This window comes from Oncorhynchus mykiss, chromosome 1, assembly GCF_013265735.2.
Source record: "Oncorhynchus mykiss isolate Arlee chromosome 1, USDA_OmykA_1.1, whole genome shotgun sequence".
NCBI lineage: Eukaryota > Metazoa > Chordata > Actinopteri > Salmoniformes > Salmonidae > Oncorhynchus > Oncorhynchus mykiss.
This window is the reverse complement of record NC_048565.1, coordinates 37,481,250-37,553,338: the sequence shown is the minus strand read 5'-3', so window position 1 is coordinate 37,553,338 and position 72,089 is coordinate 37,481,250.

Genomic DNA, 72,089 nt, shown 5'->3' with positions numbered 1-72,089 from the left:
CATTGTAATATTTCCCAGCTTGCTCTGTTGCAGGCTGATTTTTAGAATTGTTTCTTTCAATATCTATGTTTTTGCATGTACATTGATTAATTAATTAATCATATGAAACTAAAATACAAATAATACATTTGTCTAAACTACTCCAATCTGTTACTTTGACTTATTGCATCTTTTACTGAAATGGAACAGTAGTTTAGATTTTTAAGTTAGTCTCATACTGTATCATATTCTCCCCAATCCTGGCAGTCATTCTGAATGCAGGTTGCGGTTGAATAAAAATATTCCAATAGGAATTAATCATAACTTTGCAAGCCAGCATAATGTTATTTGCAGGCCTGCAGACCTGTAAACTATACATTTTTGGCCGCTGCATTAGGGTGAAACTAGGCTCTTTTAAAGGTCTTATGAAAAATGTTTTGGGGTGGCAAGTAGCCAAGTGGTTAGAGTGTTGGGCCAGTAACCGAAAGGTTGCTGAATTGAATCCCTGAGCTGACAAGGTAAAAATACATAGTTCTGCCCCTGAACAAGCCAATTAACACACTATTCCCCAGTAGAATGTAATTGTAAATAAAAATGTGTTCTTAACTGACTTGCCTAGTTAAATAAAAAAATAAAAAATGTATTACATTTAAATGACAACATATTCACTTAAGATCTTTAGCAAACACAGTCATGGGTGGTACTGGTAACTCTAAAATTCAATTGAAAGGCACGATGGGAAATATGCAGATAAGGCTTGAAACCCTACAGCAGAGCCATTCCGGTCCTGGAGGGCCGAAACATTTCTGGTTTTGGATTTTATGTGGTTTTTCAAAGAACCATCCCATATATGGTTCTTCAGAGACCCTAAAATGGTTCACCTGTGGCATCACTCTCAAGACCATTATTTGGTTCCAGCAGGCACCTTTATTTTTAAGAGTGTAAGATCTGCAATCGTAGTGAGAGACATGAGCAAGTTTGTCAGTGGAAACCTTCCATAGACACAACCAAAAATTGTTAATAGATACACCTCCACACACACACACACACACACACACACACACACACACACACACACACACACACACACACACACACACACACACACACTCACTAGACACAACTTTTGCAAGAAAACAGATTGATGAGTCTAAAAGGATCTATATTATCCTGGTACCAAAACATAGTTTGATGGACTAAACACTCTTATTTGTAACCTTTTAACAATGCCCCTAATGTCTGCCTTGGACGATAACCATTTTGATCCAATGAAGAAAGGGCTGGGGAAGCACAGTAATTCGTTTTCCCCTCATGAGTGATCTGCAATGTTCCTCTAAATGGGAAAGGTCTCTGGGATCAAGGCAGTATGGGGTATAAACACATGACTGGAGAGAAAAAACATGCTCTCAGTAGCGTTGAATGGAAAACTGTACAAGCTATCCATTCTGGCTGCTCTGCTGCAAGCTATCACAGGTGCAAGTGAACTATTGTTCTTCATGAGATCTGGCTTGTTTGCCAAAATGGGCCTGCAGTTGCTCAGTGTGCTAAAACAGAGAAAACAGAGAGATGCTAATCCATCCATACCCAGTGTGTTAGCATCAATAGCACTTGATGAATTTACACATTTATTTCCCCCCTTCAATCCCTCACCTCCCGTTTTCTGTTTCTCCGTCTTCCTCTGGATGTGGTTGTATTTATCTAGGCGGAGCGGCAGTGGCAGAGTGATTGAAAGGCTGTCCTGTAGATCAGGGTGGTTTGTGGGGCCTGTCCGTGCTTTAATCCATCTTCACGACACAAACAGAATATCAAACAGGCCACCAAAAAAGCAGAGAGAGAGAGAAAGAAAGAGACAGAGAGACAGAGATATACACACACATTGCGGGAGAGAGATACAGTGCGGGAGAGAGAGAAATACACACACAGTGCGAGAGAGAGAGGGAGATAAACACACAGACAGTGCGGATGAGAGAGAGATAAACACACACAGTGTGGGAGAGAGAGAGACACACACAAACACAGTGCGGGTGAATGAGAGAAGTTCAACGAGGGTCTGGCCAATGCAGCAATGGGTGCAAAAAAAGAGGCAATTCCTGCAGTCTCACTCCACTACTTTTCTTCATTTGACTCTGATTAGCTCTGATAATGTATCTCTGCCATTATGTGACTAATAAAAAGAGGCAGGTGGTAGATAGGGCACAGGGATAATGGCGTCTAGCTCCTCTGTCTAAATAAACTCTGCGGTGACAAGCTCTCAAGGGGTCATGAAGAGTGACGTGCCCTCACCGTCATGGAGGTACTGTAAACAACAACAATAGTCAAGAGGTCAGGACACAATACACCTGGGCCTCTACTGACGGAATTGAAATGTTTGAGATTTTTTCCAAAAGGCAATATTTCAGGGGACAAAGGAAGTGGACCTAGTTTTGGCCCCTGGGGAGGTTGAGTCATGGATGCCATGTCACTGAATTTACTGTTGGATCATCCTCATTTGTTTCTCTTCCTAAGGCTTCAGCCTTCACTACTCCTGTGGGTTCAGATGAAGCATGAGCCTGTTGTGGCGCTGTATGCTTTGAGATAGTGCCTATACTTTCCACAGTCATCCAGAAACCAAGGAATAGATGGATTCTGACCAACCTAGGTCCTACTTTTTTTTTCTTTTTTTTTACCTTTATTTTTAACTAGGCAAGTCAATTAAGAACAAATTCTTATTTTCAATGACGGCCTAGGAACAGTGGGTTAACTGCTACCCTGCCGCCCCTACTTGTGGGTTTACACATCTAGAAACACTATAGCACCCCAATACTGCAGAACTGACACACCCGGGTCACTTCAAATCGCCAGCTCCATCACACATCAGTGAAGTTGTTCTCTGCTCCGCTATACACTCCCCTGTCCAGCAGCAGCAACTTTATAAAGACAACAATGGATGGAGGATGCGTCATTTCCGGGTTCATGCTTTTAACAGAAAGGGCTGATGTATTCCATTTCTCCTCTGTTTTGTCTGCTCTCTCGCTCTATCTCTCTCTGGTAATCCAGTATCTACAGTACTGTACCGCACACAAATAACAACAACAAATAAAGGTCAGGGTGGGTTTGGCTGGAATGCTGACAGGTTTATAAATGTCTTTCTTTTTTGATGTATGTTCACTGATCTCGAGGGCAGCTTTGTTTTGAGCATTGTTCTTTTCTAAGTGAATTTGTTGGGACTTAGAGTTGTTGTTTTCATAGCTTTCACCCTTGCATAATCTTGTTTGAAAAAGGCCTACCGATGACCCATCTCACGGCACTTCAAGCGTGACAATGTAGCAGATTTAAATTAAACCCAATCAATTGTAAAGTTAGTTGTTGCAATAAATGTAATTTTAGGATGATGTGGCTGCATTGCGTGTCACCATTCAAGCCCAGTGATTGTGATGGGGAATGGATAGGACTTGGAATGTCACCACACTCTAAAAAGAAAGAACATTCATTCAAAAACAAAACAAAAACAGATCAGGGACCATATCCACAAAGTGTCTCAGGGTATACTGAAACATTTTACTCTTACACTTTTGGGGAAAAAATAAATATGCATGGACCCTTATTTAGTCATAAGAGTCCCACCTAGTCAATAAATATGAGCTGTCCTAATCAGTTAAGAGTTACCAAAAGCTGTCTTGATAAAAGAAAAGGGCAGCGAGTCCTACCTCGAGGGGGCACACAACCCCTGACCTCCAGGCCAGTGCCCTGCCCTAATACACTTGAGTGTATTAATGATATGGGACTTTTTGTAAAAGGGCTTTATAAATTAAAACATAGCAATGTATCAACCTATGTGACATCAAAGAGGGCCAACCAACTTGCTGGTAGAGAACGCAGTGATTAGTACTAAAATTGTCACCCGTAATAAAGTGCAGTGCATTATGATAAACTGCATCTAATGGCTTTAAAGAAGTGGCAGCTGTGTCCATATAGATGATGTCGCCATAGTGTAGGACCGATGGGAACATCGACTGAGTAATCTGCTTTATACTATTTAGCTTTTGGCAAGACCTATTTCTATAGAAGAAGCCCATTTTTGTTCTCAGCTTCTTAATTAACTCATCAGTCTGATGAGACAGCTTTTCGTCTATTCAGATGCCCAGAAATTTGTAAGCAGGGACACATCTGCTTAAATAGTCAGAGTTATTTGAACAACATATACTTAGTTTTACATGCATTCAATACTAAATTCAGGTCAATAAAGTGTTAATGTTAAATAATGAAGGGAGACAGTAGTTCAGATAAGCCTGGTGGGGGCAATAGAATACACAACAGTATCATCGGCATACAAGTGCAGGTAAAACTTTTAAGTTGATATTATTAATGTAACACTAAAACGTACAGGACCAAGAATTGACCCCTGCAGGACACCTTTCATAATATATCTATATCCATCAGTATATAGACATTTAGTTCTATCTGTCAAGTGATATTTATACCAGTAACATGCAGCCTGGTCTACGCCAATTGAGAAAAGCCTCTGAGTTAGCAGTGAGTGATTGACTAGGGATGCAGCAAAGTTAGTGCTATGACCTGGTCTAAAACCTGACTGATGTACATTTAGAAGACATTTCAAAGATAAAAAATAGCTTAGATGAGAATGAATCAGGAATTAGGATATTTTAGCTTGGAAAGAAAGTAAAAAAATAGGGCGATAATTATTTAGGTTACAAAGGTCACCACCTTTGTGAAGGGGGAGTATATGGGCCACCTTCCAAACCTATTCAGGATTCAGACCCCTTGATTTTTTGCAATTTTTTTAAAAGTTACAGCCTTATTCTAAAATGTATTAAATTGTATTTTCCTCATCAATCTACACACAATACCCCATAATAACAAAGCAAAAATAGGTTTTTAGAAATGTTTGCTAATTTATTAAAAATAAAAAAGCATAAAAATAAAAATAACATTTACTTACTCATTACTTTGTTGAAGCACCTTTGGCAGCGATTACAGCCTCGAGTCTTCATGGGTATGACGCTACAAGCTTAGCACACCTATATCTGGGGAGTTTCTCCCATTCTTCTCTGCAGATCACCTCAAACTCAGTTGGATGGGGAGCGTTACTGCACAGCTATTTTCAGATCTCTCCAGAGATGTTCAATCGGGTTCAAGTCAGGTCTCATTTTCTTGGCTGTGTGCTTAGGGTCATTGTCCTGTTGGAATGTGAACCTTCGCCCCTGTCTGAGGTCCTGAGCACTCTGGAGCAGGTTTTCATCAAGGATCTCTCTGTACTTTTCTCTGTTCATCTTTCCCTCGATCCTGACTAGTCTCCCAGTCTATGTCACTGAAAAACATCCCGCAATGCTGCCACCACCATCCTTTCCGTAGGGATGGTGCCAGGTTTCCTCCAGACGTGACCCTTGGCATTCAGGTCAAAGAGTTCAATCTTGGTTTCATCAGCTCAGAGAATCTTGTTTCTCATGGTCTGAGAGTCTTTCGGTGCCGTTTGACAAACTCCAAGAGGGTTGTCATGTGCCTTTTACTGGGGAGTGGCTTCCATCTGGCCAGTCTACCATAAAGGCCTGATTGGTGGAGTGCTGAAGAGATGGTTGTCCTTCTGGAAGGTTCACCCATTTCCACAGAGGAACTCTGGAGCTCTGTCAAAGTGACCATGGGGTTCTTGGTCACCTCCCTGACGAAGGCCTTTCTCCCCTGATTGTTTGGCTGGGCGCCCAGCTCTAGGAAGAGTCTTTGTAGATCCAAACTTCTTCCATTTTAGAATGATGGAGGCCACTGTGTTCTTGGGGACCTCCAATGCTGCAGGAAATTTTCTAGAGCATTGGTTACATCAATCTACAAGGCATTCGTAGTCGATCGCTAAACATTTCTGTAAAAAACCCAACTATAAAGCCTATACCTTTTTTTGTCTAGGGCTGTTGACAGCAGTTGCATCTGATTCAGCTGCCCTAGGCACACTGTTACAATCTTTTACCATTTAGTGTGTCTGAAGGTACAAACTCCTCCTTTCCAGTTAGGCCCAGAGAGAAAATTAAGTTTACAATATGTCTACCGTTTAAAACCATGACTAGAGAGAGACTGTCAACGAATACAGCAAAGAGCTGCTGTTTTTATGAGTGAGTTCATGTTTTTACTAGCACTTTGTTTTCAACATTTTTATAAACCAATGCATGTTCTTCCTATTTCCACTCAGAGCTACAACAGGCACTTCAGCAGTAATGAATGGCTAGGAAAGTGTATCTATAGGCTTGTGTTGTTGTTGTTGTTATTATTAGCGGCTCAGGTCTTTTTTAATATCAAGGAAAATGTATATTTTCTCATTGGAGTAACAACATGAATTTGTGCGTGAGGCACAAATAATGTGGTGCGACTTGAGTTTCGCCATAAGCTGGAAGATGGTGTCCCCTTCTGGTCAGTGTCAGTGGAGGAAAGGAAGAGCGAGAGATGTTGAGAGGCAGACCTCTCCCTCCGCTTAGACTGACCATCAGATGCAGGCAACATCAGCCCAGTAAAATATAAATACAAATCTAATTATGTAAATGTATGCTCACTCAGTCTTGCCTCACAAGTAATAAAACAACAGATCCATTACCAGTGTGACCATGTAGCCTACTTCAAATTTTGAAATAGAATTTAAAAAATGGCACGAAGAACAATGCCTTGCCAGGGCAATTCAAGCAAAGCTAATATCCTACACAAACCTAATTGCTACAGTGCGTTTTTTAAGTCATGTTAAAAAAATCAAATCTGATCGGCAGATCTCGGTTTGCATTTTGACTCAGAAGGTGATCTTGACTCAGATAAGGTTGGTGAACACTGTATAGCTTTCCCTGTTAAAACTATCAATGTTTCCCTTTAGTGTGGCCATTGTGATCCATTCCATGCCATATTAGTCCATTTCAATGCAACATACCGAAAAAAGAAAAAAAAAACTATGCAAGATATTTTATTGTAGGCAGAACACATCTGAGTAGGATTCTATTTCATTGACAGCACTACTCAGCCCGTACTCTACACAGACCTATGCATCATAAACAATCAGAGCTGCAATAGGCCTATATGTCTATTTGCAATAGACCATTGCCATAATGGATCTGTGCCATTTACTTTGAACTGGATTGTGTTCACAGCATGAGCGGTTGTGAGTAGATGTGCTTGTTTTGAGATCAAAGTGAGAGCTACATGTAGCCACGTGTGCACATTTAATTAATATCCTTTGCAAGTCAGTGAATTATTATCCCAGTTATATAGAATTTGTGATCAGGAATAGGGGAGTGATTGCTTCCTACAAGAGCACAAAACGTGTACATTTCAAGACATCTTTGAAAAGCAAGTTAGGTAAAGAGCTTATTTTTTGTCTTTAAACAGAATCAAACCAATTATGCTACCCTCTGCCTATTGGCTACTTAGTCAAGTCTATCTCAAAATACAACACTGCCCCTTAATAATGGTGTGAGAAAAATAATGCATTTTATTTTTGTAAAGTGGTCTCTTGCATCAAAAAACATGAGCATTTTCAGTCACCTCTTTGTCTGAAGGATAAGTGTATAAACAGGTTAATAAATCTTCTTTGGGATCGGTGTCCCTTCCACGGGACGGTAGAGCAAACGTAGGCTAATGCGATTAGCATGAGGTTGTCAGTAACAATACAATTTCCCAGGACATAAACATATTTGATATAGTCAGAAAGCTAAAAATTCTTGTTAATCTAACTGCACTGTCCAATTTACAGTAGCTATTACAGTGAAAGAATACCATGCTACTGTTTGAGGAGAGTGCAGTTTTGAACATGAAAAGTTACTAATAAACAAATTAGGCACATTTGGGCAGTCTTGATACAACATTTTGAATAGATACGCAATGGTTCATTGGATCAGTCTAAAACTGTGCATACACTGCTGCCATCTAGTGGCCGAAATCTAAATTGCAGCTGGGCTGGAATAATTAATTACCGCCTTTCTCTTGCATTTCAAAATGATGGAACAAAAAATTTACAAAATAAGGGTTGTTTTTTTCTTTGTATCATCTTTTAGCAGATCTATTGTGTTACATTCCTTTCACATTTCCATAAACTTTAAAGTGTTTCCTTTCAAATGGTATCAAGAAAATGCATATCCTTGCTTCAGGGCCTGCATTCTTTATTTTGTACCTTTATTTAACTAGGCAAGTCAGTTAAGAACAAATTCTTATTTTCAATGACAGCCTTGGAACAGTGTGGTTAACTGCCATGTTCAGGAGCAGAACAACACATTTTTACCTTGTCAGCTCAGGGATTCAATCTTGCAACCTTTTGTTTACTAGTCCAATGCTCTAACCACTAGGCTACCTGCCACCATAATGGTATGAGAAAAATAACACTTTTTTTGTGTAAAGTGGTCTCTTGCATCAAAAACCACAAGATCATTTTCAGTCACCTCCTTGTCTGAAGGATACGTGTAGAGTTACAGGCAGTTAGATTTGGGTATGTCATTTTAGGATATATATATATATTTTTTAAAGGGGCAGATCCTTATTAATGTCAAGTCCTGCATGTTTTTTTCCCCCAAAAGTCTCATGGAATGTAAGCCTACATTGAACACCACACATTGGCTGCTACTGTAGGTTGAATGAAAGAACAGCTATTTCCCTATTAACATTTTAAAAGTTGCACAGAATTTTCCCAAAGGTCAAGTTTGGGCTCAGCAGACTTGAAATTTGCTCAGTGCCAGAAAAAATAGAAAACGTTGACAGAGCCGTCTTTTCTTTGGGACATCTCAAGCTGACGTGATTACCAGCTGAGAAACTTTTGAGTTGATTTTACTCCTGGCTCAGTTTGTCTGAGACGTGTTTTAACATCATCCTAAAACCTACCCTGAGTTTTTGTTGTTGTTTTAAAACAGGTTTTAGCAGGATTCCTAGGACCTTTTCTGAGATGCTTTGTGAATATGTGCCATGTTTGCCGTGTGACAGGCACACTCACACAAACGCACACAAAGGGAGTCTTTTGAGAGCTCCCTTTCAAAGCCACTATTTCCTGTACTTAATTAAATGCGGCTGAGGCAAGAGCCCTCAACGCCACTCCAACACAAAAAGTGTTTTCCGAACAAAATCAATTCCACCTTCCTGTCATTGTCTGAATGGAGTTTTGATTTGAATGTGAATTCTGTCAACCAACTCAAACACTTCATGGCAACACTGAGAAGAAACAGAAAAATCACACACCAGCCCTTCCCAATGATGCCCACCTCAGTCCCCTCGCTCTGCTCTCATATAGCTGAACAGGCTGTGAACCACCATGAGGGGCATTTTGTGTGGCTGTCATGCGAGAAGTGCATATCACAATGTCGACACTTTCTGTCTTATTCATTTCGTCCCACGTGAAATCCGCTCCAGCAATTGACGTGTTGGTTTTACAAACTCTGACACTCAACGGGCCTCTGACAGTTGCAAGATGTAATATTCACAGCTGAGTGCTTTGAGGTTGTAACTCGGAGCTGTGCCACATCAACAAAGACGGCACTGCAATTGAGGCTCCCTGGATGTGCCTGGGTAACAAATATAGCTGTAGGGGAATTGGATAGATTTCTGTGAAGACGACCAAGTGCTTCTGCTGAAACAGCAGATGATTGAGGATCCCTCCCTCCAAGTTTATAAGCCAAACGGCACCCTGAAAGTCTTGGGTTTAGGTGATCATTTAGAATGCCCATCATGACACGACTGCATTTTAACATAACAAACATTCCCCATTCCTAATCAATATGTTTCTGTGGACTTTCAGTGGTGTATTTGGTCAATATTTCACTGCAAAGTATATATAGGTCACAGGCTGGGACAAGGGGTGAAATCATCAGACACCATATGTCATCTGGAATATCTCGTATTTTGGGGGGTTTGAACAGACACTCTTGCGCTGGTTGTATGGACACATACTGGACTCTACCCACAGACTCACACATAATACAGTGACACTCCAACACACACACACACACACACTAGACACTCTCACACAAACAAGACAAATACATGCACACGCATTTTGACACCACACACACACTCACACACAGCCAAACTTTCACACTCTTCACATTCACTGCTGTTACTCTGTTTATTATCTAACCTGATTGCCTAGTCACTTTTACCCCTATAGTGGCTTGCGAAAGTATTCACCCCCCATTAAAATGGATGTTTTGGGAGTTTGTATCATTTGATTTACACAACATGCCAGTTTAAGCTAAAGAGACAGTGGCTTGCGAAAGTCTTCACACCGCTTGGCAATTTTCATATTTTGTTGCCTTACAACCTGGAATTAGAATAGATTTTTTGGGGGTATCGTATCATTTGATTTACACAATATGTCTACCACTTTGAAGATGCAATATATTTTCTATTGTGAAACTAACAAGAAATAAGACAAAAATACAGCAAACTTGAGCGTGCATAACTATTCACCAACCCAAAGTCAATATATTGTAGAGCCACCTTTTGCAGCAATAACAGCTGCAAGTCTCTTGGGGTATGTCTCTATAATCTTGACACATCTAGTCACTGGGATTTTTGCCCATTCTTCAAGGCAAAACCACTCCAGCTCTTTCAAGTTAGATGGGTTCCGCTGGTGTACAGCAATCTTTAAGTCATAGCACAGATTCTCAATTGGATTGAGGACTGGGCTTTGACTAGGCCATTCCAAGACATGTAAATGTTTCCCCTTAAACCAGTCGAGTGTTGCTATAACAGTATGCTTCGGGTCATTGTCCTGCTGGAAGGTTTCTCAAAAAAAATTCCCTGTATTTAGCACCATCCATCATTCCTTTAATTCTGACCAGTTTCTAAGTCCCTGCCGATGGAAAAAACACCCCCATACCATGATGCTGCCACCACCATGCTTCACTGTGGGGATAATGTTCTCAGGGTGATGAGAGGTGTTGGGTTTGCACCAGACATAGCGTTTTTCTTGATGGCCAAATAAAAATAAATAATTAAAAGTAAAGTGGCATGGAAATCCCAGCAACAGATGCTAGATATTGTTACCTCTCTTCTGAAAATGTCATGAGATACAGCAACTATGGAAATTATACTACATGTCTTACATTTTACACTTTATTTTCAGAATAGTATGCCATGCAGAAAACTTTAAATGTTGTCAATCAGGGCACAGTACATATACCGTTTAAGTCGGAAGTTTACATACACTTAGGTTGGAGCCATTAAAACTCGTTTTTCAACCACTCCACAAATGTCTTGTTATCAAACTATAGTTTTGGCAAGTCGGTTAGGACATCTACTTTATGCATGACACAAGTAATTTTTCCAACAATTGTTTACAGGCAGATTATTTCCCTTATAATTCACTGTACCACAATTTCAGTGGGTCAGAAGTTTACATACACTAAGTTGACTGTGCCTTTAAACAGCTTGGAAAATTCCCGAAAATCATATCATTGCTTTAGAAGCTTCTGATAGATTAATTGACATCATTTGAGTCAATTGGAGGTGTTCCAGTGGATGTATTTCAAGGCATACATTCAAACTCAGTGTCTCTTTGCTTGACATCATGGGAAAATCAAAAGAAACTAACCAAGACCTCAGAAAAAAAATGCAGAACTCCACAAGTCGGGTTCAAACTTGGGAGCAATTTCCAAACGCCTGAAGGTACCATGTTCATCTGTACAAGCAATAGTACGCAAGTATAAACATCGTGGGTCCACACAGCCGTCATACCACTCAGGAAGGAGACGCTTTCTGTCTCCTAGAGATGAACATACTTTGGTGCGAAAAGTGCAAATTAATCCCAGAACAACAGCAAAAGACCTTGTGAAGATGCTGGAGGAAACAGGTACAAAAATATCTATATCCACAGTAAAACAAGTCCTATATCGACGAAACCTGAAAGCCCGGGAAGAAGCCACTGCTCCAAAACCGCCATGAAAAAGCCAGACTATGGTTTGCAACTGCACATGGGAATGAAGATCGTACTTTTTGGAGAAATGTCCTCTGGTCTGAGTAAACAAAAATATAACTGTTTGGCCACAATGACCATTGTTATGGTTGGAGGAAAAGGGGAGGCTTGCAAACGGAAGAACACCATCCCAACAATGAAGCACAGTGATGGCAGCATCATGTTGAGGAGGTGCTTTGCTGCAGGAGGAACTGGTGCACCTCACAAAATAAATGCCATTATGAGGAACGAAAAATGCGTGCATACATTGAAGCAACATCTCAAGACATCATTCAGGAAGTTAAAGCTTTGTCGCAAATGGGTTTTCCAAATGGATAATGACCCCATGCATACTTCCAAAGTTTTGGCAAAATGGCTAAAGGACAACAAAGTCAATGTATTGGAGTGGCCATCACAAAGCACTGACCTCAAAGCTATAGAACATTTGTGGGCAGAACTGAAAAAGCATGTGCGAGCAAGGAGGCCTACAATCCTGACTCAGTTACACAAGCTCTGTCAGGAAGAATGGACCAAAATTCACCCAATTTATTGTGGGAAGCTTGTGGAAGGCTCCCTGAAATGTTTGACCCAAATTAAACAATTTAAAGGCAATGCTACAAAATACTAATTGAGTGTATGTAAACTTCTGACCCTGTCATGCCCTGGCCATAGTTGTCTTTGTTTTCTGTATTATTTTGGTTAGGTCAGGGTGTGACATGGGGGATTTATGTGTTTCCACTGGTCTAGGGGTTTTGTATGTTTATGGGGTGTTTTCTAGTCTAGGTGATTATGTAAGTCTATGGTTGCCTAGATTGGTTCTCAATTAGAGGCAGGTGTTTATCGTTGTCTCTGATTGGGAACCATATTTAGGCAGCCATGTTCTTTGGGTATTTTGGGGGTGGTTGTCTTCTGTCTTTGTGTCTATGCACCAGATAGGACTGTTTCGGTTTTCACATTTGTTATTTTGTAGTGTTCTTGTTTATCGTCTATATTAAACATGTTGAACACTACCCACGCTGCATTTTGGTCCTCCTCTCCTTCAACGGAAGAAAACCGTTACAGACCCACTGGTATTGTGATGAAAGAAATAAAAGTTGAAATAAATCATTCTCTATGCTATTATTCTGACATTTCACATTCTTAAAATAAAGTGGTGATCCTAACTGACCTAAGACAGGGAATTGTTTCTAGGATTAAATGTCAGGAATTGTGAAAAACTGATTTTAAATGTATTTGGCTAAGGTGTATGTAAACTTCCAACTTCAACTGTACATTAATGTTTGATGAATGATTAGATCTTTTGATACCTGACACAAATGGTTTTCACAGCCTTCCCACAGGGCACGTATGTCAATTCAACAGCTATTGCATATTGGTTCAACGTAATTTAACTGATTCATCCAATGTGTTGTTTCATTATCAGACTACCATTATCATATTGAATTCAAGGAAGGATACAGCTAGCAACCACACATGGAATGGAAATCAATGGACGAGCGTTGAAATCAATCTATGAATGCTTTTCATTGTTTCCCACATTGCAGTTTGGCCCATTAGTGTTCCCTGAGAGTGCCCTGGCCTCACATGTTGTGTCCAGTCTACAGTGATGGAAGAGCTCTAGTATGACGTTTTGTTTTCCTATTGACCAAGCAACAACAGGTAATCCTCAGGGATCTCAACATAATGAATCTCATAGATTTGTTCCAGGAGGTTAGCAACAAGGTTTGTGGTGGAAAAACCACTCAGAAGGCAGTGCAATCTCAATATACAAAATCTTTATTTGAACAGAATGCAGTAAAGCTTTATTACAAGCATGCATGATTTTTTTCTCGCAGACATTTATACAAGACCTGGGGAGAGGTGCGGGGGGTGTCACAAGCCACCTGGATGAGTCAGTTACTTCTGCTTATCTCTTGACAGTAGACTCCTAGGCAGTAGACCAACCATAAACCATCTAGGACATGATCCACTCTTCCACAATCCCTCCTTTTATGCTATTTCAGCATAACTAGTCCTGTTACTGGAGCTCTGTTGGTGCCCGGGGTTTCAGACTTTCTTGTCTGGGGGAAAGTTCAGGCATTAGATTGTTCTGTCCCTCCTCTTCTAGAGGGGGAGCGGAGAGGACAGATAGGAAAACAGTATTGCTCACACTGGGGGAGAATCCTTTTAACACAAAGGCACAAACAAGTTACCAACCGAAGAACAGTTACATAACAGAATAACACAAAGGAACACATTTTTGGAGCATTGATAAGCGCACCATTTTCCCAGGAGAAAATGCTATCCCAGAATCATTCAGCCACAATTGCTGATACAACCAATTTTCCTGACTTAGTTTCCTCCACAATCTTAAAAATAATGTGCTTTCTAGAACCTAAGGGTTCTTTAGCTGTCCCCATAGTGGAACTATTTGCATAACTGTTTTTGGTTCCATGTAGAACCCTTTCCACAGAGAGTTCTACATGGAACCCAAAAGATGTCTACCTGGAACCAAAAATGGTTATCCAATAGGGACGGCCAAAGAACCCTATTGGAACCCTTTTTTCTAAAAGTGTACCATCAATTTATCAGCCGCCATCACCCTATCACCCTATACTATGAAACAAAGATAAGTTATATAAAGAATGATAGTAAAAAGCTTTGGAGCACCTTAAATTAAATTGTGGGCAAAAAGAAAAACTCAGCTCCATCATTGAATCAGATGGCTCGTTCCTCACAAAACCCACTGATATTGCGAACTACTTTAATTATTTTTTTAAACAAATGACTCATGATTGGCTGAGAAATTGATTTACAAGATTGTGGAGGCTGTTTTGTTATACTTCAGTGTGGCTTTTGACATTATCGATCATATTCTGCTGCTGGAAAAACGTATATGTTTTGGCTTTACATCCCCTGCTATATTGTGAATAAAGAGATACCTGTCTAACAGAACACAGAGGGTGTTCTTAAATTGAAGCCTCTCCAACATAATCCAGGTAGAATCAGGAATTCCCCAACACTAAAGCTCAAGTAAATCTTGTAATGAATAATGTGGAATATTGAGGTGTCTAAACTTCTTGGAGTAACCCTGGATTGTAAAATGTTATTGTCAAAACATATTAATATAAAAGTAGCTAAGATGGGGAGAAAGCGGTCTATAATAAAGCACTGCTCTGCCTTCTTGAATGCACTATCAACAAGGCAGGTCCTATAGGCCCTAGTTTTGTCGCACCTGGAATACTGTTCAGTCGTGTGGTCAGTTAAGTCCCACAAAGAGGGACTTTGCAATAGGCTCAGAACAGGGCAGCACGGCTGGCCATGGGATGTACACAGAGAGCTACACAGAGAGCATTGGGGTGGCAGGTAGCCTAGAGGTTAGGGCATTGGGCCAGTAACCAAAAGGTTGCTGGAATGAGTTCCCGAACAAGGCAGTTAAACCCACTGTTCGCCAGTAGGCTGTCATTGTAAATGAGAATTTGTTCTTAACTGACTTGCCTAGTTGAATAAAGGTAAAATAAAAAATATATATAACAATATGCATGCCAATCTCACCTGGCTCAAATTGAAGGTGAGATTGACTTCATCACTAATTGTATTTGTGAGAGGTATTGAGATGTTCGGACACCCACAAGACAGCTCGGACAACCACAAGACATGCCACCAAATGTCTCTTCACAGTCCCCAAGTCCAGAACAGACAATGGGAGGGGCATAGTACTACATACAGCCATGACAACATGGAACTCTATTCCTCATCATGTAACTCATCAAGCAGAAAAATGTGATTAAATAATAGATAAAAACAGCAGGACTGTGAAGAGACACAAATACAGGCACAGAGACTGTACATGCATACACACACACGACAACATACGCACTTGTCACGCCCTGACCATAGAGAGCTGTTTATTCTCTGTTGGTTGGGGCGTGATAGTGACTACGGTGGGTCATCTAGGCGATTAATGGTTTATGTTGTGCTGGTATGGTTCCTAATCAGAGACAGCTGTTAATCGTTGTCTCTGAGTGGGAATCATATTTATGTAGCAATTTTCCTCATTGTGCTTTGTGGAATCTTGTCTACAGCCTGTGTGCACACCAGTAGCTTCACGTTTCGCTTGTGCTTGTAGTAGCCTGAGGGCACACACTTAATGTGTTGTGAATGTATTGTAAGGATTTTAAAATTGTATAACCTTTCCAGGGCAGGCGTTCAATTAGCGGAACCCCTCGATTACATTCCGCTGAAAAGGCAGCGCACGAAATTCTAAAATATTTTTTTGAAATATGTAACTTTCACACATTAACAAGTCCAATACAGCAAATGAAAGATAAACTTCTTGTTAATCTACCCATTGTGTCCGATTTCAAAAATGCTTTACAGCAAAAGCACAACATATCAGTCAAAAAAACACCAAACAGCCATTTTTCCAGCCAAATATAGGAGTCACAAAAAGCAGAAATATAGATACATTTAATCACTAACCTTTGATGATCTTCATCAGATGACACTCATAGGACATCATGTCACACAATACATGTATGTTTTGTTCGATAATGTGCATATTTATAACCAAAAATCTCAGTTTACATTGGCGCGTTACGTGCAGTAATGTTTTGATTCCAAAACATCCGGTGATTTTTCAAAAATACTCATAATAAACATTGATAAAAAGATACAACTGTTTTTCACAGAATTAAAGATAGACTTGTCCTTAATGCAACCGCTGTGTCAGATTTAAAAAAAACTTTACAGAAAAAGCATAATCTGAGAACGGTGCTCAGAGCCCAATCCAGCCAGAGAAATATCCACCATTTTGGAGTCAGCAGAAGTTAGAAATAACACAAATATTCACTTACCTTTGATGATCTTCATCAGAAGGCACTCCCAGGAATCCCAGTTCGACAATAAGTGACTGATTTGTTCCATATAGTCCACATAAAGTCCATTGTTTATGTCCAAATAGCCACTTGTTGTTAGCGTTTTCAGCCCAGTAATCCATCTTCATGAGGCGCGAGCACTTCGTCCAGACAAAAACTCAAAGATCTGTTACAGGTCGTAAAAACAAGTCAAACGATGTATTGAATCAATCTTTAGGATGTTTTAAACATAAAACATCAATAATGTTCCAACCGGAGAATTCCTATGTCTGAAGAAAAGCACTGGAATGAGAGCCAACTCTCTCATGACCGCGCGTCATGAGACCAAGGCACTCTGCCAGACCACTGACTCAAACAGGTCTCATGAGCCCCTCCTTTATAGTAGAATCCTCATTCAAGTTTCTAAAGAAAGGTTGACATCTATTGGAAGCCATAGGAATTGCAACTTGACTGTAGAGAAACTGTGTATTCGGTAGGCCAATCTTTGAAAAACTACAAACCTCAGATTTCCCACTTCCTGGTTGAATATATCTCAGGTTTTTGCCTGCCATATGAGTTATGTTATAGTCACAGACATCATTCAAATAGTTTTAGAATCTTCAGAGTGTTTTCTATCCAATACTAATAATAATATGCATATATTAGCATCTGGGACAGAGTAGGAGGCAGTTCACTCTGGGCACGCTATTCATCCAAAAGTGAAAATGCCAAAAAGGATAACTGCCTTAATTTTGCCTGTCACCCATTAACAGGAATGCTCTAGCATCCAAGCAAAAATCAGATGGAACTGGGCAGGAGTGAGTGCCATTTCATAGGATTCCAATTGTCGAGTTTCCACAATAGGATTCATTTCCCATAGAACACAAGGCCGACACTTGAGGCTGCCAAACCCAGGAGGAGGACAAGACAATCGTCTCTAAGGATACTAACTCGCTCTCCCCTAGAGGGCAGTCAGGGAGTAAGAACAGGTGTTATTAATTAAATGAGATCCATTACCAAAATAGATAGAGTTTACCAACTGGACCTGAACAACAGGCATAAACGTCAATGCACTCCATTTACCTATCTGTGAATGAGCTGTTTAGACATTAAGGAAAAAGGGGTGAATGTGGTCGGAGAGTGGCATATGGAGGGACTGTAATAGAGCACCGGCTGTCTGTGTATTGTCTCCATTGTTTCTCTCCTGGCTCTCTCACAACTAAAAGATAGGTCTGCATTCTCCAATGAAAATATTTTCACTGAAATGGTCACATAGAATCTGTCAAGGATGGAAATGGATGGATTTACCCTTTCACTTGCCTCCATTTACTTCACACATTGCTTGAGACTGACTGTGCCAGTGGTTGATTTCCTAAAGGAGAGCAAACAATGTTCAAATGAAATGCAAGATGACATCAAAGACAAAACAAGCCATTCAGAACAATCCCACAATTTGATTTCCAAGTTTGGACCCACACTCAGAATAAAATCACCACCGACTAAAGACCTAGCTAAAGACCTAAGATCTAGTTTCCCAGAAAAGCATTTCAGTAATTTTGCTGTGAGCACATGTTTTTAAACTGAATTAATCCTAAGCCTGGGGGCACTGAAATACTCATTTCTGAAAAAGTGTGAAAAGCAAACAATTCAATTACGCAGCAGTAATAAATACATTCCGTCTAAGTCTAGCCACCTTCCTGTTGTGGCAAACTTGTGTACTTAATTAATTCTTCAATTTCCACACCAGTGTAAAGCAAATTTGGGGTGCCTTTGTTTAATTAGCTAGCCCTCGAGCGCAAGGACACTGTGTTTCAGTTGGACACCTAATGAAATTCAATAATCATAAAACAGAGTTAGCACTGTAGTACAGCTTCTCATCGAAACAAATTACAATTAGAGGATCACGTGAGGAACGGAACCTTTCATCAAAGCTTGTGTTGAGACCAATGAGGAGGTGGAGAGAGAGAAAAGCACCCTTGGGGCATGTTCAGCCCTCTCTCCTTTTTGTGTTGGCAGGGCTACCTCCCCCCACTAGGTGCTTCCGGACAAGAAGTGAGGCCTTGCACTTCACTGGGCTCTCCTGAGAGGAACAATTAAAGGATGATTTGTCTGGCTGTGTGACGCCAATATCAAAATGCATATATTAACTAGGGGACTTATTCAGCTGGAGTAAAGAGATGCTCTATAGGTACTCCTCTACATTGATAGCATGAAGAAAACATATTGTTGTAACCTCTTAGACCCATAAAAGATAATCAAACATAGTTCCATATATTCTATCCATTTCACATCCTCTTAATGGTACAAGGTTAAGCAATAGCATTGATTCAGTTCCGTGAGAGAGAGAGAGAGAGACACTATATTGGGTCTGGGAACCCACAACACAATAAAAACTCATACAAAACCATAGTTACACATCAATTAAAAACACAGCACCAAATCCTCATCCACAGTAACTAAACACAACAGACTCTGAATACCCCATATGCTCAGAAACATATCAATATTGTTAACCAGTTTGTAATAGGCAAACTCAACCCTCAGTCTCGCTGCCAACATTCCCTCCAGCATTCCCACCTCATCCACAGACCCCTGTACCCGAAATCTGACGAGTTTCAGGACTTCCATATTGCTAATTTAGCTGCCCCTAACACAAAATTAGGGAAAATAATCACACACCTTCGATTAAACCTGTACTTTAGCCAAAATATAAACAGTTGGGAAGAGAAAACCTCTCCCAAAGCTGAGAACCAAGAAGTGATCAGGTCAATCATCCCGACCAACCTGAGACACTGTAAAAACAGATGTGCCAGAGTTTCAGACTCAGCACAGAAAGGACACCCCTTCCCAACCTTCGGATCCAGGTGTACCAGATGCATATTGGTGGCTATGGCTCCATGTATTATCCTCTATTGGAGGTCAGCTGTCCTCTTTTCAATAGGCAGTTTGTATAAAGACCGCCAACAGCCTTTTGGGGATACACCTGGACCAAACACACCCGCCCACCTCATCAATTTTACCCCTTCCAGGGAAGAGATATGGGACACTTTTGCACAAATTGTGTACAGGGCCTTCTTTACCACCTCCTTGAACTCCTCCAGCTCCGGGGTATCAAATGAAAGCAACATCCCCACGTCCTCCTCGAATGACCCCGCCGCAGCACTAACAATCAGTGCAAGGAACACATAATCCAAACCCTCCGTCCACTGATCAGATTTGGAAGTGTCAGTCACTTACTGCAGATGAAGTACTGGCGAGGAATCACAGACCTCAGTGACGACCTTCCTCAGTAGGCGAGATGATCGGATCCCCGCACTTTCTCCTAGCTCCTCTAACGATCTGCTCCTGCTCCGCATCAGATGACCCAGCTAACATGAACATAGACTGGCTGAACCCAGAGCACAGGACTGGATGGCAGTGTTGTAAAAAAGAGGCTCTTCAAAAAGCCACATCCCTGGTGGCATGCTGGCCTTACGGGACTTGACAAGAACTCTCCAAGCCTGCATAACAGACTCATAAAATGGAGTCAGGCCAGACAAATTACCCCCTCCAGCTTTAAGAGGAAAATGTGCTTGTCTAAGCCCAAACAGCCCGCTCTCCTCATCAATGTGTAGGCTGTGTCGACCCAGCTAGAACCGTCACTGTACAACAGTCTCTGGGCTGCTTGAAGCCGGAAAGCCATGATCCTGGAAGAAATGTCCACCAGGCCTTGCCCACCCTCGTGCAGTGGCAGGTACAGGGCTGCAGCTTTAATCCAGTGTTGTCCAGACCAAAAGAAATTGACAAGGGTCCTCTGAAGCTCTTGTATCAGACCCCCTGGTGGCTGTAAAATCATTAGTCTGTGCCACAGGGTAAAGGCAGGAAGATTATTAGCTACCAGTACCCTTCCCCTATAAGACAGCTGGGGTAGCACCCATTTCCACCTTGACAGTCTGGCACACACTTTCTCCACTACACCCTCCCAGTTCTTTTTCTGAAATACATCAGAGCCTAGAAAAAAACCAAAGTATTCATCTCATCTCTGCCCCACTGAAGCCCCCCTGGTAACTGTGGCGCAAACCCTGTCTGAAGCTGACCTGCCACCCGCGATTCACTCTTTTCCCAATTGACTCTAGATCTTTAAAGTGTTTGAGAGAACCTTAACATCCTCAGCCCCTGTAATAAAAACTGTCACGTCATCTGCATACACAGACAGTGCTATCATGGGACCCTTCATTACTCCTGGCACAGAGAAACCAGTAAGCCTCGCTCTTTAAAAACAAAGCATTGGTTTAATTGCCAGACAATATAACTGCCCTGATGGGGTGGGGCAACTCAAACCACCCCCCACCTTCTCCATACATGAGGCCCCAGCATACAGTAAACTCATCCAAGACAAAAAAACATCCCCAAACCCAAAGGCGTTCATTGTTTTGAACAAGTACTGGTGGTCCACACGATCAAAGGCCTTCTCCTGATCCAAAGAAAGTAAACACACATTTACATCAGGCAGTTTACAAATATCTAAAATATCTCTTATTAGAAACAAGTTATCAACCATAGAGCAGTCAGGTACACAGTAAGACTGGTCCTTGTGGACCAACAGCCCCAGATACTCTTTCAACATGTTTGAAAGACATTTAGATACAATTTTATATTCTGCGCACAGCAATGCAACAGATTGCCAATTTTTTATGAGAGCCAAATCCCCTTTTTTTGGCAACAATGTAAGCACTGCACATTGACAGGATACAGGAAGAGAACCCTCATGAAAAGATTCACAAACCACTTCATAAAAATCCTCCCCAATAGACCCCCTAAAGTGCTTATAAAACTCAGATGGTAAACCATCGATGCCAGGAGCTCGGCCTGTTGAGAGCTGCATAACTGCAGTGGACAGCTCCTGCAGAGTAATGTCAGAGTCCAAAGCAACTCTCTGCTCAGGGCCCAATTGAGGAAGTCCATGTAACAACTTTTCAGTACACAGAGAATCACAATCCTCCGCCTTAGAGGTCAGAGTAAAAATCCACGGCATGTTGGCGTATTTCACTGTCATCTGTGGTCACCTTCCCATCAGGGAGACGAAGGCAAACCATCTGTTTGCGTTGCAATGTCGACTGTCTTAGGTTTTTTTTTATTTTTTAATCGCTCGGAGCATCCATATCCTCGAGGGTAGCAAAACGAGACCTAATCAAGGCACCCTTCACTCTTTCATGTAAAAACGACCTCAGTTCATGTCTCTTGTCCAGTAAGTTCATAACTAGTCCAGGGTCATTCTGAGTGAACAACTTAAATTCAATAGATGTGATGTCCTGTTCAAGGGCCCTGATAGTCTCTTTAACTTCAATACGAGACAGGTGTCAAGGATAGCTAGGAGTGGTGTGTGTGGAGTCAGGCGCAGAGAGCAATGCTTCAAATGAATACGTTTATTAAGCTGGGTCAAGCCAACAAACAGGCAAAATGACCAATAAACAGGTATGTCCCCAAAACCAGGGAAAAGAACAGACAGCAAAACAATTTCACCACTGACAGTGGGAATAAGCCTGCATAAAAGCAGGCGGGCCCTAGAAGCTTAAATAGGCCATAATTAACAACAAATAAGTAACAGGTGAAAACAATCAAGACAAAACTAACAGAAAAGAAAACGGAATCGGTGGCAGCTAGTAGACCGGTGACGACGACCGCCGAGTGCCGCCCGAACAGGGAGAGGAGCCACCTTCGGTGGAAGTCGTGACAAGAGGGCAGTATACTGTTGACAAAACAATCGTATTTGGGCCTTCCCAACCTCCCACCATTGTCTCAAGGACTCAAAATTCCCTTTTGTAACACTCCATTTTCCCAAAACATCAAAAACCTTTCACAAAACATTTCACAAAACATGTAACAACTTAACATTAAAATACCACCTACGTGGACAGGACAAGTGAATATCAACAGTAAAAATATGGTGATCAGAGAAACGTACAGGAGTAATATCACACCTTCCAAACCTTCTACAGTAGCGCTCAGATACATACAACCTGTCTAACCTTGCTGCACTGATACGACCTTCATTAACTTTTGTGTACTGCCTAACTTTTGCATTCCTTACTCTCCACACATCAGAAAGCTCAAACTCAATTAATAGACCAGACAGGCAAGTGGCTGACCGCAGATGAGGTTCTTCAACAGTGCGGTCAACTGTACAATTCCAGTCCCCTCTAAAAACCATACACCCCTCATGGTCACACTGTCTTAAGGTTTCCTTTATTTTATCAAATACAGCAATACACTCTGTACCCTCATTAGGAGCATAAACATTCAAAAAAACAAATTAAAAACCCATAACATCCACCTTGACCAATAAAACCCGTCGCTTGACAATCTCTGTTGTAGATACCACAGTCACCCCTAAACCTGAGGAAAACAAGATTGCCACCCCATCACTGAAATTAGTACCATGACTGAGTATATGCTGCCCCTTCCCTAACATACCCCAGTCAACCTCATTAGCCCCATCACTATGTGTCTCTTGTAGAAAAACAACATTAAGCCTTTTCTGTTTAATTACTTCTTATACCCAAGCCCTCTTATTCCTGTCCCTTCCCCCATTAATATTGAGATAACCTACCCTTAGTACCTCCATATAGAAAATATAAAGGAAAAGCAGAGGAAATCACAGAGAAACCAAAGAGAAAAAAGACACCATATGAGGCATGGTCATCATCATGGTTTTAATTTTCTCTTAACCTGACCACTTTTCCCACTAACTTTTGCTGCTGTGACAAGCAGTAAAAAAATTTCCTCAAGCGAAAACGCTTCTTCTCACTCAACCCCACCGTCTTCTGTAACATCACAGCTGACCTCACAAATTTATCAACATCAAAATAATCAATTTGACAATTTCCCCAAAATCTGATCCAGGAACCCATTTACCTCCTCTAGATTGCAAATTGAGTCGTCACCAGCTGCTATCTTATCAATAGAGATATCCATATCCTTCTCCTGATCCTCCTCAACTGAGGCCACAGACCCCTGACTCCCTTCTACCACATCCCTCTCAACAATCCCCACTTGCAGCCCATCACTAGTACCAGGCATCTCCTCCACTACCTGGGCGGCAAGCCCCACCTGTTCCTCTCCTGTACCCCATTACTCATAGTGGGCATCTCCTCCACTACCTGGAAGATTAGCTCCACATGAACCCCCTCCTGTACCTCAGCACTCGTACTGGGCACCTCCTCACCAGTCTGAGGAAATGGCTCTTCAGATCCATCCTTACCTTCAACAACAGTATTTTTCTGCTGTATATAATTTCCCTCTGGTACAAGTTGCAACTCCGTGCCCTCAACACGGACAACTTGTTCCTCAGCAACAGGTGCTTGTGGCTGCTTTACCGCTGTCGGCTCACCTCTCCCTACATCAGCGGGCCCAGGCATTACGAGGACCACCTGCGCCCCTCCCTCTGCCTTCTCCCTTTTCGGGCAAGCATGTCGCTTATGGCCAACGTTCCCACACTCAAAACACTGTTGACTACCTGTACCAGCATAAGCCATATACAGTCTGTTGTCATACTTGACTTTAAACCATAACCCCAAAGTCCGCTCCGGTGAGTCCAAAAACATAAACACCTGTCGACGAAACAACAACCTGTTTCAAAGCCGGATGTTTGCAACCCAAAGGGACAATCTTAATTGAACTTGCGACCTTCCCAAACCACAATAACTCGCGCTCCAATAGCTCATTGGGAATAAACGGCGGTACATTCGAAATCGTTACCCTTGTTGACGAAGAAAAAAGCGCCGTAACTTGAATAAACATTCCTTTAAGAAGCACGCCATGCTCAACCATACGATCAACAAAGCGCTCTTCTTTAAGAAAAACCACCACCACTTTATTCATCCGTGACGCATAAGCAACATTCTCATATCCTACCTTCTCTCCTACGGCGACAAGAAACTCCTCCACAGTGACAGTAGCTTCATTAACACACCTAAAGCCGTGCCGAAGTGACAGGGATGGCGTCCCCATGTGGGTCGCCATTCCCGCCAAAACCAGGGTAATTTCGACACGAAAAACAATATACTTAATTCTACCATAACAAATAAATAAAAACAATAACCTTAATCATGCATAGGAAGAAAAAAAAGATAGCACCAAGAAAAGGAAATGTAAAAGAAAAACCAAGATATCTAACTCTACACAACACTTGCACTCACACAATTCCCAACATGCAGAGAGAGAGAGAAAAATCACTCAGTAGGAACAGTGGGCATGAGCAGGGAGATCAGGCTGATGCGGCTCGACTGCAGCCTAAAATTGGCAAGTGACCCTCGAGGCGGGTCAGTCCCAATTCACAGATGGCAAATTGTGCGGAAGGCATTGATTAATGGGGAAGACAAAACTCGTTATAGCCTACGGTGTCATCCCCCTCTTGCCTCCTCCCCTCTCCCATCACCCCCTCACCCTCATCACTGCAATCAGGCCAGCGGCTAAAATAACAATTGAACAATTGATCTCACCCCACAATGAATGGCTCCTCCCCAGTGTAATTTGTGAACAGGCATCAGCTCTAATGTGATAGACGGAGGGAAGATGAGAAAGAGCCTCTCTCTCACAGACAGCACTGAAATGAATTATGATAATATTGTGCAATAATTTGTTATCAAATAGTGTTTAGTTGGCATAGGTGCATTCAGAAACAAATCTATGTTGACAGATGGGCTGTGTGGACTGCGAGGCAAGATACGGAGGTACACAGAAAAACACAACCTTTTGATACAGTCACCAAAGTGACCGCAAGCCTCAAAACCTTCATGCCATTGGCAATTTAGAGGTGTTAATGAGAGAAACAAAAACAGATTACTAATGAGCGAAAGCATTATTCTGGTTGAATATTAGTAAAACCAAATAGCACACTATAATCAAGAATGTAATATAATTTATTTCACACATGGATGAACAGTATATACAGTGGGGAGAACAAGTATGTGATTCACTGCAGATTTTGTAGGTTTTCCTACTTACAAAGCATGTAGAGGTCTGTAATTTTTATCATAGGTACACTTCAACTGTGAGAGACGGAAACAAAAATCCAGAAAATCACATTGTATGATTTTTAAGTAATTAATTTGCATTTTATTGCATGACATAAGTATTTGATACATCAGAAAAGCAGAACTTAATATTTGGTACAGAAACCTTTGTTTGCAATTACAGAGATCATACGTTTCCTGTAGTTCTTGACCAGGTTTGCTTGCACACACTGCAGCAGGGATTTTGGCCCACTCCTCCATACAGACCTTCTCCAGATCCTTCAGGTTTCGGGGCTGTCGCTGGGCAATACGGACTTTCAGTCCCTCCAAAGATTTTCAATTGGGTTCAGGTCTGGAGACTGGCTAGGCCACTCCAGGACCTTGAGATGCTTCTTACGGAGCCACTCCTTAGTTGCCCTGTCTGTGTGTTTTGGGTCGTTGTAATGCTGGAAGACCCAGCCACGACCCATCTTCAATGCTCTTACTGAGGGAAGGAGGTTGTTGGCCAAGATCCTGCGAAACATGGCCCCATCCATCCTCCCATGAATACGGTGCAGTCGTCCTGTCCCCTTTGCAGAAAAGCTTCCCCAAAGAATGAGGTTTCCATCTCCATGCTTCACGGTTGGGATGGTGTTCTTGGGGTTGTACTCATCCTTCTTCTTCCTCCAAACACGGCGAGTGGAGTTTAGACCAAAAAGCTCTATTTTTGTCTCATCAGACCACATGACCTTCTCCCATTCCTCCTCTGGATCATCCAGATGGTCATTGGCAAACCTCAGACGGGCCTGGACAGTGCCTTGCGAAAGTATTCGGCCCCCTTGAACTTTGCGACCTTTTGCCACATTTCAGGCTTCAAACATAAAGATATAAAACTGTATTTTTTTGTGAAGAATCAACAACAAGTGGGACACAATCATGAAGTGGAACGACATTTATTGGATATTTCAAACTTTTTTAACAAATCAAAAACTGAATAATTGGGCGTGCAAAATTATTCAGCCCCCTTAAGTTAATACTTTGAGGCGCCACCTTTTGCTGTGATTACAGCTGTAAGTTGCTTGGGGTATGTCTCTATCAGTTTTGCACATCGAGAGACTACATTTTTTCCCCATTCCTCCTTGCAAAACAGCTCGAGCTCAGTGAGGTTGGATGGAGAGCATTTGTGAACAGCAGTTTTCAGTTCTTTCCACAGATTCTCGATTGGATTTAGGTCTGGACTTTACTTGGCCATTCTAACACCTGGATATGTTTATTTTTGAACCATTCCATTGTAGATTTTGCTTTATGTTTTGGATCATTGTCTTGTTGGAAGACAAATCTCTGTCCCAGTCTCAGGTCTTTTGCAGACTCCATCAGGTTATCTTCCAGAATGGTCCTGTATTTGGCTCCATCCATCTTCCCATCAATTTTAACCATCTTCCCTGTCCCTGCTGAAGAAAAGCAGGCCCAAACCATGATGCTGCCACCACCATGTTTGACAGTGGGGATGGTGTATTCAGCTGTGTTGCTTTTACGCCAAACATAACGTTTTGCATTGTTGCCAAAAAGTTCAATTTTGGTTTCATCTGACCAGAGCACCTTCTTCCACATGTTTGGTGTGTCTCCCAGGTGACTTTAAACAACACTTTTTATGGATATCTTTAAGAAATGGCTTTCTTCTTGCCACTCTTCCATAAAGGCCAGATTTGTGCAATATACGACTGATTGTTGTCCTATGGACAGAGTCTCCCACCTCAGCTGTAGATCTCTGCAGTTCATCCAGAGTGATCATGGGCCTCTTGGCTGCATCTCTGATCAGTCTTCTCCTTGTATGAGCTGAAAGTTTAGAGGGACGGCCAGGTCTTGGTAGATTTGCAGTGGTCTGATACTCCTTCCATTTCAATATTATCGCTTGCACAGTGCTCCTTGGGATGTTTAAAGCTTGGGAAATCTTTTTGTATCCAAATCCGGCTTTAAACTTCTTCACAACAGTATCTCGGACCTGCCTGGTGTGTTCCTTGTTCTTCATGATGCTCTCTGCGCTTTTAACGGACCTCTGAGAGTATCACAGTGCAGGTGCATTCATACGGAGACTTGATTACACACAGGTGGATTGTATTTATCATCATTAGTCATTTAGGTCAACATTGGATCATTCAGAGATCCTCACTGAACTTCTGGAGAGTTTTCTGCACTGAAAGTAAAGGGGCTGAATAATTTTGCACGCCCAATTTTTCAGTTTTTGAATTGTTAAAAAAGTTTGAAATATCCAATAAATGTCGTTCCACTTCATGATTGTGTCCCACTTGTTGTTGATTCTTCACAAAAAAATACAGTTTTATATCTTTATGTTTGAAGCCTGAAATGTGGCAAAAGGTCGCAAAGTTCAAGGGGGCCGAATACTTTTGCAAGGCACTGTATATACAAATGAGGTGAGAAGGGAGGTAAAGGCAAAAAAAAGGCCATGGTGGCAAGGTAAATACAATATAGCAAGTAAAACACTGGAATGGTAGTTTTGCAATGGAAGAATGTGCAAAGTAGAAATAAAAATAATGGGGTGCAAAGGAGCAAAATAAATAAATACATTAAATACAGTTGGGAAAGAGGTAGTTGTTTGGGCTAAATTATAGGTGGGCTATGTACAGGTGCAGTAATCTGTGAGCTGCTCTGACAGTTGGTGCTTAAAGCTAGTGAGGGAGATAAGTGTTTCCAGTTTCAGAGATTTTTGTAGTTCGTTCCAGTCATTGGCAGCAGAGAACTGGAAAGAGAGGCGGCCAAAGAAATAATTGGTTTTGGGGGTGACTAGAGAGATATACCTGCTGGAGCGTGTGCTACAGGTGGGAGATGCTATGGTGACCAGCGAGCTGAGATAAGGGGGGACTTTACCTAGCAGGGTCTTGTAGATGACATGGAGCCAGTGGGTTTGGCGACGAGTATGAAGCGAGGGCCAGCCAACGAGAGCGTACAGGTCGCAATGGTGGGTAGTATATGGGGCTTTGGTGACAAAACGGATTGCACTGTCATAGACTGCATCCAATTTGTTGAGTAGGGTATTGGAGGCTATTTTGTAAATGACATCGCCAAAGTCGAGGATTGGTAGGATGGTCAGTTTTACAAGGGTATGTTTGGCAGCATGAGTGAAAGATGCTTTGTTGCGAAATAGGAAGCCAATTCTAGATTTAACTTTGGATTGGAGATGTTTGATATGGGTCTGGAAGGAGAGTTTACAGTCTAACCAGACACCTAAGTATTTGTAGTTGTCCACGTATTCTAAGTCAGAGCCGTCCCGAGTAGTGATGTTGGACAGGCGGGTAGGTGCAGGTAGCGATCGGTTGAAGAGCATGCATTTAGTTTTACTTGTATTTAAGAGCAATTGGAGGCCACGGAAGGAGAGTTGTATGGCATTGAAGCTTGCCTGGAGGGTTGTTAACACAGTGTCCAAAGAAGGGCCGGAAGTATACAGAATGGTGTCGTCTGCGTAGAGGTGGATCAGAGACTCACCAGCAGCAAGAGCGACCTCATTGATGTATACAGAGAAGAGAGTCGGTCCAAGAATTGAACCCTGTGGCACCCCCATAGAGACTGCCAGAGGTCCGTACAACAGACCCTCCGATTTGACACACTGAACTCTATCAGAGAAGTAGTTGGTGAACCAGGCGAGGCAATCATTTGAGAAACCAAGGCTGTTGAGTCTGCCGATGAGGATGAGGTGATTGACAGAGTCGAAAGCCTTAGCCAGATCAATGAATACGGCTGCACAGTAATGTTTCTTATCGATGGCGGTTAAGATATCGTTTAGGACCTTGAGCGTGGCTGAGGTGCACCCATGACCAGCTCTGAAACCAGATTGCATAGCAGAGAAGGTATGGTGAGATTCGAAATGGTCGGTAATCTGTTTGTTGACTTGGCTTTCGAAGACCTTAGAAAGGCATGGTAGGATAGATATAGGTCTGTAGCAGTTTGGGTCAAGAGTGTCCCCCCCCCCTTTGAAGAGGGGGATGACCGCAGCTGCTTTCCAATCTTTGGGAATTTCAGACGACACGAAAGAGAGGTTGAACAGGCTAGTAATAGGGGTGGCAACAATTTCGGTAGATAATTTTAGAAAGAAAGGGTCCAGATTGTCTAGCCCGGCTGATTTGTAGGGGTCCAGATTTTGCAGCTCTTTCAGAACATCAGCTGAATGGATTTGGGAGAAGGAGAAATGGGGAAGGCTTGGGCGAGTTGCTGTTGGGGGTGCAGTGCTGTTGACAGGGGTAGGAGTAGCCAGGTGGAAAGCATGGCCAGCAGTAGAAAAATGCTTATTGAAATTTTCAGTTATGGTGGATTTATCAGTGGTGACAGTGTTTCCTATCTTCAGTGCAGTGGGCAGCTGGGAGGAGGTGTTCTTATTCTCCATGGACTTTACAGTGTCCCAGAACTTTTTTGAGTTAGTGTTGCAAGAAGCAAATTTCTGCTTGAAAAAGCTAGCCTTGGCTTTTCTAACTGCCTGTGTATAATGGTTTCTAGCTTCCCTGAACAGCTGCATATCACGGGGGCTGTTCGATGCTAATGCAGAACGCCATAGGATGTTTTTGTGTTGGTTAAGGGCAGTCAGGTCTGGGGAGAACCAAGGGCTATATCTGTTCCTGGTTCTAAATTTCTTGAATGGGGCATGTTTATTTAAGATGGTTAGGAAGGCATTTAAAAAAAATATCCAGGCATCCTCTACTGACGGGATGAGGTCAATATCCTTCCAGGATACCCGGCCAGGTCGATTAGAAAGGCCTGCTCGCCTTTCAGAGAGAGAAAAAGGGAGAGAGAGAGGCAGGCAGGCACTGAGGTGTCGCAGAGGAGAAAGCTTCCTCCATTATCAGTGAGGTTCGACAGTCAGATTGTGGGTTTAATCTGGGTGGAGCAGTGGACATGTTTTACAGAGATGGTTAAATCTCAACCGAAGATTGTGATGAAGGGAAAGGGTGAGAAATAAGTAAGCCATGCACTGGGATAGATTCCATTCAATATTAATCTAACCTCAATTTCCAATAACTCCTGCCTCATCTGTCCATCATCTACCGCCTGACAGTTGCTCAGGCTGGAAAAATCGTTTTCAGGAGAATGAGCAACGCTCCCTACATCAAAGTGTGGCGATATCAAATTACCTCGAATGACTTGTGAAGGAATTGTAGTGGAGACAATATTGGCTAAATTTCCATTTCTGTCCAGCGCTCCCACACTTCCAGGCAACAGATGACATATGGCATAGCACCTGTCACTAGCCTTCCATGTTAGTGTGGAGGGACAGGGACAGAAGAGGACGCTTTCAAAGGGGAAAATGACAGAGGGTGACGGAGAACATGGCTATCCATCATTGGTCTCGAAAACCAGACCCAAGGCAACAGTGACTAGGGTCTGGTTTCAATTATGGATTTTTTTGGCAACTTGGCAAAAAAATGGTTCCGTGTGGGTCCTCTTCAGCCGAAACACTGCCAAAACATCACAAGTGTGGGCTTAAATGCAGGGCTGAAAATGCAGGCGGGAACTGGGCTCATAAACAAAATCATCCCCTCGGAAACCACCTCCTTCATCTCCACTACTTAATGTGTTTTATATTGAGCTGCATATCCACTACCCCACCATCCATAATTCAAATTTCTCACTACTTCCTTATCGTCCTCCTCCTCAATCCCTGCACTATCGTCCTCGTCTCTCCCCAACATGCAACATTTTATAATGCTAATGTTTACCAATTTAAATGTGCTGCAACACCATGGTTTCAGTGCTTTCTCTGTTATTTTGAGATGAGCTAAAGCTGCAGCAAGATGGGATAAATGGTCTACAATGCTGATGTTTCTGGAGTGATATTTGGCTGTGTGCAGGCTAGCATAAGGGACGATAAGTGGCTAGCCACTATGAGGTTTGTTTTGAGAAACAGCATATTGTTGACCTAAAAGATTACAGTAGCTGTGTTAGCCCAGTCTCCAGGTTATCCAGAGTCAGTGATACATAGTCCACAAATACTGCCAAGAGTGTGTAAAGTTGCCATCGAGGCAAACGGTGGCTACTTTGAAGAATCTCAAATATAAAATATATATTTATTTGTTTGACACATTTTTGTGTTATTTCAAAGTTTTGATGTCTTCACTATTAGTCTACAATGTAGAAAATAGTTTAAAAAATATATATATTAAAAACAAACCTTGAATGAGTACTGTAGGTGTGTATAAACTTTTGACTGGTACTGTATTTACACTACCATTCAAAAGTTTGGGGTCATTTGAAAACCCTTTTGCAATTATGTTAGCACAGCTGAAAACTGTTGTCCTGATTAAAGAAGCAATTAAACTGACCTTCTTTAGACTAGTTGAGTATCTGGAGCATCAGTATTTGTGGGTTCAATTAGTCTCAAAATGACCAAAAACAAAGCACTTTCTTCTGAAACTCCTCAGTCTATTCTTGTTCTGAGAAATGAAGGCTGTTCCATGCGAGAAATTGCCAAGAACTCTAACCAGAAAAGAAAGAGGAGTGGGAGGCCCAGGTGCACAACTGAGCAAGAGGACAAGTACATTAGAGTTAGTTAGAGAAACAGACGCCTCACAAGTCCTCACCTGGTAGCTTCATTAAATAGTACCCGCAAAACACCAGTCTCAGTGAAGAGAAACGTCAACAGTAACGAGGCGACTCCGGGATACTGGCCTTCTAGGCAGAGTTGCAAAGGAAAAAACATATCTCAGACTGGCCAATAAAAATAAAAGATTAAGGTGGGCAAAATAACACAGACACTGGACAGAGGAACTCTGCCTATAAGGCTAGCATCCCGGAGTCGCCTCTTCATTGTTGACGTTGAGACGGGTGTTTTGTGGGTACTAAATCTGTCAGTTAAAGCTAGAGATATCTGTTGGCCCCTCTATGGAAAGATGAGACCCTGCTCTATGATCCACACAAGAGTCTAGGAATTATTCTGAAGTCGATACAGCCTTTTCTGACAACAGTCTGTAGCGTCCAAACAATATGACCCATCTGTGTAAAGGTGAGACTCTCACGAACACGTACATGAAGGTCCCCTGGCACCAGTCGGAAACATTTATGTGACCCACCATGTGGGTGTGTAGCAAAATTTTAAATTGTGTTTTGGACATCGGATAAAAGTAGATGGTTTATCATACACTGCAGTTGAAGAACATTGGGAAAGTAATTCTGCTTTGAATGTTGATAAACTAATAACACCACTTTTGAAAAATGGCCAGTGAATGTTTTGGTACACCTACTGGATAGCTATTCAGCATTGTTCACATCCTCTTAAGCCTTAGCCCTACCCATTTCTATTGATTTAAAAAAAAAAATTTAACCTATATTTAACTAGACAAGTCAGTTAACAAATTCTTATTTTCAATGATGGCCTAGGAACAGTGGGTTAACTGCCTGTTCAGGGGCAGAATGACAGATTTGTACCTTGTCAGCTCAGGGATTTGAACTTCTAACGCTTCTAACGCTCTAACCACTAGGCTACCCTGCCGCCCCGATTCACAGTGTAGAAAAAAGTAGTAGTAAAAATACACTTTATTTATTTTGTCCTTGGCCTATATTCTAATCTGACTTTGGTGCAGGGCATATTGTTCTTTACCATCTCTGGTAAACACACACTATATCAAATGCAATCTATGTTTATTTTTCAGATGCACAGGATACAGAAGGTGTAAACGATAAAGTGAAATGCATACTTGCAAGTGGAGTCTGTTTACCATAATCCCAACTCTAATGCCACGTTCAAAACAACTGGGAACTAGGAAAAATAATGAACTCCGACTGACAAAATAGATTTGAACGGTCATCCAACTCGGAATTCCAACTCTCTGTCATGGATGCCATTGTTACACTTAGTTTGAAGATGCAATCCGGAGATAGGTGTTTTATACAATTTCTTTCTTTCTGTGTTCTCTTTTTGTACTGTCTCCGCATTTGGCAATCATCTCTCTGCTTCCACCGGGCATTACACTGATTTCAAAACTCTGTCAACTTCTTCCGTGACAACGACACCATTTCTTCCCCACCATTGTCATCAGAAGACTACAATGTCTTGTTCAATGAAAACGTTTTTACCTAAATCAGGGATTTCCTCATTTGATTAATTTTCAGAGTCAGAGAGGGTCAGCATGAAAGTAGTCCATAGCAACGTTTTTGCACTGAGCTTTGTCGATAGCATTTATTTACTTCAGGGCAGCAATGTTGAGAGCAGTAGTAAAACCTTTTTAGTTCTTCATGATATCTTTCAAAAAAGCCACGGTAGAAAGGATTATCCACACATACTGATAAACTCATGTTACAGACAGAAGCACGCTACATAGAAAACCAATCTGAACTCATCTCTCAGCAAGTCCAGCCCATCCATTATCTCAGCCAATCATGGCTAGTGAGAAGGTTCCTGTATTTCTCCGTTGCTAACCCAACTACGCTCATAATTTAACAAGTGTGTTCGTATTTACAGATGGCATACAAGTTTTTTATTAAGGTCGATGAAAGTTCAAGAATACATTTCTGCCAGAAAAACTAAGATTCAAATGCCTGTCCTGTAAAGTAGTGATGTGGATATATGTCTAGTTTCTTGAAATGGGTCAAATATGGAAACTCTTTAGGGACAAAAATAAGAGATTAAATACAGTGCATGTAAAAAAAATGACAAATGTTTCCTGATCGTTCTTATATCTCTCTGATAAAGGTTAGACACTTACTATAAGATCAAACTTCTTTCAGATTTTTGGGGGGGGACTATCTGATGTTCAATGTAGTGAATATGTTATTCATTGAGTTTGTATGGGCTAATACAAGTAAGGCTTAATAACATTTTTCATCAAATAATTATTTTAATACTTCTTTTGGAGAGATTGGAAACCCAAATTGGTCTACACGGACAAGTTCTGGCCTGGTTTAGATCTTATCTGTCGGAAAGATATCAGTTTTGTCTCTGTGAATTGGTTGTCCTCTGACAGATCAACTGTAAATTTCGGTGTTCCTCAAGGTTCCGTTTTAGGACCACTATTGTAATTCACTATATATTTTACCTCTTGGGGATGTCATTCGAAAACATAATGTTAACTTTCACTGCTATGCGGATGACACACAGCTGTACATTTCAATGAAACATGGTGAAGCCCTAAAATTGCCCTCGCTAGAACCCTGTGTACTTTTAAACTCGGACAAAACAGAGATACTCGTTCTAGGTCCCAAGGAACAAAGAGATCTTCTGTTGAATCTGACAATTAATCTTAACGGTTGTACAGTCATCTCAAATAAAACTGTGTAGGACCTCAGTGTTACTCTGGACCCTGATCTCTCTTTTGACGAACATATCAAGACTGTTTCAAGGACAGCTTTTTTCCATCTACGTAACATTGCAAAAATCAGAAACTTTCTGTCCAAAAATGATGCAGAAAAATGGATCCATGCTTTTGTTACTTCTAGGTTAGACTACTGCAATGCTCTACTTTCCGGCTACCCGGATAAAGCACTAAATAAACTTCAGTTAGTGCTAAATACGGCTGCTAGAATCCTGACTAGAACCCAAAAAATGTATCATATTACTCCAGTGCTAGCCTCCCTACCCTGGCTTCCTGTCAAGGCAAGGGCTGATTTCAAGGTTTTACTGCTAACCTATAAAGCATTACATGGGCTTGCTCTTACCTATCTCTCTGATTTGGTCCTGCCGTACATACCTACACGTACGCTACGGTCACAAGACGCAGGCCTCCTAATTGTCCCTAGAATTTCTAAGCAAACAGCTGGAAGCAGGGCTTTCTCTATAGAGCTCCATTTTTATGGAATGGTCTGCCTACCCATGTGAGAGACGCAAACTCGGTCTCAGCCTTTAAGTCTTTACTGAAGACTCATCTCTTCAGTGGGTCATATGATTGAGTTTAGTCTGGCCCAGGAGTGTGAAGGTGAACGGAAAGGCTCTGGAGCAACGAACCGCCCTTGCTGTCTCTGCCTGGCCAGTTCCCCTCTTTCCACTGGGATTCTCTGCCTCTAACCCTATTACAGGGGCTGAGTCACTGGCTTACTGGTGCTCTTTCATGCCGTCCCTAGGAGGGGTGCGTCACTTGAGTGGGTTGAGTCACTGATGTGATCTTCCTGTCTGGGCTGGGGCTCCCCCTTTGGGTTGTGCCGTGGTGGAGATCTTTGTGGGCTATACTCGGCCTTGTCTCAGGATGATAAGTTGGTGGTTGAAGATATCCATCTAGTGGTGTGGGGGCTGTGCTTTGGCAAAGTGGTTGGGGTTATATCCTTCCTGTTTGGCCCTGTCCGGGTGATCATCGGATGGGGCCACAGTGTCTCCTGACTCCTCCTGTCTCAGCCTCCAGTATTTATGCTGCAGTAGTTTATGTGTTGGGGGGCTAGGGTCAGTTTGTTACATCTGGAGTACTTCTCCTGTCCTTTCCGGTGTCCTGTGTAAATTTAGGTATGCTCTCTCTAATTCTCTCTTTCTCTCTCTCGGAGGACCTGAGCCCTAGGACCATGCCTCAGGACTACCTGGCATGATGACTCCTTGCTCTTCCCAGTCCACCTGGCCATGCTGCTGCTCCAGTTTCAACTGTTCTGCCTGTGATTATTATTATTTGACCATGCTGGTCATTTATGAACATTTGAACATCTTGGCCATGTTCTGTTATAATCTCCACCCGGCACAGCCAGAAGAGGACTGGCCACCCCACATAGCCTGGTTCCTCTCTAGGTTTCTTCCTAGGTTTTGGCCTTTCTAGGGAGTTTTTCCTAGCCACCGTGCTTCTACACCTGCATTGCTTGCTGTTTGGGGTTTTAGGCTGGGTTTCTGTACAGCACTTTGAGATATCAGCGTATATACGAAGGGCTATATAAATACATTTGATTTGATTTGAATACTTCAAAATTATCCTTGGTATGACCTTCTTAAAACATTTCCATATATTTTACTTGTACCTCCAGCCCCGGCATAGCCAGGGCTTATACCCTTATGGGTTTAGACAATTTGCAATGATGGATTGTGACTTTCTAACAAAGCATTCAAAATTATATGAATTAAACCTCTTGCCAGCGATACCCTCATCCCCATAGCCTCTATCAATCTAGACAAAAGGAGATGTGATGGAGGAGGCCCATTTCTCTGCTGAAAACACAACCTAGAGTACAAAAAAAAGTATTTGGTCCAAGTAGAACAAAATGGTAGTTTGAGACAGAGCCAAGCATTAAACTACATTGGATGAACACATTCTGCATCTGGAATTGTAGATTCTTGTGTATTGTTGATGGTGTATTGTTAGATATTACGGCACTGTTGGAGCTAGGAACACAAGCATTTCGCTACACCTACAACAACATCTGCTGAACATGTGTATGCAACCAATAACATTTGATTTGATTTTAATGATTGAGAAATGTGTTAATTCAACGCCTCTTGACTTTGACAAAACTCATGCAACCCATACAACCGAGAACAACCCATAGGTTTAGGTTTTTTAAATTGGGTGCCTGTTCCACCGACTTCACTGCCCCTCAGTGTATTCCTATTGATGTTGTGTTGTCTATCTATTCTCATTGATTTGGCTCAGTATTACCTCTGTACACACAGTTATAGGCCGCTGCTGTACTCTAAAACACCCCCTAATATTGGGCATGCCTGCCAGCCTGTAATGTCATGCATGGTTGCCATTGTAACGCCTATGTGGCCTCCTGTCCAGGCTGGCACCTCTGCACTGTAGAGGAATCTCGTTCAGCCTCTATTATTTACTGGTTTATTTTATCGCTCTTCTCACCAGCTGTGGCAGGTTTGGCTGTGAATGAGTTTGTCTTGTTTTCTCCGCATCCTCTGCAAACTTTGACGCCTGATTTAATTGACAGAGATGGGATTTGAAAGGCGGGGGACACGAGTCACCAAACCCTCTTCTCCACTGAAGCTAATTTTTAAAGTACCTGAGCTGGCTGCTACACCAAGGGAAAAGGTTAGGCTAGTGGAGACTGCACTATACCACACACACACACACACACACACACACACACACACACACATACACACACACACACGTACATACCCACATATACACACAAACTGCCCTGGATTTTGTTTTTAAATTTCAGACTTCAATATTTACATTCAACTTGAATATTCTTAACCTCTTATAAGAGTTTCTTTCAACTGATGAAATAAAGGAAACAACAAACTGTCTGAATAGGGCGTTGAGCAGCCAGAGCCGGCAAAACAATTTCAATGCGTCTTGGCATAGATTCTACAAGTGCCTGGAACTCTATTGGAGGGATACAACACGATTCTTCCACAAGAAATTCCATTATCTGGTGTTTTGTTGATGCGGTGGAAAACGCTGTCTCAAGCGCGGCTCCAGAATCTCCCATAAGTGTTCAATTGTGCTGAAATCTAGTGAGTTAGACACACACACACACTTAAAAGTCCCTATGTTCCTTTCAGACTCCTCTTTCAAAGTCACTGATATCTCTTCTTCTAGCCATGGTAGCCAAAATAATGGGCAACTGATCATCAACATACCTGACAATAACTGACAACTGACAACTGGGGTGGCAGGGTAGCCTAGTGGTTAGAGAGTTGGAAGTTCAAATCCCCGAGCTGACAATGTACAAATCTGTCGTTCTGCCCCTGAGCAGGCAGTTAACCCACTGTTCCTAGGCCGTCATTGAAAATAATAATTTGTTCTTAACTGACTTGCCTAGTTAAATAAAGGTAAGAAGGTCCCAGAGAGGTTGAAAAATCATCTCGTTTTCATCTGATACAGCATGTCCGATTTCAAATGTTTAGGTGTAGCCTAGGATGCTGCAAACTTTTTGTCATGAGTTTTTGCTTGTGTCGGTCCGGAGTGATTATGTGTTATCATCCTTGCTAAATAAATACCGGAGGAAAGTGGAAAGCTTACCTGAGAGCACTCGAAAAATTGTGCTGTGTTAACCTCTCTCTTTAATATAACTTTTGATGGATGATGCGATGGAAACTATCAAATCATTTGGAATTGTTTTCAACATCCTAGAAAAGACAGTCGAAAATTCCATACAGTATGTAAAGCATCACAACCTGCAATTACCTCTGCAAGATCCTTGTAGTTGCCCTTGTTAACAGAACTTTCCCTCTAGTTGAGTCCCCCTAAAAGCAAATTATTGCATGCCTTGCTTTTGTTTTTTCATTTAGCTGATGGATCGATGTTCTTCAGGTCACTGCACCCACCTTTTGACCAAGGCTCAGACTTTCCAAAAAGCAGGTAAGGCCAGCAATACAGGCGGCCTGATGAAAGGTTCCCTGTTAACCAGCTATCCGTTTGAAGTTAGTATTGAAAGCCCTCACCTTTTCATCTGTCTTCATGAAACTGATCTCAGGCAGATGTCGACCGTCGCTTTTAATCCACACCTTTTACGTGTACCCCAGAGAATAAAAGGGGCTCTTCAACAAAAAGTCCACAACATTTTTGGCAGCGATGGCCATTCTACCATTCTGGCGGAGAAAATTACACACTTGTGTTCGTAGCTAGCTAGCTACTGCAGTTAGCAAAGCAAATGTTTATACATTTCACTAACTGAACATGAAAATAATGTTCTAAAACCAAGAAAACTATTCATAATATATCTTCTCAGTCTCCTATAACTTGAATAATATCCAAAAAATGCTCAACAATCACTCTTCACTCATAAGCTCTAACCAACAATGTCACCAAGCCTCTCAACACATAGAACCCCCATAATGCTCTGTGGCACAATATCAATACAACTCACTAGGTTCGTTCTCTGATCCTAATTCTATGATTGGATGGACAACATGTCAGTTCAAAAGCTTTGATTGGTTGGAGAACGTCCTCCAGAAGTGGTAATAATTACCATGTATGTCTATGGATGGGGGGTGAGGCCTACGAGCCTCCTTGGTTTTGTATTGAAGTCAATGTAGCCAGAAGAGGACGGAAGCAAGCTGTCCTCTGTCTACACCATGGCGCTACTCCAGACAGTGCTGTTGAAGTTACTGTGGACCTTCATTGCAAAACAGTATATTTTAATCAATTATTTAGTATCGATTTATCTAAAAAGCATAACTTTTTTTATGTTTCACTATTTTTATTTTCATTAAATTTCACTGAGGAGGATGATCCTCCCCTTCCTCATCTGAGGAGCCTCCACTGATGTAGTCCTATTGGTATGAAAATAAACAACTGATCGACTTACTAATTAAAGCATTACGCCGAAATACATGTCTTATTTTTGGCTTCAAAGACAATAACAATTGTAAGCTATAACAAATGAGCATTGTCATGCAGTGACAGAATGATAACTTGAGAAAATGCAAATCATTAATTAGTTGGGCTAACGTTTTACTTCTTGCTGTAGGCCTACATCATCATCCTCTGCCTGCATCCCTACCTGTAGCCTACCTGCTTCTGGTATAATGCATTTCCACCTCTCACTTAGTCTTGCTTGTAAATAAAAATGAGATATTCTAACAGATCAATCTTGCTGGTAAAACATCACTAAGTTATTTAGCTATAGTGTGGATGTAGGGCTGTTTTTTTGGCATATAATGAGCACTCAGATGCTGCCTATGAAACACTATAATATCAGCCAGAGCTGGCCCGGTGAAAAATGTTCACAGGCCGCCTCCGCGTTGGCTATTATGTTGCAACATGAATATTCTCAGAGCAGTGTTGTTGATACAAAATGCTTAAATATTCATAGAATGTTTCCCTTCCCTGGCAAATAATGCAGACAGGCAAATACAAAAATGAGCTGGACACACACATTACAGGGAACATCTCTGAATGCAGAGTAACAATTTTGGTGGGAAGCGCATGAGACAATGACACTGTCATAGTGGCTTCATAGAGCCTGTAGCAGGGGGTCTGCAACCTTTTTCATATGAGTGATAATTTACCATTTAGAATTCATCCTGCCATTTCTAAAGATCTGTGTGCCAGTTATGATTTTCATATAAGCATTTTTGGCTGCCCACAAACTAAATAAGCCTAATTCTAGCTGGCTACTAGACAGAGATGCAGTCTATTAAGCCTCACCCCATGGAGCTCCACTATGCCTACCTGTACCAGGCGGTGCTGAATCACGGTGTAGATAATGTGTAGATTTTTCTTCATTCCTTGGTCGAGTTTGTTTGTGTCTATGCGTCCTTGTCGAATATAGGCCTAAGTAATTCCTTTGATGTATGCCTTTTATTTCAATGCATGTGTAGTATTTATTTGGCACAGTTTGAATTTGCAGTCAGCTGTTATGCGCCGGTTGATGTTGATATTTGAAGTCAGCCTTGATAGCGTGTATTATGCATCTATTTCATGTTGCACTATATGCACTGTTCCACAAGTGGCTATGGCAATATCCCTTTCGGTATAGCACAGTGGAAGAAAATATTGACCCACGTTTAACGGTTAGGCTCAAATTTAAATGCTGTTCCATATCCGTTTGAGTTTGATGAGGAGAGAATTACTCATTATAACAAGTTTTCTGTGTGGTAGGCCAATCACTAACAGTTGGCCACCTTGCAGCAGCCATGTGTGAATTTCTATTTTAAATGCCTTTGTTTTGGTGGTTGGGCCAAGGTAATTATCGATGTCTTTTCTCCCTTTAGACTAATAAGGTGGCTGCATTGATGGATGGATTGCTGTGCTCTGCATATACAGGGTTCGAAAACATTGATCTTTGGGGATTAATGTGTTTCCCACAGTGGCTGATGACAGTTAAATGGTGTTTCTATAATTATATTTACAACGGCTAATGTCTCTCAGGACACTGACAGACACAATTTCATGTTGCACGACTTCTCAAATGATGAAACAATTTGGTTTTGCTATACTTCAATATTTTAATGGCATGAGGCTCCCCAACCCCATCACTGCATATAAAAGCATACAACATACCATTTCTCAAGGTCTCAATTTCCTGAAGTTACATTACGATGTCAATGCAGAGCAGTTGCTCATTTTTTATTTCATGCTCACTATTTTCTACAAACAAACGACAATTATGTTGACGGACAGCACCTGATCCCGGCAGCCTTTCTGTCATGTAATATCCAGACAGATGCTCACTGTACTGACATCAACGTAGAAAGTCTGTGTGTGTGTTCTCCTGTGTGGTGTTTTGGGAAACGCATGTTACATCTTAGGCCGTTGAAAGAAAGATGCATTGTTAAAACACTCATAAGCCTAAATTCTATTGCTATCGGGATACCGGCCCTGGTCAGACAGGACATGCGTGGAGAGTCCGAAAAATAAAATACAATATTTTGAGGATAATCTTTTGTATTATGCCTCAGGGAAGGCCTGTGCATGTGTTTTGGGATTGGTATTTCATATGATGTGTCAGTTAAATAATTGATTTTGGTGTTTGCTATTGTTAATTGGCAGAGCTTTCTCTGGAGGTAGGACAGTTGTGCAGCTGCTCAAGATAAGTCCTGATCTGTAATTGCTATTGACATTGCTTTCTGAGTAAGCCAGTCCATGCAGCAAAATGAAATCAAATGTCTTAAACGTCATCTCCTGGTCTCTGTTTTCCACATTCAGAAAAATATAACATCAACATCGACATCTCAGGCCATTCAAAATGTCCAACAAAGATATTGTTATGGCTTGGTCAGGTCATGTTGTTGGTCTATGTGGCAACCGGCGTAGATTTGTCATGTATTGTCATGTTGTGTCTTGTTTCTGTCCTTTCTCTTCACCCTGTCTCCCTCTGCTGGTCGTTTTAGGTTACCTTTTCTCCCCCTCTTTCCCCCAGCTGTTCCTTGTCTCCTCCTAACTACCTCGTCACCCCTTTTCCCACCTGTTCCCTTTTTCCCTCTGATTAGTCCTCTATATCTCTCTCTGTTTTTGTTTCTGTCTTTGTCGGATTCTTGTTTGTGTTTTTCATGCCTGAACCAGACTATCGTCATGTTTGCTGCAACCTTGTCCTGTCCTGTCGGAATCTGCCGGTCCATCTGAGCCTACCTATGTTTTGTTATTAAAGAAGCTCTGTTTACGTTAATTCGCTTTTGGGTCCTCATTCACGCACCGTAACAAGATTCCTTTAGGAGCTGGGAAATGCGTAAGGCGTGGTGACAACAGATTGCCGGGGAATCAAAGAGAGCACATGCAAAATCGCTAAGGAATTTTCTAAAGAGCCGAGTTGATCAATGCGGAAGGCAGGCAGGCGCGAGGAAGAGCGCTAATCAGACTTGTATTCCCAGAGATCTAAATCAAGATGGGTTCAATATTTTTTTGGGGGGGGCTTTCTATCCTCTCATAATTTGATAATTTGTTAGGTGATAAAATGTGTGACCTCTCAGGCATTGTGAAGCCATTGTTTATAAGTTTGTAACGTAATTATACAAATTTGTGGCCAAGCGGCTCGATTCGGTCTTATGTAGCGACATTTGAAATTGGATAAAAGTAAAGACTAGTATATATCATACTAGTATATATCATACCCTACAGTTGAGGAACAATGGGAAACTAATTCTGATTCGAAAGCTGATAAACTTGTAAACTCAGTTTTGAGAAAATGGCCCCATTCAGCATTGTTCACGCTATCTTAAGCTTTAGCCCCACCAATCTCTTTAAGGGTTGATCTGAGAGTTCTGTCCTAACAGATTTCAAGCACCCAAGCTAACTGGCTAACATTGTGTAGCTATCTAGCTACTTCCAGACACAAATGAGAACACCGACCATTTTACTCGCTCTAGCAGAGCTGATTAGGCTGTTTTTACATTATCCAGAGCGTTGGTGACTGCAACTGTGCTGCTGGCAACAATTCACACTTTTTTGCCAATGATTACTGACACTGGCAATATTCAACGGGTATTGAGTGTTCGTAAATGTCAGTTATTCTGCGCTCTGGCACACTCAGACGAAAGTCCTCTGAAATCGGAATAGATAGCAAGAGCAAATTTACCAGCTACGTCTATCAAAAGTTGTCACAGTGACATCATTAGTATTCTATTGAAATGGTTACTTGAATAGTGGAGTCTTTTGCTAAGACATGTAGCTAGCTAGCTAAACAATCAACCAAAATTGCAACTCATGAATCTCCAGGTAGCTAACCAACCAGGTTCAATGTTAGCTAGCTAACATTAGGCTATAACTAGCAAAGTAATTGGCTCTGAGAGACAAATAATATTACTACACATATCATACATCGTAACATTAGCTCGCGAGCCAGACAGTTAATGTTAGATAGCTAGCTAACAGTACACTTTAATTTCAAATGAAATGACTTTCTGACCAACTTAGAAACATTTCATATCTGAAAGTGTAGCTAGCTAGACTCGCTTGCCTGTACACATGGATGGACACTTCTCCCTCTTTGTCACAGATGCCATGGTTGGCCTAAGTTTGAAGATGTAATCAGGAGACAGGTGTTTTCTCCATCTCCTTAGCAATCATACTCTAATTCAACTGATTTAAAGACTTTGTCCTCCAGAAAGTGGAGAGCAACACTTATGCAGTTATACTATTCGATATAAAATAAGCTGTGTTAGACAGGATCACCTACACATACTGGCCAGCTCCCACAACATTCTTATTATCAATTTCTTTCAACCAATTATCAGTCATGTGTGTCAGTGCAGTACATGTTGAGTGTCCATTTCTATTAGCATGCTGAAAGTCTGCTGTTTGGCCAAATACAATGCTACACTATATTTCGTAAACAAATTAACAACAGACTTTCAGCATGCTTATAGAAAAGGGCACTCAACATGTACTGAACTGACACAAATGACTGAGGATTGGTTGAAAGAAATTGATAATAAGAACATTGTGGGATCTGTACTGTTAGATTTCAGTGCAGCCTTTGACATTATTGACCATAACCTGTTGTTGAGAAAACGTATGTGTTATGGATTTTCAAACTCTGCCATACCGCGGATTCAGAGCTATTTATTTAATAGATCTCAAAGGGTTTTCTTTAATGGAAGCTTCTCAAACATGCAAAGTGTGGTGTACCACTAGGCCTTCTACTCTTTTCTATTTTTACCAATGACCTGCCACTGGCATGAAACAAAGCATGTGTTTCCATGTATGCTGGTGATTCAACAGTATGCACATCAGCAACCACAGCTAATGAAATCACTGAAACCATTTCTGTATTGACCTCGCTTTGTGCACAGGGGCATTGTCATGCTGAAACAGGAAATGGTCTTCCCCAAACTTTTGCCACAAAGTTGGAAGCACAGAATCGTCTAGAATGCCATTGAATGCTGTAGCGTTTAGATTTCCCTTCACTGGAACTAAGGAACCTAGCCAGAACCATGAAAAACAGCCCCAGACTATTATTCTTGCTCCACCTAACTTTACAATTGGCGTTATGCATTCGGACAGATAGCGTTCTCTTGTCCATCGGACTGCCAGATATGGAAGCGTGATTCATCACTCCAGAGAACACGTTTCCACTGCTCCAGAGTCCAATGGTGGTGAGCTTTACACCACTCAAGCCGACGCTTGGCATTGTGCATGGAGATATTAGGCTTGTGTGCGGCTGCTCAGCCATGGAAACTAATTTCATGAAGCTCCCAACGAACAGTTCTTGCACTGACATTGCTTCCAGAGGCAGTTTGGAACTCAGTAGTGAGTATTGCAACCGAGGACAGATGATTTTTACAAGTTACGCGCTTCAACACTCTGTGGTCCCATTCTGTGAGCTTGTGTGGCCTAGCACTTTGCCAGCCATTGTTGCTCATAGACATTTCCACTTCACAACAACAGCACTTAAAGTTGACCGGGGCAGCTCTAGCAGGGCGGAAATGTTACACACTGACTTGTTGGAAAGGTGGTATCCTATGAAACTGCCACATTGAAAGTCTTGGACCTCTTCAGTAAGGCCATTCTACTACCAATGTTTGTCTATGGAGATTGCTTGGCTGTGTGCTCTATTTTATACATGTAAGCAAAGGGTGTGGCCAAATCCACTCATTTGAAGGCATGTCCACATACTTTTGTAAATAGAGTGTAGATTCAATGGTTGTAAAGATGGGGAAAGGTCTGTCCGCAATAAAGAGAGGCTCTGCTTTTTTAACACCACACTCCACAAAGCAAGTCCTGCAGGCTCTAGCTGTATCTTATTTTCATTATTGTCAAGTGCTACAAAGAAAGATCTAGGTAAGCTGCAGCTGGCCCAGAACAGAGTTGCACGTCTTGTAATCAGAGGGCTAATATTAAGAGTATGCATGCCAGTCTCTCTTGACTCAGAGTTGAGGAAAGACTGACAGCATCACTTCTTTTCTTTTTCTTGTGTGGAAAATGCCAAAATGTTTGCATAGTCAACACATATCACTGACACACACACTTACCCCACCACACATGTATTTTCACAGTCCCCAGGCCCAGAACAAATTCAAGGAAATGTACAGTATTATACGGAGCCATGAGTGCATGGAAGTCCCTTCCATCTTATATAGAGCAGGTGAACAGCTAACCTGGTTTCAAAAAACAAATAAAGCATAATCTCACGACACAACACCTTTCACCCATATGACCTACTGTACTTGTTGTGTGTATGTACTGACATGTATGTGTAACTGATAGATGCAGATACACACACACTACATGTTAATGTTTGTTAATGTATGTAAATTGTAAAGTATTTTGTTTGTAATATCAAAAGAAATTGTGTCGAACATCAGTAATATTAGCTGTCGCCATCGGCGTCGGCTAAGGGGGATCCTCATATATCAAAAATCAAATCAAAACACTTCTGACTGGCAAAGCATTTCTTCCAAACTTAACTGAAAATATGGCAAATGTTATAGAACAGAACCATTTGTGTAATATTTTATGGTAAATACTTCATATTCTCTTCTTTAAGTGAAAATAATATTGGTTCAATTTTCAAAATGGCCATTCTGTTGTAGCCAACTACACTTTCAACAGTCAATTCCATTCAGCAGATGATGTCCATTTCAATCTGCAGTATGGAGGCGAGTTTGTATACCCTCAGGTGTCAGCTCGGCTGGGCCCAACTGCTGCAAAGGTGTGGCTGGGCCCGGGTGGGTTACACCTCACAGAATGCCTGGAACCTTGGAAATCGAGCGGACGCTTCCTCAGATTATATCCGTCCAATTTGTCTGCCCTGTCAAGCCTTCCTCTGCCACCCTCTCCTTAGTGGTACTGTAGCCTACAGTAGCTAATACCACACAGGCAATTGATTGGGCTTGTATCTGTAGCAGTGAAAAGACAAAGATAAAGGTTTGTCCATGCAAGACTGTCTACCCACCACTATCTTCACTCTGATATTGGGTTGTTCATTTGTTTCTGTTAATATCAAATTGCTAGCCTATTTGTGGCAAGTGTTTATACATTTTGTTCTTTGAGGTTGTACAGAATAGGCAAAAAATAATCACTAACCCTCAAAATGTTTTGCAATATTCGTAATAGTGCTTTGGTAGTGTTTGTCCTTGGAGCAGTGGCATAAGCTCATTGTCCTTGTTATAATGGTGTGATGCCATAGCGGAGTGTGAGAAATATGCTTCCATCAAACTCTCATTAACCTTTTTGTCGGACGATGCCCCTCATGGAAAGATTACTCTGAGATCTCAGTCAATTAAATCAAGTCTGATTTCATTTGTCACATGCTTCGTAAACAACAGGTGGAGATTAACAGTGAAATGCTTACTGGCCATTCCCAACAATGCAGAGAGAAAACCTCTAAAATAATAGAAAAAAAAAAACACAAGGAATAAATATACAATGAGTAACGATAACTTGGCTATATACACAGGGCACCAGTATGGAGTCGATGTGCAGGGTTACGAGGTAACCAAGGCTGATATGTAGATATAGGTAGGGATAAAGTGAATAAGCATCAGGATAGATAATAAACAGTAGCAGAAGTGTATGTGAGTTAAAAGAGTTGGCTCAGAAAAGGGTCAATGCCGATAGTAAGGGTAGCTACTGGTTAACTATTTAACTAACTACTTAGCTGTCTAAAAGCTTGGGGTTAGAAGCTGTTCAGGGTCCTGTTGGTTCCAGACTTGTTGCATCGGTACCACTTGCCGTGTGGTAGCAGAGAGAACATTTATACATTTGACATTTTAGTCATTTAGCAAATGTTCTTATCCAGATCGACTTACAGTTAGTGCATTCATCTTAAGATAGCTAGGTGGTACAACCACATGTCACAAGCATAAAAAGTACAGTTTTCCTCAATAAGCTACTGGTGTTCTTAATGTTTGATGTCAGTGTATATACAGGCAACTACCAAAATAATGGAAAAACAAACTTTACAGTGCCTTGCGAAAGTATTCGGCCCCCTTGAACTTTGCGACCTTTTGCCACATTTCAGGCTTCAAACATAAAGATATAAAACTGTATTTTTTTGTGAAGAATCAACAACAAGTGGGACACAATCATGAAGTGGAACGACATTTATTGGATATTTCAACCTTTTTAACAAATCAAAAACTGAAAAATTGGGCGTGCAAAATTATTCAGCCCCGGTGACTAAGGTGGTATACTCCTCAATGCCATTGGATGAATCCTGGAACATATTTCAGTCTGTGCTAGCAAAACAGTCCTGTAGCGTAGCTTCTTCATCATCTGACCATTTCCATATTGAGCGAGTCACTGGTACTTCCTGCTTTATGATGAAAACTCTCTTGGTAGATAGTGTGGTCTACAGCTGATCATGAGGTATTCTACCTTAGACCAGCAATACCTTGAGACTTTCTTAATATTAGACATCGCGCACCAGCTGTTATTGACAAATAGACACACACCACCACCCCTCATCTTATCTGACGTAGCTGTTCCGTCCTGCCGATGCACGGAAAACCCAGCCAACTGTATATTATTTGTGTCTTCGCTCAGCCACAACTCAGTGAAACATACGATATTACAGTTTTTAATGTCCCATTGGTAGGAATTTACAAAAATTCTGGGGAATAATTTGACTGGACTTAATTTGCGTGTTGCGTCGGGGTAGGAGAGTTGCTGATAAGCTGTCATCGGGCGGCTCTGACTCTCCTGCCAAAGAAAGGGGGCTGCGTGAACTTAAGAACTGGACTATATCCCATCTTGACTATAGTACAGAAGGACCAGACATATTGTGTACCGGGACACTCAATCACGGACAATCTGTTCTTAATCAGGGACATATTGGACTTGTCGAGAGTTTCTAATGTGAACTTTGGACTGGTCTCTATAGATCAAGAGAATGCTTTTGATAGAATGGACCATGAGTATCTGTTTAATGTGATGTCTGTGTTTGGGTTTGGGAAAAGTTTTTTGTACTTGTGAAGATGTTGTATGCTTGGGCGTCATGGATGGTCAAGGAGGGAGGCGGGTTCAGACTAGTCTGAAGGTGTACGAGGGAGCTTTGTCAGTGAAGGTGAATAGGGGCAAGAGTGAAGCTCTATTATGTGGGGTATGGAGGGATAGCCCCCCCCCCTCTGCTTCCAGGGGGTTTGCAGTGGGACTCCGGAGGGCTTACATTTTTAGGTGTGTACCGGGGCTCAGAGAGGTGGGTCAAGAAGGACTATGAGGGGCTGTCACAGGCAGTGGTGTCAAGACTGGCCAGGTTGAGGTGTCTCCTGTCCCAAGTGTCATATAGAGGGAGGGTGCTGATAATCAACAACCTGGTGGAATCCTCTCTGTGGCATAAACTGGCGGTCCTCAACCCCCTCCCCCCCCCGGTCTGCAACGCAAGCTGGTGTATTTTTTTCTGGTCGGATCATCACTGGCTGACTGTCGGAAGTGTTGTATATGTCCGTCCATGAAGGAGGACAGGGCCTGGTGGAACTGGAGAGCAGGGTGGCTGCATTCCGACTAAAGGCGTCACAGAGACTGCTGTACTATTCTGATGTTTGCTGGAGGGAACCAGAATGTGCGCTGCTGAGAAGAGCTGGCAGATTAGGGTTGGACCGGCGGCTGTTCTTCATGTGGCTAGCGAGGCTGAGTACAGCAGGTCTCTCTGATTTTTACTCTGCGGTGCCGAGGGCCTGGTAGCTGCTAAGGCCCACATGAGAAGGGGGTGTGGAGCCTGGGCTGTGGGTGTGGGAGGAAACTATTTTCCACAACCCAGTCATACTTTTGATATCAGTTCAGTAGGCCACCATGCAGAGGTGACTGATGGCAGTGGGTTTACTAAGGCTGGGTGACCTGCGGCTGCTGGGGGAGTTGGAAAACCCCTGATGTCCTGGCACAACAAACATCTCTTAGGCTGCAGTGGAGATTCCTGGGGGAGGTCCAGGAGGCACTATCTGAGCCCGTAAGAGGGGTGTTTGAGCAGCCAAAGGGGGAAGGGACACCAATGATTCTGCCCCTGCAGGTGGGGAAGAGACTGGGAACTGGCAAGGGGGTCTGGAGGACTTGTTAGATTTTAACACTCCGAGCCTGGGGGAGTATGGGGGGGTGGGAGGTAAAGCCCTCTACAACCTCTGCACTAAGGTGAGGAACATTAGGAGCCTAACAGGAGTGAAGGCACATCATCGGCAAGGAGTATGTGGGGCTGAGAGTATGGTGTGTTTTAGATGGAGGGGGCTCTACAAACTCCCAGTACCAAAGAGTTTAGGGAACCTCCAATGGAGGGTTCTACATGGAGCCCTGGCCATTAACAGCTGGTTGGCACGGGTCGACCCGGGAGTCGGACAGGGGCGTCCTTTCTGTGTCATGAGTGAAACTGTGCATCATGTGTTTTCTGAGTGCTCCAGGTTAGGTTCATTAATGTCTCTGTTGGAATGTCTGTGTGAGAGATTGGGGGTGGAGTTTGCTATCGGGATTTTTATAATGAGTTACATGTATTTGAATAAGCAAAAGCCAAATGTGTGTTTTGTTGAATTTTCTGTTCGCTCGGGCAAAGTTTGCTATTTGGCTAACAAGGAGGAACGGGGTCAAAGGCGGAAGGATAACAGATCCTTTACTATTATTTAATGGGATGGTCTCTGCACGCCTTGGGTGGAATTTGAGGGGGGTGGGGGGGCATCTGTACAGCTGGGTAAGATAGGTATACGGTTGTAGAAGTGGGGAGGGTTTGGTTATTGTGATGTGTGGTGTTGTTTTGTAATCTGGGGTAGAGGGCAAGGTGAGAATGCAGCACAGGGGATATTTGTTTTTTAAAGGGGGTTTGGGGGGGTGAGGTTTAAGGTAAATTAAATTAGGATTTATCATTAAAGAAGGAAAAAGTGTCAAAGTATCTCTGTCTCTCACCACAGATTGCAGGAAAGAGATGATGCTGAAATGGGTTTCATATACTGTAAGATGGAGAGCGATCTTTCATACCTGGCTTCTGAGGCAGTTGTTTATCCGTTCTATGAGCCTGTATCAATGTGCTTGTGAATATTGCTGATGTCGCAGCATGTAATATTTGTTTTAATTTAATTGAAGCTCAGAGTCAACACACAGTGATCAATATTAAATGTTTTTGGGGTGAATAGTTATAATTGTACTGTGAGAGAGAAATTGGTCTGCATTATGGCCTAGATTCCACTCCTGGTGTGTGAGTGAAGCAGAGCAAACACCCCTCCCCTTTATTGCAATGAAGAGAAAGCATGAGCGGGGAACGTTTACCCGCGCATGGAGTCGGGCCATTGTATTGAATAAAGCCTGTGCATTACTTTGAAAAGGGCGAGTTGATATTAACCTATGGATGGCAGGGTAGCATAAAGGAAGTCAATGGAGCATAAAGGAAGGCAATGTGTAATGGCAGAGTGAAAAGTGCCATCTGGTGCTTTTAACTTTCGAGCAATTGGGTGCTCTGCTTGATTCTTCCATCACCTCAATGTGATTTTGTTTAGCGTGCCTGTGTGTGTGTGTGTGTGTGTGTGTGTGTGTGTGTGTGTGAGTGTGAGTGTGAGAGAGAGAGAGAGAGAGAGAGAGAGAGAGAGAGAGAGAGAGAGAGAGAGAGAGAGAGAGAGAGAGAGAGAGAGAGAGAGAGAGAGAGAGAGAGCTAATCAGCATTGGTCATTGTTCACATTTCCCTTTCAGTCACCCCCAACTGAGCCTCTGGCAAACCCACTGCTATATACAATACTGTTTAACCCAAGAATAACCTATGTAATATAAATGTACATCATTGTTAACTCCTACATTTTAAATGTAAGAGAGTGAACCATTTAAGGCATTCATCAGTGTAGGCTTTGTTTTGGTTTGGGCGATGAATAAATTGATCCAAATTCTTCTGACAATATATCAGTTGGACACATTCTGACAACCAATTAATTGATGTTGAGGAGAGCTGGAAATGGATTTGAAACAATCTGTCATCTACAAACCTACATGCAAATACATGTCATGTAAAGCATATTTATATCTCCTAAATAATGAAAACATTAAAAGTTGTCCTTTTTAGATTAAACTATAGTATGCTAAATATTCACATCACCAAATACCTGATTAAAACACACTATTTCACACTAACAGTAGTTTAAACAACACACTCTAGGCTAGCACAATGGGACAGCTATTTCCCGTCCTCCTCTGGCTACATCAACCTCAATACAAAATCTAGGAGGCTCATAGGCCTTACCCCTTTCCATAGACCTATATGGTAATTATGACCACTTCTGGAGGATATCCTCCAACCAATTCAAGCTTTTGAAATATGAACTGACATATTGTCCATCGAATCATAGGATTATGATTAGAGAACGACCCTAGCGTGGTGTATTGTTGTTCAGCCAAAACATAACAATATGAGGGTTCTTTGTGTTGAGAAGCTTGGTGAGTTGGTGACATATTGGACAGACAATCAGAGTGAAGAGTGATAGTTGAGCATTTTTAAGATTATTATAAAATTCGAATTAGTTTCTTCAAACTATAGAAGAGGGAGGAGCTGGATTATATATTGTTTTCTTGGTTTTATAAGTTTATTTTTGTGTGGAGTTTCAAACGTTACAGTAGCTAGCTACCAGAGTGCAGTTTTCTCCACCAGAATGGCTAGTTAATCCTAACAACATTTTAGTGGATTTTTTGTTGAAGACCCCCTTTCATGTCCCACATCAGATTCAAGCTTCTTGGAAAAAGCAGCATCAATCATGTAACAGACAAAAGTCTACGTACTCAAAATGCGCAATGAAAAGAAGAAAGAAGAAACAGGGTTACAAGCATCTTAGTTGGCTTTTACTTAGGGGCACGATGAGAGGGAACGTTCAGCTAATAAGGGCAACTACAGCTTGCAGAAGTAATTGCACGTTACGATGCTTTATTTGCTGAGCATATGGACGTTTCTACTGTCTTCTCTGGGATGTCGAAATCAATTCAGAATTATTTTATTGTTTCAATTGCATCATCTAGTAAAAGTGAGATTAAAAAGAGAGGTTGGCACAGTGCATTTTCTCAGTGCGTGCTCAAGTAGGCTTTCTACCTTTCTCCGGTATTTTTTTTTTTACATAAATGTTGTAGCAGCCTAGGGTATCTAAACATTAGAGATCTAACAAGCTAAATGGGATGAAAACCAGACATTTTTTTACTCTGAAAAACTGTAAATTACTTAGAGCATTTTGTTCATCTGGTCAGCGTAAACAAATTGGTAACGTTGTGTATTTATAGTCCATTTTGTTTTGTCGAGACGATGATTCTGTAAACTGTACCCCTTCCAAACCTATAACAAGACAAACAACCCAGCTCTTCCCAGCATCCTGTTACGACTGTTATGACCTGCTAAAGGTCAGGAGATAATTAGCAGACCCCGTTTATGACCCACATATATGAAGGGCAAGGTCATCAGAGACCTTTTGCCACCACTGCTATGTTCCAACAAAGGAACCCTTATCTCCCCTTTCTCTCAGCAACAAAGACAAAATGGCCCAGAGAGAAATAGGACATCATAAACTTAATGTCTTAACATCAAAACTTTTTATGATTATTTTAATTGCGCGCCCTCCAGATTCTCTGGAAGTTGTCCCGCTAGCGGGATGCCTAGCCCTAAAATTAAGTCTAAGGACAAACTTTGAGAATGAGAATATAGTAACTGACTTTTGCCTGAGACTGCTGTTGATATACAGTGGCTTCAGAAAGTATTCAGACCCCTTGACTTTTTCCACAATTTGTTACGTTACTTATTCTAAAATGGATACCAAAAAAAATCTCTGCAATCTACACACAATACCCCACATTGACGAAGCGAAAACAGGTTTTTATATATTTGAAAATGTATAAAAATATCAAAAACAGAAATATCATATGTACATAAGTATTCAGACCCTTTGCTATGAGACTTGAAATTGAGCTCAGGTGCATCCTGTTTGCATTGATCATCCTTGAGATGTTTCGACAAACTTGATTGGAGTCCACCTGTGGTAATTGATTGGACAAGATTTGGAAAGGCTATACCTGTCTATATAAGGTCCCACAGTTGACAATGCATTTCAGAGCAAAAACCAAGCAATGAGGTCGAAGGAATTGTCCATAGAGCTCCGAGACATTATTGTGTTGAGGCACAGATCTGTGGAAGGGTACCAAAACATTACTGCAGCATTGAAGGTCCCCAAGAACACAGTGGCCTCCATCATTCTTAAATGTAAGAAGTTTGGAACCACCATGACCCTAGAGCTGTCTGCCCGGCCAAACTGAGCAATCGGGGGAGAAGGGACTTTGTCAGGGAGGTGACCAAGAACCTGATGGTCACTCTGACAGAGCTCTAGAGTTCCTCTGTGGAGATGGGTGAGTCTTCCAGAAGGACAACCATCACTTCACCAATCAGGCATTTATGGTAGAGTGGCCAGACTGAAGCCACTCCTCAGTAAAAGGCACATGACAGCCTGCTTGGAGTTTTCCAAAAGGCACCTAAAGACTCTCAGACCATGAGAAACAAGATTCTCTGGTCTGATGAAACCAAGATTGAAACCAGGCAACATCCCTACGGTGAAGAATTGTGGTTGCAGCATCATGCTGTGGGGATGTTTTTCAGCGGCAGGGACTGGGAGACTAGTCAGGATTGAGGCAAAGATGAACGGAGAAAAGTACAGAGAGAACTTTTCTGAAAACTTGATCCAGAGCGCAAAGAGTCACCTTCCAACAGAACAATGACCCTAAGCATACAGCGAAGACAACGCAGGAGTGGGTTCGGGACAAGTTTTTGAATGTCCTTGAGTGGCCCAGCCAGAGCCAGGACTTTGAACCCGATTGAACATCTCTGGAGATATGTTAAAATAGCTCCCCATACAACCTGACAGAGCTGAAGAGGATCTGCTGAGAAGAATGGGTGAAACTCCCCAAATACAGGTGTGCCAAGCTTGTTGCTTCATTCCCAAGAAGACTCGAGGCTTTAATCACTGCCATTGGTGCTTTAACAAAGTACTAAGTAAAGGGTCTGAATACCTATGCAAATGTAATATTTCAGGGTTTTGTTTATTGATAAATTAGCAACAAAATGAATAATAATTTTTTGCTTGGTCATTGTGGGGTATTGTTTGTAGATTGATGAGATTTTAAAAAAAAATCTATTTTAGAATAAGGCTGTAACGTGACAAAATGTGGAAAAAGTAAAGGGGCCTGAATACAATTTTTGTCTCCCAACAGTCCACGCCAATAACGTGGGTCTCCCATCCTCCAAAATGTTTCAAGTCACCAGCCTCCACTCCATCCCTCCAGATTCATTGCTATCATGGCTGCACCAGTGCATTATAATAATAGTGTCTGCAGATGGAAGCCGTGAAATCAGTGGAAGTGAACTGATTAACAACAAGCCCCTGAGTTTAATAAAACAGTTATTTAATTCTGCGCTATGCATACAGTACAATTTAGGCCCCTTGTGACTTATGTCTTCAGATTAATTCACATTTTCAATAGTTTTAAATTACGCAAACCCTGAAACCCTGACTGACATTTTTTTATTTCATTTACTAAGATTAAAGCAGGAGAGAGTGGGCATTGAGACAAAGAGAGAGAGAATGAGGCAGACACAACACCAAAAGGTTAGTCGCATATATGCCTGACATTTAAGAAAACACAACTATGTTTGATCTCAATGGTCTCCCATACATTAAATGGATGGTTGTGTACAAATATTTTACTGCGAAAGTGGTTAAATTGATAGATATTGCAACACACCCTTACCTCAAAAAGTGCTAAATAATTCCTTGCTGTAGCGGGGTGGGACACATTTGTTAACGTTGTGTCATTTCTAATACTTCTCTTGCATTTTGTAGCTTAGGTTTCAGTGTGACGGATGCTACCTTGTATTCTGTCAAAACCGTCTTGCCATCTCCATAACCTGGACTGGGAAGGGGGATGAGGCCTGTTTCAGGGATTATTTTTCTGAGGACCATTCCTCGTAGTAAGTTTTTATATAATTAAATGTTTTACACTTGTAAGCCATGTCTTAAACTCATGTATAAGACTATGTGCGATTCAAATGTAAATTAATGTTCTTTTTTTGTGTATGGAGCCATTCAGAAGAACCATGTTGAAAGCAGGGGATTTCACTCAGGTTAATTAAGAAATTAAAACATCCCATCATGCTTAGGGTCATGTACAGTGTATACCCAATAGTATGTGGACACCCCTCCAAATTAGTGGATTTGGCTATTTCAATCACACCCGTTGCTGACAGGCATATACAATCGAGCACAGAGCCATGCAACTTCCATAGAGAGCCATGCAACATTGGAAGTAGAATGGCCTTACTGAAGAGCTCAGTGACATTCAACGTGGCACTGTCATATGATGACACCTTTCCAACAAGTCAGTTCATCACATTTGTGCCCTGCTAGATCTGCCCCTGTCAACTGTAAGTGCTGTAAGTGTTGTTGTGAAGTGGAAACATCTAGGAGCAACAATGGCTCAGCCGCGAAGTGGTAGGCCACACAAGCTCACAGAATGGGACCGGCGGATGCTGAAGCGTGTAGCACATAAAAATCGCCTGTCCTCAGTTGCAACACTCACTACCGAGTTCTAAACTGCCTCTGGAACCAACGTCAGCACAAGAACTGTTCATTGGCACCTTCATGAATGGTTCCCATGGCCGAGCAGTCACACACAAGCCTAAGATCACCATGTGCAATGCGAAGCATTGGCTGGAGTTGTGTAAACCCCATCAAACACTTTATTTGTAACTTATTTTGTACATAATGTTTCTGCAACTGTATCTTACGGCAAAAAAAGAGCTTCTGGATATCATGACCGCGATCACTTACCTCGGATTAGACAAAGATTTTTTTCGACAACAAAGACGACACACAAGACATTCTCCAAACACCCCAAAGGACCGACATCCCTGTTATTTGCAAGAGGAAGCGATGCAGGTACTGAGGACAAAGAGCTGGATGCCTGGTCAGGACCCGGAGAAGGTGACTGGGAAAGCTGCCGTTACCGTCAATACTACTCTCCAATGTGCAATCATTGGACAATGAATTAGATGAGGTACAATCAAGAATATCCTACCAATGGGACATCAAAAACTGTAATATCCTATGTTTCACGGAATTGTGGCTGAATGACGACATGGATATTCAGCTAATGGGATATACGCTGCACAGGCAAGACAGAACAGCACACTCTGTTAAGACGAGGGGGGGCGGTCTGTGCATATTTGTAAACAACAGCTGGTGCACGAAATCTAAGGAGTCTAGATTTTGCTCGCCTGAAGTAGAGTATATTGTGATAAATTGCAGGCCACACTACTTGCCCAGAGAGTTTTCAGCTATACTTTTCGTGGCTGTTTATTTACCACCACAGACAGATGCTGGCACTAAGATCGCACTCAGTCAGCTGTATAAGGAAATAAGCAAACAGGAAACCACTCACCCAGAGGCGGCGTTCCTAGTGGCCGGAGACTTTAATGCAGGGAAACTTAAATCAGTTCTACCAAATTTCCATCAACGTGTTAAATGTGCAACCAGAGGGACATTTTTTAGATCACCTGTACTCCACACACAGAGACGCGTACAAAGCTCTCTCTCGCCCTCCATTTGGTAAATCCGACACCATCTCTATCCTCCTGATTGCTGCTTACAAGCAAAAATTAAAGCAGGAAGCACCATTGACTCGGTCTATAAAAAAAGTGGTCAGATGAAGCAGATGCTAAACTACAGGACTGTTTTGCTTTCACAGACCGGAACATGTTTGGGATTCTTCCGATGGAATTGAGGAGTACACCTCATCAGTCACTGGCTTTATCAATAAGTGCATCAAGGACTTCATCCACACAGTGACTGTACGTACATACCCCAACCAGAAGCCATGGATTACAGGCAACATTCACACTGAGCTAAAGGGTAGAGCTGCCACTTTCAAGGAGCGGGACTCTAACCCGGAAGCTTTCAAGAAATCCTGCTATGCCCTCCGACAACGACGAAAGAGCCTATAGGGAGGAGGTCAGAGACCTGGCCGTGTGGTGCCAGTACAACAACCTCTCACTCCACATGATCAAGATGATTGTGGACTACAGGAAAAGGAGGACCGAGCACACCCCCATTCCATTCTCATCGATGGGGCTGTAGTGAGCAGGTTGCGAGCTTCAAGTTCCTTTGTGTCAACATCACCAACAAACTAACGTGTCCAAGCACACCAAGACAGGCAAAACCATCAAACAGGCAAAGCGTCAATACAGGGCTAAGATTTAATCATACTACACCGGCTCCGACGCTCGCCTTATGTGGCAAGCCTTGCAAACTATTACAGACTACAAAGGGAAGCACAGCTGCGACCTGCCCAGTGACACAAGCCTACCAGATGAGCTTAATCACTTCTATGCTCGCTTCGAGGCAAGCAACACTGAGGCATGAATGTGTGATCATGCTCTCCGTAGCCGACGTGAGTAAGACCTTTAAACAGGTCAACATACACAAGGCTGCGTGGCCAGACGCATTACCAGGACGTGTGCTCCGGGCATGTGCTGACCAACTGGCAGGTGTCTTCACTGACATTTTCAACATGTCCCTGATTGAATCTGTAATACCAACATGTTTCAAACAGACCACCATAGTCCCTGTGCCCAAGAACACAAAGGCAACCTGCCTAAATGACTACACACCCGTAGCACTCACGTCCGTAGCCATGAAGTCCTTTGAAAGGTTGGTAATGGCTCACATCAACACCATTATCCCAGAAACCCTAGACCCACTCTAATTTGCACAACGCCCAAACAGATCCACAGATGATGCAATCTCTATTGCACTCCACACTGCCCTTTCCCACCTGGACAAAAGGAACACTTACGTGAGAATGCTATTCATTGACACCAGCTCAGCGTTCAACACCATAGTGCCTTCAAATCTCATCACTTAGCTAAGGATCCTGGGACTAAACACCTCCCTCTGCAACTTGATCCTGGACTTCCTGACAGGTGGTGAGGGTGGTGAGGGTAGGTAGCAACACATCTGCCACGCTGATCCTCAACACTGGAGCTCCACAGGTGTGCGTGCTCAGTCCCCTCCTGTACTCCCTGTTCACCCACGACTGCATGGCCAGGCACAACTCCAAACCATCATTTCATTTGCAGATGACACAACAGTGGTAGGCCTGATCAACGACAACTTCGAGACAGCCTATAGGGAGGAGGTCAGAGACCTGGCCGTGTGGTGCCATAATAACAACCTATCCCTCAACGTAACCAAGACTAAGGAGATCATTGTGGACTACAGGAATACAAGGACCGAGCACGCCCCCATTCTCATCGACGGGACTGTAGTGGAGCAGGTTGAGCGCTTCAAGTTCCTCGGTGTCCACATCAACAACAAAGTAGAACGGTCCAAACACACCAAGACAGTTGTGAAGAGGGCACGACAAAGCATATGCCCCCTCAGGACACTAAAAAGATTTGGCATGGGTCCTGAGATCCCCAAAAGGTTTTACAGCTGCAACATTGAGAGAATCCTGACTGGTTGCATCACTGCCTGGTACGGCAATTGCTCGGCCTCTGACCGCAAGGCCCTACAGAGGGTAATGCGTACGGCCCAGTACATCACTGGGGCTAAGCAGGCGGTGTCAGAGGAAGGCCCTAAAAATTGTCAAAGACCCCGGCCACCCCAGTCATAGACTGTTCTCTCTACTACTGCATTGGCAAGCAGTACCGGAGTGCCAAGTCTAGGGCAAAAAGGCCCCTCAACAGTTTTTTCCCCCAAGCCATAAGACTCCTGAACAGATAATCAAACGGCTACCCGGACTATTTGCATTGTGTGCTCCCCCCAACCCCTTCTTTTTACGGTACTGCTACTCTCTGTTTATCATATATGCATAGTCACTTTAACTACAAATTAATGAACATACTACCTCAATTGGGCCGACCAACCAGTCATCCCGCACATTGACTAACCGGGCTATCTGCATTGTGTCCCGCCACCCGCCACCCACCACCCACCACCCGCCAACCCCTCTTTTACGCTACTGCTACTCTCTGTTCATCATATATGCATAGTCACTTTAACCATATCTACCTCAATCAGCCTGACTAACCAGTGTCTGTATGTAGCCTCTCTACTTTTATAGCCTTGCTACTGTATATAGCCTGTCTTTTTACTGTTGTTTATTTCTTTACTTAGCTATTGTTCACCTAACACCTTTTTTGCACTATTGGTTAGAGCCTGTATGTAAGCATTTCACTGTAAGGTCTACTACACCTGTTGTATTAGGCGCACATGACAAATAAACTTTGATTTGATTTGATTTTCTGCGGGAGGGACTGGTGCACTTCAAAAAATCGATGGCTTCATGACGTAGGAAAATTATGTGGACATATTTAAGCAACATCTCAAGACATCAGTCAGGAAGTTAAAGCTTGGTTGCAATTGGGTCTTCCAAATGAACAATGACCACAAGCATATTTCAAAAGTTGTGGCAAAATGGCAACAAAGTCAAGGTATTGGAGTGGCCATCACAAAGCCCTGACCACAATCGCATAGAAAATTTGCGGGCAGAACTGAAAAAGCGTGTGCGAGCAAGGAGGCCTACAAACCTGACTTAGTTACACCAGCTCTATCGGGAGGAATGGGCCAACATTCATCCAACTTATTGTGAGAAGCTTGTGGAAGGCTACCCAAAACGTTTGACCCAATCTAAACAATTTAACGGCAATGCTACCAAATACTAATTGAGAGTACGTATGTAAATAAAAGCTGAAATAATTTCTCTTTACTATTATTCTGACATTCTTGAAATAAAGTGGTGATCCTAACTGACGTAAGACAGGGAATTTTTACTAGGATTAAATGTCAGGAATTGTGAAAAACTGAGTTTAAATGTATTTGGCTAAGGTGTATGTAGACTTCCGACTTCAACTGTATATTGTATTTATTTTTTATTTTTAATCCCAGGCCCCCGTCCCCGCAGGAGTCCTTTTGCCTTTTGTTAGGCCGTCATTGTAAATAAGAATTTGTCCTAACTGACTTGCTTAGTTAAATAAAGGTTAAATAAAATAAATAACATTTATTCAGGATCGTTTGTTGGACTACTTTAATGTGTCAAGTGGGCGAGATGCACAGTCTGTGTTTGACATGTCTGTGTTTATAGAGTTCATAGAGAAACTCGTTCTCCAAATCTACGATGGCCAGCTTGTTAGGTATGCGTAACTGGCTGTAAGGGAGTCTGTCACAGGAGAGCAGAAGTTGGTTAGCCAAAGGAGCCTTTTATTTCAGTGAACAAAACACATGGCACTAAGAACACTAAACACAATATGGGTTGACATAACCCAGCACAAACTAGTCTAGCGTGCACATATACGAAACAACAAGCGATTCCACTCAAATACATGTGGGGAATAGAGGGTTAAATACACAACGATTAATGAGGGAAATGAAAACCAGGAGTGTAGGAAAACAAGACAAAACAAATGGAAAGTGAAAAGTGGATCGACGATGGCGAGAAGACCGGCGATGCCGACCGCCGCGCGAACAAGGAGAGAAACCGACTTCGGTGGAAGTCGTGGCACAGCTGTAATGGAATGTATCTGCTGTTTGTATTTACAGCTAAAGTCCCCTCTTGTTCCCTGATTTAAGAGGTGATGACTACTCCACTCCACAACCATTGTCAACTTTCTCCTGACATGACCTGAAGCCACGTCTCATGTATCCACTCATCCATTGGCACATTGATTGTTTCCCTTCCAAGCACTGTGAGTACCCCTATCAATTTTCTCTCATTACTGTATGTAGAGTCAATCACTTACACAATCACATTATTACACATCAATGATTTTACTCCTTGCTTGGACTAACTCATTCTTAGCTCTTTTGAATAACTGTGTAGTGTGTTGTCTTATAGTTTTTTGTCTTCCCAGTCAAATCCTGTCCTGCACTGGTCAAGCCTATGAACACCTCAACTCATGCCTCATACCCTCATTCAATCAAAGCTGAGATCCCTTTCCAACACGGTGTAAGTAGCCCTCTCATTCCCATTCCCCATAATATTGTACTTTAAATGTCTTTATTAAATGCTTTAGGTTAAAATAATTAGTCTATGACGATTTTGTAAATAGACTTTGTCGTCTTCGTGCCTATACCGTGGGTTTCCCATCCTCCTCAATTTTTCAAGTCTCCAGCATCCACTGGACAACATCAAACCAAAATTGCACTAGCCTACTTTGCGAATAAATGAAAATAACAATTAGGCTTACAGCTATCACAACCTACATTTTAATAGCAACGAAACAGCTTTGGTTTCAAATGGTCACCAAAAAGTAGTGCTCCCCATCTCCCAATTTGCAGTTAAATGAACCCCTGGCTATCAGATTGCAGCAAGGCTTACAAGGCCAAGTTCAAATGCCGATATCAAATTCAAAGCAATCTGTGCACTGCCTAAACAGCTGACCGGCAAAGCAAATGACACTGTCTCTGCCCTCTTCTTTCTAAAAGTGACAGAAAAGACGCACAGGCTGGCAGCTGCTCTTATGCTAAAAACAGTCAACATGCTGGGAATGCCAAGGTGGCCCAAAAATTCTAAGATGAGGTCTCCTTAGCATTCTGACGCCATTCTGACGCCTGTTTTCCTCTCTTCTTTCGTTTTAGGTAATTCGGCATATCTGAATATACAGTATAGCCATTGTCCTTGTTACAGGGAGGAGAATTAGGGCTAACTGATGGATCAGGGTGAACTAAAGCATGAAGAGGCTCCTGGGTCAACAGGACTAAACACACAGAAACACTATTTTTTTGTCTTGTTGTAATACCTCCTAAGGGAAAGATTATGCGGGCTCAATCCACATTTATTGTGTTGTTAAAAGATTGGGAGTACCTGAGGGGAATGAACACACACAATCTTTAGCCTGCAGGAAATTGATGCTGGGGAATTAAAGTGCCGAAATATTAGTGAGACAAAAAAGCTAATAATATGAGAAACAAAATGGATTCATGGTTGAATGGCACAGAATGATTATTGACGTTATTGTAGCCACCAATCCATGAGAGAATAATAGGAAAATGTCTGCTGGTGTAAAATTATATACTGTGATCATCACATTGCTTGAGGCTCATGGTGAAATAGAAGCCCATAACATCCACAAAATAAATGTAATTTCCATGGTGATGTCTTCCTGTCACTCTGCAGTGTTTTGTAACTGCAAATTGTTTTGATGAACTGTGCTCTGTTGATTTTTCCCTTCCTAGAATGCTTTGAAATGGTAATTTATGAAAGCCCTTCTTATCCAAGGGTCACAGGGTCTCTGATTGCAATGTCCTCTGCAGTTATTACCATTACAGTAAAAGGGCAGACCAATGGCAATCATGCGGTTTTCTGCAAATGCATATCTGCTGCTGTATGTCCCACTATTTCACAATGCAATGTGCTGGGGCACATGCTTTCAAACCTGCCCTCAGCACTACATAGCAACTCTGAAGATTAGGACTATGAAACAGTTTGATGAAAAAGGCCTACTACTCCACTGGGCATCCTTTGCCTCAATGCACAAACCTCAGAGGACAGAGCTGATCATTATGGAGTTGAAAGGTTGACTGAAACACTGTGACTATAAAGAAAAGCAAACACCAGAGAGTGATTACGATAAGGGCCATATTAGCATAACTACACTGTAGATAACACTAATTACAGTCTGCAGCAAAGATCAGTAAGTTGCACTTTTATGTTGTTTCACTGGCATAATTTCTGCCTTCATGCTGGTGTCGGAGCAGCATGGCTTCAGATCTTTCAAGCAGCTCTTAAATAACTCAAACTGTGTACAATGTCATCATCACATAGTGCTGTGACACCGCCTGATTATGGTTAAAAACAGTTATGATATGATCTGGAAAAACTCTGTGCCCTTACCATGAATAGACTTGTGGGTGGGTAAGAGAGATCGATCAATCAATCAAATGTATTTGCAAAGCCCTTTTTACATCAGCAGATGTCACAAACCCAGGCTAAAACCCTGAACAGCAAACAATGCAGATGTAGAAGCACAAATATAGAGAGGGGGAGGAATGATGAGAGGCAATGCTACTTGTTTTGACAGTGTATCCCATCCATGCATTGTCTTGCAACTGGCAATTTGTATTAGCAGATAATAAATGAGGAATTTGGAATGTTACATCATGTACATAAAATAGCAAGCCTAACCAAAGCCCAATCACAAATCCCAGGAAAACAACATGTAACTTTAGCAGTTACTGATCATTGGCTTCTCTTCAGTACTGTACAACAGAAAAGCTAAGTATTTATTAAATGCTATAATGGTATGCCCTCAGACACCGCAGACATATTTGACAGCAGAATATATGCCACCCAATCCTTCTTTTTTTTTATTTTTTATTTTACCCCTTTTTCTCCCCAATTTCGTGGTATCCAATTGTTGTGGCTACTATCTTGTCTCATTGCTACAACTCCCGTACGGGCTCGGGAGAGACGAAGGTTGAATGTCATGCGTCCTCCGATACACAACCCAACCAAACGTACTGCTTCTTAACACAACGCGCATCCAACCCGGAAGCCAGCCGCACCAATGTGTCAGAGGCTACATCGTGCACCTGGCAACCTTTTGGCTAGCGCGCACTGCGCCCGGCCAGCCACAGGAGTCGCTGGTGCGCGATGAGACAAGGAGATCCCTACCGACCAATCCCTCCCTAACCCGGACGACGCTAGGCCAATTGTGCGTCGCCCCACAGACCTCCCGGTCGCGGCCGGTTATGACAGAGCCTGGGCGCGAACCCAGGCGCTGCAGTACAGCGCCCTTAACCACTGCGCCACCCGGGAGGCCACACCCAATCCTTCTTACAAATAAAATAATATTGTTATATGTCATATCCACCGAAAAACAACAGGTAGAGTGAAATGCTTACTTACAAGCCCTAACCAACAATGCAGTTTAAAAAAAAAAAACAATTCAAAATAAGAATTAGAAATAAAAGTAACAAATAATTAAAGAGCATTAGTAAAATAACAATAGTGAGGCTATATAAAGGGGGTACCGGTACAGAGTCAATGTGCAGGGCCACCGGTTAGTCGAGGTAATATGTACATGTAGGTAGAGTTATTAAAGTGACTATGCATAGATGATAACAGAGAGTAGCAGCAGTGTAAAAGAGCGGGGGGGGGGGGGGGGGGAGCAATGCAAATAGTCTGAGTAGCCATTTGACTAGATGTTCAGGAGTCTTATGGCTTGGGGGTAGAAGTTGTTTAGAAGCCTCTTGGACCTAGACTTGGTGCTCCGGTACCGCTTACAGTGCGGTAGCAGAGAGAACAGTCTGTGACTTGGGTGGCTGGAGTATGACAATTTTTAGGGCCTTCCTCTGACACCGCCTGGTATAGAGGTCTTGGATGGCAGGAAGCTTGGCCCCAGTGATGTACTAGGCTGTATGCACTACCCTTTGTAGTGCCTTGCGGTCTGAGACTGAGCAGTTGCCATACCATGTGGTGATGCAACCCGTCAGGATGCTCTTGATGGTGCAGCTCTAGAACCTTTTGAGGATCTCAGGACCCATGCCAAATCTTTTCAGTCTCTTGAGGGGGAATAGGTTTTGTCGTGCCCTCTTCACAACTGTCTTGGTGTGCTTGGACCACGTTAGTTTGTTGGTGATGTTGACACAAAGGAACTTGAAGCTCGCAACCTGCTCACTACAGCCCCATCGATGAAAATGGAATGGGGGTGTGCTCGGTCCTCCTTTTCCTGTAGTCCACAATCATCTTGATCATGTGGAGTGAGAGGTTGTTGTACTGGCACCACACGGCCAGGTCTCTGACCTCCTCCCTATAGGCTCTTTCGTCGTTGTCGGAGGGCATAGCAGGATTTATTTTAATCTTCCGGGTTAGAGTCCCGCTCCTTGAAAGCGGCAGCTCTGTCCTTTAGATCAGTGCGACTGTTGCCTGTAATCCATGGCTTCTGGTTGGGGTATGTACATACAGTCATTGTGGGGACGACGTCATCGATGCACTTATTGATGAAGCCAGTGACTGATGTGGTGTACTCCTCAATGCCATTGGAAGAATCCTGGAACATATTCCAGTCTGTGCTTAGCAAAACAGTCCTGAAGCTTAGCATCTGCTTCATATGACCACTTTTTTTTATTTATCTAGTCACTGGGGCTTCCTGCTTTAATTTTAGCTTGTAATCTGGAATCAGGAGGATAGAATTATGGTCAACTTGCCAAATGGAGAGCGAGGGAGAGCATTGTACATGTCTCTGTTTGTAAATGCCAACTGGATGTTTCAGGTTTATACATCCGGTGAAACATCTGGCTTATTGTTCTATCTGTGGTCGAAGGTCCTCCATAAAAGCGGCTCCTCCGCAGGTATAATTCTGTAGGCCTAATTCAGATAATGCACCTCATAACAAGATGCCCAGCAGTTCAGGCCAAGCTTCCACCTTCACCCTCTTGACCTGTCCCCAAAACACAACATTTCAGTCGCATCTCGCGCCCTACACTTGTCTGTCCAATTCACGTAAACAACTGCAGCTTGCCTGCTTGATAGCAAGCTGATCTATCCGTACTGATTGGTGAAGTAATTTAATGTTGAGCAAAAAAAAAAAAAAAGGAACAGAGATTTAAAAAGGAACAGAAAGAAACCATTACTTTTTGGGGGGTTCAAACCGATTCAGAACTTTATTTTGCTGGTCAGAACAGTGGAACAAAACAATTATGGTCCGGTTCAGAACTAAAATATTGGAAAATAATTTTGTTTCTAACTCCAGCTTGATTAATTAATAATATATCTGAAGTGGAAGGAGATACGAAGGCAGGAAATGAAATACACTGATACTGGGGAGTGAGCACAGGGCTATCAGGTTCTTAATTAAGGACTGTGAGGAGTGTAGGGCATGATTTAAGACGATAGATAGTCTTTCCTGCTGTCCCCGCCGATGAGCTGAGGATCATGGGGGTAAGACGACTAGGGTGATATTGGCAACTTCATGACCCTCCGTGGCCCTGGTAATGAGTTACTATACATTTCTGCTGTAATATAATCCCTCTCCTCCTCGTGTTAACATTATATAAGTGTCTAGAGGAAGATACTGTATGTGCAAACGTGTTATCCAATAACACATAGTTTCACAAAGAGAAACAGGATGTCATGGGCCTGATAAGGAAGTACATGCAATGGATTCAGTAGTAGGCCTAGTGGTATGTCTGTCTCTCATCTCTCAATGAACTGTTACTGTGTGTCATAACCTTGAGATGCCACAGATGATACAAAATCTCAGAAGACAGAAATAGTACCTTAACCACCTTTAACAAAAAGGAAGGTTAAAAAACTCCTCCACCATTCTCCTTGAGTTTTTAACTGCTGCATCATACAGCTCTCAGGGGACACCCATAGAAAGGTGGCCTGGGCCGGCTATTCTTCTTTAGTGACATGTTTATTTTTATTTACACCACCTGTCTAGTTTTTTAAAGCATTACTATATCGATGGGTGTGTGTCTGTGCGTTTGTGTGTGAGTGTGACTGTGTGTATACAGTATACATTTGGTACTCTAAGAAAGAAATACACGCTAAGGCAACATTGGGCACTTGAGCAGAGGAAGATGAATAGCTAGAGGTAAGAAATTAAGAAATCAAGATCTAGAGGAAGGATGACTTTTTTGTAGAGTGCACAAATATTGTACCAAAGGACAATCACAACACGTGCTTTTCCAGACTCATGTCTTTCAGCTAAACTCATCAGAATATAGAGGAGAAAGCTTATGTTGTAGTTCATTAGCATTTGTTTGGGAGGAAACATGTAATATTAACATTATCCTGTGCTGCACCAAATATAAATGACATATAACAAACTCAGAGTCATAGCAAAATAAATCAGTTTTACCAAATTTACACCAGCATGTTAAATGTGCAACCAGAGGGAAAAAAAACTTGAAACCACCTTTACTCCACACACACCACCAAATGATGATGAGAGAAAGCCCAGTGGATGGCAGTGGGAGAAGACATTCTGCACATTTTCTGATCTATGAAACATTTGATCTCAATAGAGTTTTCTCTTCCCAAAACTATAATCTATTACGAACAGAGTAGACAAAGTTTTGTAGACTTTACCCTTTGCCAACGTTTCCAAAAATGGTGTTCTTTAGAAAGAGTGCAAGGGTGAATTGAGTTATTTTACAGGCACACTTCACAAAGTAAGCATTCCCTAACGGAAATATGACAATAGTATCTCGCTATATCATGCTTGGCTATGTCCACCTCCTTGCATATTCTGCCCACTATAATTAATTTTCTATCATTGGAAACAACAGGCGATGGTCTACCTTGGGTAGGTATACAAATATTTGCTTGGAATGTCTTCGAACTTCAGAGAGTTAGCTATCTAGCTAACAAGCTTGTGTGTGAAGAGCAGCACCAGAATTAAAATAAAAACATGTTTTACCTTTTTGTAGTTAATAAATCCAATGTGAAACGTGATAAATATAGTTTCCTTAACTGGCATTGAACATTTTAGATCTCTTTCTGAATCAAGCTTGTAACGTCAATAGGCTGCAATAGTCTATGTTTTGGAGGCGGAGGTGCAGGTAGCCTACACAAGCACACACACTGGCAAAGATTTCAATGGGAAACGTGATAACGATACGATCCTTAACCAGCATTAAAAATGTTAAATCTCTTTCTGAATCAAGCTTGTAATGTCAGTAGGCTACAGTAGCCTTGAAGGGGGAGGGGCATGTAGCCTAACAAGCACACACACTGGCAAAGATTTTCAGCTGGCAGGCAGACACTGGAAGTTTCTCAAGGACAGAGTAAGGGCTTTGCATAAGTGCTTTATTGCGTTATTTTGTCGGACTGGAAAAAATGATGTAAAATAATGTTATTAACCGGTTCTAAAGCTTAAAAATAATTGATTTAGTTTAGATCACTTTCGTTCCCTGTTCTGATTCTGTTCCTCAAACACGTTCCTTATTTTCTGGTTTTCGGTTCTGTTCCCTAAACTGGTTCCAACCCCTGTAATCAAGCCTCTCTCTCTCAATTCCTCTCGACTTGGCAGTGTTTCCAGAGGCCGCTTTGCACTGCTTTGCTACTGCCAGCCAGCATTAAAAGGGTGAATATTAAGGTAGACTTAGCCACACCATTCCTAGAGACATTACTTTGAGGTTCAAATGTCAACATTTAGATAAGATTTGGCTTCACCGGTGGCTGAGTTATGTAGTCTGTCTCTGTGGTGTTAGAATGGGATTTCTCTGGGCACTATTCTGAAAACAAACCTGCAGGGATTTGTGCAAATAGAAAAAGTGGGCTCTGCTTTATTCAAATAACACTGTAGAAGTTTCCTACTCAACTCAGAGAAATAACCAATGGACTATAGCATGAGGCCACCCACCACACTGACAAGCAGGGTAATGGAAAACACTCTAAACCACCGTGACACATAGTTTGGCGTCAACAGGTTGTCCGGTCGCAGTTCCTTAGAACGTGAGCAATTGAGTGAAATGGGAAAGGATGCTCTCTGCTGTGAGGGGGTGAGGGAAAAAGGTGAGAGACGGAGAGACGGTGTTGCTCCTCATCTGGATGGCTCGCTGAGTAGCAAGGAGAGAAGAGGAGCGAAGGCCCAGGAGGAAGCTCTCAGGTCACCGTGCCGCTCCAATTTCACAGCTGAGTTGCGCTCGTCACCAGTGATGCTGGTGGCCGCGGTAACGCTTCAAATAGACTGTCACTTGAGTGGCACATGAGGCTACAGATAATGGCGGAATGTTGGCGGTAGAGGATGGGTTCCATTTTCTCCTATCCTTTTTGGTTATCTTAGCTGTATTTGTTCATCCAGATTTGATATGGAGACATCATATTGCAGGGCCTGGATGTGACAGATGTTTTAATTAAAAACAGATCAGGAAAATAAATGCTTCTCTGAACGTAATTCTCTGGGCGTGATACAAATCTAGTCATGTTCTTGATTACACAATGGATGGGCCACACTTGATTTCCCAGAACCATACACAAAAAGTTTCCATCAGAACATATCAGCAACATACCCTAAGAGATTAATCTACACTGAAGAAAAATATTGTTGTCATATGTTTCATGAGCTGAAATAAAAGATCCCAGAAATGTTCGATACGTGCAAAAAAGTGCATTTCTCTCAAATTGTGTTTTGTGCAAATTGTGCAAAGCTGTCATCAAGGTAAAGGGTGGCTACTTTGAAGAATCTCAAATAGAAATTATATTTTGATTTGTTTAGTACTTTTTTGTTTAATACATGAGTATATATGTGTTATCTCATATATTTTAATGTCTTCACTATTGTTATACAATGTGGAAAATAGTCAAAAATGAATACAAATCCTGGAATGAGTAGGTTGTCCAAACTTTGGACTGATACTGTATATAGTGGTGTAATTTTCTTTGCTACTGTATTTCTAATCAAATCAACATCAAATGTTATTGGTCATATACACGTGTTTAGAAGATATTATTTTGGGTGTAGCGAAATGCTTGTGGTTCGAGCTCAGAGACTGCAGTAATATCTAACAAGTAATATCCATAAATTTGCATAACAAAAACCTAATACAAACAAATCTAAGTAAAGGAATGCAATATAAATATATGGATTGTATTTTCAGGGTGGCGTAGGCTAAGATGCAATAGATGTTATAGAATACAGTATATACATATGAGGTGACGAATGCAAGATATGTAAACATTATTGTTCCATTTATTAAAGTGGCCAGTGATTTCAAGTCTATGTACAGCTGAAGTCAGAAGTTTACATACACCTTAGCCAAATACATTTAAACTCAGTTTTTCCCAATTCCTGACATTAAATCCTAATAAAAATGTTCTGTCTTAGGTCAGTTAGGATCACCACTTTATTTTAAGAATGTGAAATGTCAGAATAATAGTAGAGATAATTATTTATTTAAGCTTTTATTTATTTCAACACATTCCCAGTGGGTCAGAAGTTTACATACACTCAATTAGTATTTGGTAGCATTGCCTATAAATTGTTTAACCTGGGTCAAACGTTTCGGGTAGCCTTCCACAAGCTTCCCACAATAAATTGGGTGAATTTTCTGCCCATTCCTCCTGACAGAGCTGGTGTAACTGAGTCAGGTTTGTAGGCCTCCTTGCTAAAGCCATGACATTATTTTCTGGAATTTTCCAAGCTGTTTAAAGGCACAGTCAACTTATGTATGTAAACTTCTGACCCACTGGAATTGTGAAACAGAGAATTATAAGTGAAATAATCTGAAAACGTACTTGTGTCACACAAAGTAGATGTCCAAACTGACTTTCCATGGTAGGATTTAATAGTCACAGTGGGTAAAACATATCTTATACACTTCCTGATAAACTCAGTCACTGAATCAGTGTTTTCATCAAAGCTCTTCTCGGAAGCTACCCGGAACATATCCCAGTCCGCATGATCAAAACAATCTTGAAGTATGGATTCTGATTGGTCATATTAGCATTAACTGAGAATCCAGCAGGCTGGACCGATTCAGACAGTACTGTATATCCCGAGAGAGTCATGTTTCCGGGAATCAGAGTATGTTACAATCCCTGATGACTCTCTGGAAAGAGACCCATACCCTGAGCTCGTCAACATTTTTATCCAGAGACTGAAGATTAGCGAGTAATATCCTCGGGAGCGGTGGGTGTTGTGTGCGCCTCCTAAATCGGACTAGAATATCACTATGAGTACCTCTCCTTCGCCGGCGTTGTTTTGGATAGGCTTATGGAATCAGTTAAATTGCCCTGGGGGGTGTGAACATAGGACACGCTTTGGGAAAGCCGTATTCCTTGTTGTGATGCTGGTAGTGCTGCTGAGTTACCGCATCTCAGATATCCAATAGTTCTTCCCGGCTGTATGTAATAACACAAAAAATAATTCTGGGCTAACAATGTAAGAAATAATACATAAAAAACAAATTACTGCAAAGTTTCCTAAGAGAAAGAAGTGAGGCAGCCCTCTCTGTCGGCGCCATTCCAGGGTTTCGACTGTGTTTAAAAGGACTGTGGCACTCCTCCAGCTCCCTAGTGTGAAGCGCTTCACCCTGGATCCTGCCCAGTCACCATAACACCTTCCCCCTGACCCTCACACCCTGGATGACAGCACACAGGACCCCACAGCCCTGGAGACCGACACACCCTGGCAAACGCCCTGATGCCCACCCTTGAGCTCACCCTGAAACTG